This window comes from Cajanus cajan, chromosome 8 (genome assembly GCF_000230855.2).
Source record: "Cajanus cajan strain Asha chromosome 8, NIPB_CcT2T_4, whole genome shotgun sequence".
NCBI classification, from domain to species: Eukaryota; Viridiplantae; Streptophyta; class Magnoliopsida; order Fabales; family Fabaceae; genus Cajanus; species Cajanus cajan.
Window position 1 is genome coordinate 11,458,398 of NC_138524.1, and position 60,948 is coordinate 11,519,345.

The following is a 60,948-nucleotide window of genomic DNA, read 5'->3' on the forward strand; positions in this document are numbered from 1 at the left end:
GTTAAATCAAAATATATATCAATATATTAGTTTGGATTCGGCACTTCATTCTTCTCGGTTACCATGTACTATACTTGTATATATTTTTTATTTAGTATTTCCCACTCAAATTTTTCAATAAATATTTGCATTAGTGGAATGAATTATTTATTATTTTTGCTATTATATATAATTATTTTTTATATGTTTCGATAATGAAGAAAAATACGACAAAATTTATTCAATTTTTTACAATGAAAAAAATAGTTGATGATAAACATGAGAACAATATCAACGGTTAGTAAAAGGTTTGAATATTAAAAATATATCAAATTACAAATAACTTCACACTATCTTTTTTTTTTTATAAGTAAAAGAAATTTAAATTAAAGGGAGTACAAGGGGTACTCCAACCCATTACAAGAGACACATAGACAAAATTAGAATCCAGGCTAGAAAGAAACTATGAGAAATACAAACTCGGGTTATAATATCAACTTGTGTAACTAAAAAACTACACAATCTATGGTGATTTATTATATTAAAAAAAAAACTACACAATCTATAATTTAGAAATAACTTTTCAGCAAACATACCTACACAAAAACACATTCTACTTCGAATATACTAAATTAATGGGTTTGGATTTTGTTCACATCTAATAAAATAAAAGCTTTACTTAATAAAATATGAAACTCTATGATTATTGACCGAAAAAATTATTGTAAAGAGTGTGATAAAATCTGCACAAATTAATTATATAATTCTGCATTTTTATTTAAAATGTGGCAAAATTGAGTTCAATTCTAATAGATTCATTATAGTCTTACTTTGCCTTGGGTTAAAGGATTAACTGTAGTTTATTCCTTTGAAATTTCAAGCAAATTGTGATGCCAAGTAGTTGTTGGGATGGTGGTAGCTGGTAGCTTATCCTGTCTGTTTCTCCAATAAGTGGGAAATGCCAAAATAAAGTAAACAAAGGACCTAGCTCCCAAAATAATATACTAATCAAACATCTAGAATCTCGTAAGACCTAGACTCTGATTGTTTTCTCCCATTTTCCAAAAGAAAGTTTGATTGATTAATACACTATTATACTTTAATATTTTAATTTGTTTAGTATTCCTTTAGAGCATGTATATCTTTCTGTGTTTATTTTAAATAAATAAAAATGGCTAGTTGTGTTAATTTCATCTTAATTTCGGATAAATTGTACTATTTTAATTTCAATATATAAATAAATAAAAAATTACGTCTTATTGTTATGGTAATTCAAGTTCAATCAACAGGGAACTGATTTTGTTGAACGTTAAAAGGACTTTGCGTTTACCTCAACATGCATCGATCATTCACATGCTTTATGATGGACAAAATTTATCATGTAGAATCATAGCAATTACGTAGAATCAAACAAAAACGTGCATGTTATGTCGTGTTTTGTTTTGTTTTGTAATGCTTAGCGACAGAGGAGGCTGAGTCACATTTCAATGGGATAAGAACGCTGTGACTGATGAAGTTTGTCTCGAGTTACGATCAATGTCCCCACTCGGATGATATTTTATCTTGTTAGAAAAACAACACATCTTTTCAATTCGACGGTAATGAGAGTCTCCGGCATCTAGAAGTTCGTCAAAATGATTTTGTAACAAATCATATTTAATGAAACACATCATTTTCAATTCGATGGCAATGAGTCTCCAACATCTAGAAGCTAGATCGTCAAGATGATTTTGTTACAAATCATAGATTATATTTTTCTCTTATAATATTCCATCCATCTTCTTTTCTTTATTTATGTAATTTTAACTCTCAGAGTTATAATTTGGAGTGGAACTCACATATTTGATAAAATTTACATCAATTTTATATAAGAGAAATTATAATTGAAAGATAGTGTTAATTGTTAAAGGGTCTGTTGTTAAAAAAAATCTAAATTAAATGACTCGTATTAATAAGGAACCTATTTTAGTTAAATAATAATAAAAAAATTAATAAATTAACAAAAGAAAATATTCATATAAAGAAAAAAGTGAAATAGAAATTAACAAAATAAAAAGAATTAAAATTTTTTAAAAATAAAACTACAATTTTGGTCATAGTTGGATCACTTCAGAGTTTAGAGGAAAAATAAGTTTAATAATTGAATCTCACGTTGATGAATAATTCGAGAGAGCAGTTGCAAAAGAAAGGTTAAAAAGAAATGAGCACAATAAAAAATAACAAGGAACAGTGCATGGCTTCCTTGAGAAATGAATATCATGACAAAGAAATTAATATTGTTAGAAATAAGAAAGAATATTAATTAGTCGTCTTCCTCTTAACTTCCTTTGCTAGTGAGAAGAAACTATTTTCCGTGGATCCCGTGCAAATTCTTTCCAATTTTCCTATTTACAACCAAATGGGGAATATTCTGATTTTCTTAATTAATTTCTGTCATTCCAACTTCTTTCTTTTCTTTTTCACCCACATACAGTGTAAAAGAAAAAGAAAAAGAAAATCAAATGAAAAGGTGGAAGAAGTCATGGAATGCAGAATCTAAATTGGATTTTATTTGGACTAAATTATTTTTGCAGTTTTGTTAATATGATGAAATTAAAAGTGACAATATGTTATTAAAAATAAAGAAAAAAATATTTTGAGAAGAAAAGACATGAAGATGGAATGAGATATTGTGAGAGAAAAAGAAGGTTCATCAGCTTGGGGGTGACTAAGTCAATATAGCTTTGTGTCATTTTAAATAAGCTTCAGTGTTGGTTAGTTAGTCAAGAGAAAGATTACCTGATTTTTCCTTCTGTTAAACGTTGCTGCTAACTCATTCATCAGAATAGTACCTTTCAAAACATGAGATTGTTTTCAAACAAATTTTTATTTTGAGGTAATCAACAAGGGCATACTTCTTTTATCTCTCTTTCTATTATATATTATATATCAATTATATATATATTTTTCTTTTTCTTTTTTTATAAATATAAACTTACACAATAATTTTTATTCATCGACTATAATATTTTTTTTACTCAGGAAGTGTCGATAGAACATCTGCAATGGAGATGTTTTCCTGACGCCAGATCTTGTAAAGAATGATTTTATTAAGATCTTCCATTACGATATATTCCCTTTAAGCATCGACAGCTTCTACAAGCTCATGAAGTTTAATTAACTTTTCTCTAATTCAAAATTATATTATATAATAAAATATTATATAATCTGATAACTATTTTTGTTGTTATTATATATACCGTTATGTATACTAATTTGGTTTTGAACGTTACGTAGTAAAAGCGTTATGAAATTATTTTTTTAATATAATTTTATATATCAATACTTCTATAAATAAAACTTATGGTATATTTTTTACTCATCAATTTCTTAATTTTTCTTCTTCTCTTTCATTTTGTCTCTTAAAGTTCCTTCTTAAACCAATTTTATTTATTATCAATTATCTCTTTGATTTGTTTTCACTTAATACAATCAAATCAAAACTAATTCAATCCCTATTTTAATTTCATGTCAAAATTTTAACTTCCCATTAATCCAAATTCTCAAAATTCTTCACATTTGTCACACCCACAAAGTAATACAAATATGAACAATTTTTTGTTTTCATTCCCAATTCCATATGGATATCTCATGTTTAAATCACCACCTCCCACAATGGCTCATGACACTTTCATGGGTGCTAGTGAAGGCCAATTTTGTGAAAAAGATCTAGAAACACCATTTGAATATGCATCTGAATATCAAGTTCCATTATTTTCAACTCAAATTGGGTTGGATAATGTTACCTTCGATGGAGAAGAGAAATAAGAGTTAACTCATAAAAATTAAGGTTTAGCATGGAGGAAGCTAAACTTCTCACCTAATCATGATTAAATATTTTGAAGGATCCAATTGTAGGAGTAAACCAAAAGGAATCTTCTTTTTGGTCAAGGGCTAAAGAAAATTATAATGAGTATCGTGGTCACTTGCAACCAAGAAAAACAACACAACTAAAACGTCAATGGCAAAAGTTGAATAAAATTATTCAAAAATTTTCAAGATGTTACAAACAAGTTTCTCAAAGAAAGATGAGTGGTAGCAACAAGACTGATATCATGCGAAATGCATTAAAATTTATTCTCAAGATGTTGGTGATTTATTCAAGTTAGAGCAAGCATGGCGATTGTTGAAAGATGAACCAAAATGATCAAATGTATCATTTGAAGGAGCTAGTAAGAGAATGAAGATTTTCACTTCAATTGCATACTCGTCATCCTCTGATCCGAAAACACCACCAAGTGGTAAATACAACCCAACTTCATTTTCTATAGTTTATTCAACGGGGACAAAAGTGACAAAGAGAAAGGGAAAATAAATCCAAAAGGAAACAATTAACCTCAATGCAATAGAAGAATAAGCACGTGTCAAGCATGAATGCAACAAGTTAAAAGAGAAAAAGTCAAGCATGAAGGAGCAAGAACTTGAGCATGAAATTGTCTTCAAGGATACATTTGGTATGACAGCTTCACAATTACGATATTATGAAATGTGTAAGAAAAAATATGGGCTTGAGTGAGGATTTTAGTTAAAATAAGTATTAGTTAATGTAATAGTGTTATCTATGTCTAAAATATGTTTTTATTAATGTAATTTTTTTTGAAGTTATTAATGGAAATTAGCCTTCACTCAAACAAGTTTATCTTTATATAAGAAGATTTTTCACACCTTTCAATTGTTCAAACAAGTCTCATTGTTCAAACAAGTCTCATTTTATGCTTAAATTCTCTTAACATTGAGATTTTACAGTGTTCCTTGAAGTGGGATCTAGCGATTCATATTACAAAGAGGATCTTGAAGATGAAATCATTATACACGAGATTGGTAATGGAGAGACAAAAAACAACTACAAGTAGGTAAAAACGAACTCACATTGAAAAGAGTTGTGAAGAAAGGCATGCTAAGTTGTTCAATGACTACTTCTCCAACAATTCAGTATACATAAAAGAACAATTTCGACAACAATTTTAAATGCGAAGGGATGTGTTCCTTTGCATTGTACAAGTTCTAAGAAATCATGTTTCAAGTGAGAGTCGAAGCAACTAGAAGAAAGGGTCTTTTCACAAAAGTGTATATATTGACATATGGATCACCTGTGGATAGTGTTGATGATTATGTGTGAATTAAAGAAAACATTGCAATGGAATGCTTAAGTAATTTTGTCCTTGGTGTTTGTCAGATCTTTGGAGCAAAATACTTAGGAAGAGCCAATAATAATAACATTTAACACCTACTTCAAATAGGAGAGAGACATGATTTTCCAAGTATGTTAGGTAGTATAGATTGTGTGCATTGGGAATGGAAAACTTGTCCAATGACATGAAAAGATCAATATTGTGGTGATGATCATGGAAAATCCACAATCATGCTTGAAGTAGTGATATCATAGGACTTATAGATATGACATGCATTTTTAAGGGTTACATATTCAAATAATAAAACTAATGTGCTCCATGAATCTCCCATGTTTAATGATATTTTGGAGGGAAAAGTCCCAAGGATGCAATATATGGTGAATAGAATCCAATATGACATACGATATTATTTAGCAAATGGTATTTATCCATAAGGGATTATGTTGGTTAAGATTATCCCAATACCATAAGGAGATAAAAGAAAATTGTTTGTCCAACATCAAGAAGTAGCAAGAAAGGATATGGAGCATGCATTTGAAGTGCTTCAATCTCAGTTTGCAATTATACGTGGTTTTATGTGTGTTTGGCACATGAATACAATCAAGCATATATTATATGCATACATCATATTACATAACATGATTGTAGAAGATGAATGATACATATATGATGGTAATTTTGATTATTCACAATGATGTCTCAACAACCAATATACATAATGGTCCTCATCCAAATCTTGCACCATGTTTATAAAGAAGAACACTTCTTCGTGATAGACAATGTCATCATCAATTTCAAGTTGACCTTATGGAACATATCTAAAAATATTTTAGGCATGATAATTCGTAAAATTAGTTATTATTTTAATTATGTACTTTTTTAACTTTTTAATTTTTATATTGTCGTAATTATATAATTTAGATCGCTTCATTATTTTAAATAAAATTTGATCTAGTTAAATAATTGTGTTTTATTTTGTATCATGAAAAAATATTTCACAAAATAGTAGAATAAAAAAAAATTTAATTTATAACTTAATAAAAAATTAAATTAATGAATAAATTATTGATAATATATAAAAATATAATATTTTTGTGAAATCCATTTAAAAATTGAAGAAAAAAAATGTTGAATTAGAAAAAAAATGTTGAAGATGCTTAAATTAAAAAGACTAAAAATAAATTATATATGCATGTAGTCTCATTTGAAAATTTATAAAATAAATAAATAAATAAATCTCCATGGGGATGGCCTTAATCAAGTTAGTGACACCCGTAACCCATGCCACTACATTTATTTATATATTTATTATTTAATTTTTTCATTTAAAAAAGACTCTAACTACACGTGATATCAACACAGTTTTTTTTTCTCTCTTTGCAGTACTCGATTGTTTTTTTTTTATTATTTGCAGTAGCCCATTGCAAGAAAGCATATTTTTTGTGTTGTAGCGAGCTTCAGCCACTTTGTTTTTTTTCTTAACACGATTGGGGGACTATTGCCAAACATATGTGTCGCGATTGTGACACTGCTATTCCCACTTGCGAAAACCTTTTTTATTTTTTAAATTTTTACTTTTTTCTAATTTTATTTACTTATTTAATTAAAATAAAATTTTATTCGGTTGATGATATGTGCCGGTTTTTCCACTTGCGAAAAAAAAAATTAGATTTTTACTTTTAACATTTTTGGCTGATTTTTTTTTTTTTTTTTACTGAATCAAAACAATTTTTTATTTAGTTAATGTTTAAATCTATTTTTCATTTAAGATTTTTTTAGTAAAATAAATAAATTTTATGTCTATTTAATATATATTAATTTTTTATTAAAATTAAAAGGCAAAAACCACTTGAGTCTCTGAAAATGTATGTCACTTTTTTTTTATAAAGATAGGAAAAATTACAAAGATGATCGTAGTGAGGATTGAACCTAGATCTTCATGCTTCTAATTACCTCAATCCCTCCCTACTCAACTACTAGGCTAACCCTAGTAGTTCTGTATGTCACTTATACTTTGTCCCAGAAAATATAAAATTAAAAACCAAAACTTCTTAGAAAGTGTAAATCATTATTCACTTTAGTCCAAAATTTATTAAAAAAGAAAAAAAAACATATGACTTAAATGATAATAATAACATATATTTAGAAATTAAAATGACCATTACTTTTGGAGACTTAAATAAAAAAATTAGTTAATATTAAAGTTGGGAAATTGTTCTAGAATCTTAAATTAAACAAATATAGTTAATGTTGCTTCTTGTCATTTTAGTCTTAGTGCTTGTTTCGATTAATTAAATAAAAAAAATAGGCAAAAATGTTAAAAAGTAAAAAATTATATATATTAAAAAAGGATTTCGCATGTGGGAATTGCAGTACATAATAACCAAATAAAAAAAATGCCTTATGAATTCTGTTGAAACATATTAATCAGAAAAAAAAAGGTTAAATACTTTTTTTTCCCTTACAATATTTTTTTTTTCAATTTAGTCCCACTTTAATTTTCAATCTCAATTTGGTCCCCAATAATTTAAATCGTTCCAATTTGGGACTTCCGTCTAAATGATTTAAACGGAGTTAACTGGTGGCCACGTGGATGCCAGGTGGATGCCACGTAAATGGATCCAAAAATACTTGAATACACCTGGAACCAGAACGGCCCGTTTTGAAACCAAAACGGCCCGTTCTGGTTACACCATTGGTGTGTAAAATTTGCACCTGGAACGGGCCATTCAAGGTCCAAAATTAAACACACCAACAATGTAACCAGAACGGGCTGTTTTGGTTTCAGGTTTTTTTCCGACATTTTGGCGTCCACCTGCGCATCGACGTGGCATCCATGTAGATGCCACGTGGCCAACAGTTAACTCTGTCTAAATCATTTGGACGGAAGTTCCAAATTGCACTAATTTAAGTTATTGGGGACCAAATTGAGACCAAAAATTAAAGTGAGACTAAATTAAAACAAAAAAACATTGTAAGGGACCAAAAGAGGTATTTAACAAAAAAAAAAAAAGTTACAGCCGGCATATATTAATCGGACAAAACATATATGTTGCAATAAACCTTTATAATGTGTTTGGATAAGAAATTTTAAATTCGTAGTATTTGAATTACTTTTATTTCAATTTATATCATTCTTAAAATATTTTGTTTGGATAAGTCAATTCAAATTTCTCAAATTTTAAATTATTTTGTTAGATATAATAATTTGATTTCATCATGTTAAAATTTATTCAAAAAATATATTTATATGTTGAGATTTTTAAATTAAATTTTATAAAAATAAATATTAACTAATTTTTAAATATTTAATAATTTTAAAAATTAATATTAGATAATATTTAATAATTTTAAATATATTTTTAAATATTTAATAACTAAAAACATGAAGAAATAAAATAAATCCTTACGAATCGTGAAAAATAAATAATTAAAAATAAGTGTCGCTGATACTCACCATGACAAAAAAAGAAATTAAAATTTTCTTGGCTTTTACATGGTAAAAAAAACTCTAAATCCTAAACTTTAAATTAGTATAAAAAGAAAAATAAAAAATTTATGTCGTCAGCCAATTACAATAGAACAGGTGTCACACTGCTAAGTTGCAACGACATCTAAGTCAGCATCACGTATTCCACTTGGACCCTCTTTAGGTTAAAAAAAATAAATGTCGTGGCATTAATGTTATTAAATTAATTAACGACATTCCGTGTTGATCATTTAAAGTCGGAAATTGTTTAAAAAATGAAAATTATTACGATATCCTTTTAAATTAAAATGTTTTGGTACAACTAATTTTTAAAATCAATAAGAATAACTTAAAATATATGTTTTCTTTTTCTTTTCACTTTTTTTTTCCTTTACATTAAATGATATGTTATTGACAAACAGATAATTTAAGTAATTAATTTATTCTTTTTTATCACTAAATATTAGTCTGAATATTTTAAATCATTTTATAAAAATTAAAATAATTTTAAAAAAATATAATAAAATTTTATTTGCTGAAATAAAAGATTTTATGAATTTTTTATTAAATGTATTTCTCAAAATTTACATACAAATATAAAAAAATCCCAATTTACCATGACTTGTAATATATATATAAACAAATATCCTTATTAAATTTAAAATGTTTCATGTAATATATATACATATATATATATATAAAGAGTTTTAAGAAAATAATAAATATAATCAAATTATTCTAAAACGTTAAATATTCACACATTTAAAAAATAACACTTTTAAAACCCTTTAAATTTTCTAGGGTACAGTAAAATTTCTCTTAAAAAATAACTTCACTTAGATAACATATTCGAAAATGGTATTATGATAAAAAAAATTTAAAAAAAGCCCATTCTTGAACATAACCTTGTATCGTTTAGTTTGAATAATTTGGTCCTAAGACTTTGATTTCTCTTTTTCTCTCGATTCAGAATTGTTCTCCCGTCGGAGATGATGCATTCCAATTTTTATAATCTCTACAATTATATATTGACTAGAGAGAAAATAAAAAACAAATTACTCAAATGACGGAGAATGTCGAGTTGATCAACTGGAATTGAATTTTGATATGATATTTTCAAATTCATATGGCAAATTCAATAATAAATATATTTTGTGCAACAGATTCACTAACCATGTTTGGGTAAATACAATAATTTTTTTAATTACAACTAAAAATAATAATTTTAACTTGGGATAAAAACAAATTTATATTATATTTGAGGTACAAAAAACAAACATTAGTAAAAATTCAAAAGTTTCTTTCTTTCATTTTCTCTTTTATTTTAATTATAGTTTTTGTCCTTTTCCTTGAGCTGGTTGGTTTCTATCTCAAAGTCTCCTGTATTATAATTATAATTTATATATATATATATATATATATATATATATATATATATTGAGTTCCCACAAGCACAACAGTTAAAACATTTGGCAGTTGGCACGTCTAGGGCCCAAAATAAAAAGCAACAAAAACAGGCGGAATAATAATAAAAAATTTATTCAAGACAGTTGTCTTAGAAGCAGACATATTATCGTTGCCACATAACCCAGTAATAACTATCCAGAATAAGGAAAACAGAACCACAGCAGATTACATATAACAGAATGTTGCAGTGACTGATATTCCCTTGAATTCAGATTTATAAGCAGCTGCTGGTGGTAATGTAGTAAGCAAGGCTATGTATATTTAGCATGAAGATAAATTGCCACCGATGGTTAGACCTTAGAAACCATGAATCTTGATATGTTCCTTCTTTACTATGCCAGCCTGTTTGTAATTTAGAAATTAGAATATAACTTTATAGTATAGAACAACAACCACATTATAATTAAGTAATATAAGTAATAAGAATGTTTACCTGCACAAGGAAAGTAGAAACATTCTTCCTTTGATCTCCCTGAAGTTGTATGACCTGCATCCATACAAAATTGATGTTTAGACTATCATTGATAAGGATAAGAGACATCCTGATTAAGAATGTCCATATCAAGGGAGAGCCAAAAAAGTTCACTGGATGAGAAATAGCATGTTATTTCAGTCTCCTACGATGACACAGCAAAGAATAATTAGATGGTGCATTATTTACGACGGAGAGAACAACACACAAACCTGGCCCAACTCAGGGTCTTGAACAACAGTACCATTACAGCAAAATTCTTTCTTTAAGTCTTTGAGTATCTTGCTATAGCTGTACTCTTTCTTCAATCCTTGAACAGTTGTTAGGCTTTTCCTTCCGTTACGCTGTTGTACACGGACATGAACATACTCTTTTGTCCCAGCACCTGAGTCCTCAGCATTTGCCTCAGCAAAGGGATCTATTCAATTGTCAAACCACATCAGAATCCAATGATAAATTGTTGGCAAGAAATTGTCATCTGGTTTCAGTCTAATTGAATTTTTTGATACCAAATAAAAAAAAACTATATATACATATGAACTGAGATATTCAGCACCCACCAAAAGCAGTTGGGATGTTTGTGTCGAATTCAGACATGAAACTTGCCCTTGGTTACTAGTAACAAACAAAGTCCTTCTTAGGTAATCAATCACCAAGCACTGGAAAAAATTAAACATACTCAACATTAGAAATGATATGCACCAACTCACATTTCCAAAGATGCTATTGTTCTCGGTCTGAGAAAATATGAAGTAGACCAAAATAAATATAACTTTTTATTGAACAAAGACATACACAGACGTTAGAAACGTACTGATCCCATTATGCAGCCCTTCATTCAATTTATTACCATATTTACTATCAATATCTTGTCATGCAATAAAATATTTCAAAAGGGCAAGATTTCCTGAAGTTATAATAACACTAGAAAGCTGTCAGCCAGTCAAGGTTCAACTCTTCTTAAAGCTTATGCTTTAAGATGAAGGCTAGATGTTGATTCTATATACCTATTCTGTAACAATTAACAATGGAAATTACAAGTGGTCTCAGTCATGTTTTTTCCAACCGTTGCTCCTTATCTACACTCCTCGCTCACACAATTAGACCCATTGCTAATTATACATGGATACAAAATTTTACTGCAACAATCACCTTTCCACGGCACCTTTGATTCCCCAATATTTATATGATATCATCAATGGTTCTATGGTCATCAAAGCAAACACAGGCCAGGAAAGGGAAATCATGAAATCTGTATTATTCTGTGTGCATAATCATTAAGCTAAACACCGCTACCCATCACGTTCCAACGACCAAATGAAGCTTAGTCTAATGAATGAATGTTCTTGGAATATGCATACACACATGCACACACGCACACATACCAATACCATACAAATAAAGGAACCAGAGGACACAGTACATAGTACCATACAAAGAAAAGAACTAAAGTTCTGCATAACTAGAATGTATCAAATACAAATTCACATGTCATGTCCAATAATTACCACAAACCACTCTCCTTGTATATAATCAGTATAGACCCAAGAAGTCAAAGAATATGCATAATTTAATTCCCTCACATGTCATTACATCAATGTTGTTCCAATGCATTCAATCTCGAAAAAGTTCATTAATTTATACAACATATTCAAATGGGTTCATATATGTATTTGAAGGGACATGCCTACAAGAAATCCACGAAACTGAAGGTTAACCTAACCTGCCCCTAACCCAGAAACTAAAGAATAATAACGAATACGAGGTAACAGTGACATAACTTTTAATAACAAACAAATGAAACCCGGTTTTTAAAATAGGAAAAAAGATTCATTAAATCTCATTAAAAGAATGAAACAGAAGCTAAGAACTGATCATGCAAACAGCTGATACAAGAGAAAAATCCTCAAATCCGCTATTGCACCGTTACGTCAACAAAGAACCAATAACACGCCCAACATAGAAACTAGTAACTGGGTATGAAAGAAAATTGTCATTCAGAAAAGGCAAGGGGTTAAAGTTACGAACTTGTTTACGCATGGCGCGTGATTAATGCAAGGAAACCGACGAAGCAAAGATAAAACAAAAAGAGCGATCAAATTGAAAAAGAAGAAGAATGAGGAAAATACCTAATGTTGCGAGTTGCAAATTGCGAGAGGGAAAGAAAGCAGAAGGTGAAGGAATTGAATTAGCGATGAATGAGAAAAATAGGAACCTAAAGTGGGTCAAGTTTATATATAGGACGGTTCAGATACGAGATAACTACTCCCAACCACGCAATGGGTATCCATTACATTTTTTATTTCCATTTATATATAATTTATTTTTTAAAACTACAATATTTATCAAACTAGTCATGTCTTTAAAAAAAAAGTAACTAAATGTAACTTGATCGATAATCTGGCGTTGTGATAATTTATTTCGACTAAATTATAATTTTATTTCTTTGTCTTATTTTTAAAATTTATTATGTTTTTATTTTATTTTTAAAGTGTTTACGTTAATTTTTAATTTTTAAATTTAAATTGATTCAATCTTTTTAAAATAATGATCTTTTTAATCCTGAAATACGATTCTAAATTTTTTATTTATTTATTCAAGATACCAAATGTATAGTATTAGATTCACCATAATAACTATTAAGCATAATTAATATTTGAAACAAAAAGATTTACTTATACTATTATAATAATAATATTATCATTATTATTTTTATATATGAGGATAGCTTCATTTTATTTTTTATATTTTTTTAATATTTATATTTTATTATATTTTTTTCAACATTATATCTTTTAAGGATAAAAAAAAATATATATATATATATATATGTATTAAAAAATATTTAGTTGTTCTATCAATAATAACTATTCCTTATTTTGTAATAATTTTGGGTTCCAATTTTGTTTAAGATTATTATAATTTTTTCTAATTATATATTATCTCACCTAGATTTATATTTTGTAACATATATATTTTTTTAAATAAAATTCACGATGACACAAAGTGTCTTGACTCTACTGGTATATATAATGAAAATCGCGTAAAAATAAGTCTATTAATTAACAACAAGAATAAAAATGTCTAATATCAAATTTTTTTATTGCTTGTAAGATTTTTTTTATGTGATATTTGCACAATTTTCGTTAAAAGTTTGCAACCAAAAAGAGACATCTCATGTTTCTATGAATTTTGTTTAAAATTAATATAAAATAATATAAGTTGCAATATGTATAGGGAACAATGAGATATAGTCAATTAAAGATAAAATAATCTTAAATAAAAATAGAGGTAAAAAATAATTAGAAATTAAGTGGGCAGTTAATTAGTTATTATTGATAGAGTGGGCATATTTTTTTTATATACATATATTTTTCTATTTTACTCTAACGAAATATGGTGGTGGAAAAATGACCAAAATAAAATAAAAGGGTATAAATGCCTACGAAAATGAAAATCAAAGAAAGATATGCATTTTATATATTGTTAGAGATTTTCCCGTTAGATTTAAGCATAAATTCACTTTCAAAGTTTGCATGTAGGTGAATCAAACAAGTTTCACAAGTTAAAAAGGATCCAAAATTATGCTTTAAAATTGAAAATTTAGAACAACCAAATTGACATAAATTTAGAAAATAAATGACAAAAAAATGAATATTTTGAGAGATAAAGAATTAAATTGAATCTTAAAAATAAGATAAGAGATGAAAATTTAATTTAACTATTATTTATATTTAAAAAACTATTTATTAAGTTATAATTATCTTATTCATGAAATAACTAATTATTAAAATAAAAAAATTTATTTGTACCCATATTTTTTCGAATTTTTTTAAATTAATATGAAAAGGCTCTTAAAAAATAAAAGCAAGGCTATTTTTATAATTAGATTTTATTATAAAAAAAACAACTAAAATTATATAATTAAAATATGTAAATTAATTTCATTGTTTCATTAAAATAATGAAAATAATAAAATTAACATTTAATTATGGTTACTATGATACCCAAATATATTTCAGAAGGTTAGCTTGAAATTGATGAAAAACTTATCCATCACGAACATGTGTATTTTTTTTGTATTTATATTAGGGGATATAGATAATGATCAATACGTATGTTAATTATTGGATTATTATAGTGTTAGAGTGATCACAACAAGATTCACAACAATAATTAAAATGATGGCCATATATGTTGTTCGTCTTCTAATGTTATGCAATATAATACATGTGTATTATATTTTGTTTTCATGTGTCACATCTAAGGCTACATACAATTGTGAATCAATATTAGAGCACTTCAAATGCCTACTTCAGTCCTTTAAAGGAGTGTTTGTTTTCACTGTTAGAGGATTCTAAATAGAATGATTATGTTTCTGTATTGTATTTTCTTCTTTTTGTATGAACGAAATGTTTAGTTTATCATATATAACAAAGCATATAACTATATGAATGATATTTGTATTTTTGTTATTTCTTCAAACCTTACAAAAATGTAATATTTAATAATCGCAAAAAAAAACAATTTATAACTTTATAACCAATTAACTAAAAGTAATAATAGAAAAAAAAATTTTAAAATGTAATGAGGTGTTACATCTAATGTCCCTTTTGACAGATGATGCTCTATTGTGTTTTAAAATCATATGTAATTTGGAAAAACCATCTACATACTTAACATCATTTTTGAGTTGCATGTTTTCATTCTTTAAAGTTACAACCTCATAATGATATACTAAGATAATCTTGAAATTAAGAAGCTTCTTTTCTTTAGTTAATTCTTTCAAATCCTTTTTTAGCTTTTAATTTTTAAAAATGAGATCTTTATAATTTTCTTTACACATTTTATACTTAAGAAAGATCATGTGAGAATTAGTCAAGAGAGTGTCATAAAACATTTTCATTCTCATCTAAGATATATTTAGAACTATAGGATAAATCATAAACAATTTTAGTTTCTAAATTTACCTAGAGTATTGTTTCATTTGTAAATGCCATAAAACAAATGTTTGTTTTTTCTTCGAATGAATTGCTGCTATTATTACTATAGGCCATAACTTTCTAGGTGACCATCAAGATATTATCTTTTTTTTAGACCACATTTTCTTCAATTTAGGACCTTTAACCTTCACATGTCTCAACTTTTTTCACTCAAAGTAGATAGTCTCATTACTGTCTTCTTTTAAAGGCCTTTTAAACTTGTCATTCTTCTTTTGGAAGCTCTTCGGTCTCTCTTTCTTCTTCAACGTATTTTTGAGTTACTTAAGTTAGATTGAGCCTTGAGAGTTTTTCCTTTCTCTTTTCTTTGACTTGACTCACCTAGTAGACTTTTTAGGATTTTAAGATCGTATTGAGTTTTAGTGATTCAAAATCTCCAAGGCTTGTAGACCATTAATGATACTCTCGAATCTCCAAAACATTTCATATATAGTCTCAGTGACCATCACGATGAATATCTCATAATATCTCTAAAAAGAAACATCTATTTTGAGTTTGATATCTTCAGTGTCTTCATAACACTAGTGGAAAATCAGTCTTTTACGTCACCTCTTTGTCGTCAGACATACAAATAAGCGACGTAAAAAAGACGCGGTGGCAATTTTAAAAATAAGTCACACTATTTTACGTCGGACTACATAGGGTCCGACGTAAAATTTGAAATCTACGTCGGACAGAAGCCACAACCGACATAGATTTGAAATTTTACGTTGGACCCCTATTTAGTCCGACATAAAAACTTTTTTATATCCCTGGGCACGCCTTCGTCTTCCTCGCGCATGCGACCTAGGTTAATCTGAAAAGCGTTTGGGCGATTTTTGGCAAAGGTGAGAACAAGTTTTGGTTGCGTTTTGAGCTCCGGCGACTTTCGGCGAAGGGCGGCTCATCACTGGTGGGTCATTCTCCATCTTTTTGACCGATTGGAATCCAGTGAAGGGTGTTTCTAAGTTTTGAGCGAAAGTGAGTTGCTATTTCTGAGTTTTGAGCCTTTCGTTCCTATTTTTGAGTTTTCTGACCTAGGTTAATCTTCTAAGTTTTGTTGGGGGAGGCTTTGGCGTCGTGGTAGATGCTGGGGCTTGTGAGGTCAGGGATGGTGACGGAGAGCGGTTGGGAGGCGCGTGAGGTTGCTTCATACGCGTAGAGGTTCAGGAGAACAGCCTCGAAGCCGACCTAGGGCTTCGGTTGGCGATGCGGGAGAGGTAGACGCCGCTGATGACAGGGAGGATGTTTTACGTCGGACATAGTGGATCCAACGTAAATTTACGTCTCCCGCATTAACATCGGACTTATTTACGACGTAAAAATCCTAAAATAACCAACGTAAAATACCTCTTTTGCACTACTGTAACTAACTCTGATTGCATCCCACATCTCAATAGTTGTCTTATAACTAAGAAACTTATTATTTTCAACTATAGACAAACATAAGCTATAATATATCTTGTTATGGTGTTGAGCTGAAAGATATTGTAGTCCTTTCAAGGGATTTCACTCCCAAGCTTCAAAACTAGTATATTACAATCTATGATGATCTTCCAAATATTATATTGATTGGAGTTGATAAACATTTCCATTTTATTTTTCCGTTGTGGATGGTCCACCCTATTAAAAGTGGAAAGCTTTGTCAAAGAGGCTCTTTAAGAAAATACCGTCTCTATATTGATCATTCCTGGATCTTTCCTTTAGTATTATCGAAAGCTCAATCCTTTTTATAGGTTGAATTATGATACCAAATATTAAAGCTTTGGGAAATTATAAAAAGAGATAGTTGAATTTTTTTCTTAAAAACTTTTTAACACTTGCATGAGAAAAAAAATGGTATTTAAGTTGATACGAGTAAGCAACTAAGTAAGATGATATAGGTATAAAGTAAGGAAAAAATATTGAACACAAATATTTTTATATTGATTTGTGTTTATCATTGAGATTTCATTCAATCCTATATCAACTTAATTAAGTTTCACTATTTTTACACATATTACAAGTATTTTCTTTTTCAAGTAATTATTAGTTCAACCTAAGTAGTTTTTGAATTCCCTCCGAAAAGCAAATTAAACTAGCGAAGTATCTATTGATTAACACAAAGTCTCTCCATATTTCAATCATTTTAGATATTATTTGCATCAAAGATTTTTTATGTGCTAAGCCAAATTAGAAATATATATTAAGCTAAGGGTAAGTAACTATTGTTTAACATCTTACTATAAACAAAATATACATTGAAGCACAAAAGTACAAGAGAGCATTTTTGAAGGTTTTAGTACAAATAAATAATGTAATAAAAAATTGCAAGTTTAACTTAGGCAAACTCTTCGACCTGACATTTATAAGTAGCTTAGGAAGTTGACCATTGAAAAGAACTCTAGTGTTTCTAAGTTGAGATATCATTTGTCTTCCTTTGGTAAAATGTTATTGATGTAATTAATATTTGAACTTAAAATTTTTCATCAAAATGTCACTTCTTACCCAATAAAAAAAAACTATATTTATCAACTTTAGAAGTAACATTCTTACTTCTCTTGAACTTTCTTTGTTGTGTCAAAGTATATATAGTCATATAAACTAAAAAAAAATTACAATATATTACTCAACATAAATTATTAAAAAATTTATATATAGTTTTACTTATTAATTTTACATGAAACTATATATTATTTATTATATAGGTCGAGACTGAAACGTTAACTACAATTATGTAGTTATTACGTCAAATTATACATACAAAGTATCATTTGTATAATAACGTAACTATAATAATATTAAAATTAAGAAAATTGACACACAATTTTTATTTTTTTTATAGCTGAGACAATTCTCGATTTATATATTCATATATATATATATTTCATTATTTATTTATTTTATTCTATTTATTTATTTATTTATTTTAAAAATAAGAAACTAATATTGTAAAAATAATTTGTCTCTTAAGGAACAAAGTGAGAAGACTTGACTATGAGTATGTGAAAACAACTAATATCTTTAGATTAAAATAAACACATATTAGATTAAAATATTATAAATAAAATTATCAATTTCATTGTTATTATTGTCACTATATTAACTATTATTGTTATCGTTGTTCTATCACTACTAGATTATTATTATTGTCGTTGTCACAACCATCGTTATCATCATCATTAACAATATGGTTGCAACAAAGACATTACAGGAAAAAAAATGTCATGTAATAACACACCATATATATATATATTAACATAATATTTGTCATTTAAAATTATTTTTATTTACATTATAAATATAATATATATTGTTAAATCTCATTCAAAATCGACACTAAAATTATGTATAATTATAGGTCAAATATATTTATATATACATATATTATATTTATAGTGATAATTTTCATATATCATTATACATAACATTTATTATAATGAGACGATAACAATGATAGTGATGACAAAAATGATAGAGATAGTGATAATGTGACAACAATGCAATGATGCTAGTAGTCATAATGATTGTAGTGACAACAACATTAATTAATAAAAGAGACAATCATAATGATAATGGTAAATAATAATTTTATTCATAATATTTTAATTTATATCGCTTATTTTAATATCTAAGATTGTTATTAATTTTTCCATCATGTCGTTATATGTCGTTATATAAGTAAGTGTTTTTACTTGAATTTCCCTTGTATATAACTTACATATATAAATATATACTATTATTGTAATTAATGAAAGTTTAAGAAGTCATTTGAGTGTATTTTGAATATAATACTTACAGTGTGACATAATTGTAACATAATTTTAGAAAAAATATTTTGGCCTTAAACTATGAAAGAATATACATTAGTACATAATGTGTATTTTACGTCAGCTATTTTAGGGTTTTTACATCGTAAAAAACTCCGACATTAAAAGCGGAAGACGTAAATTTACGTCGGGCGTGATGATCGACATAAATTTACTTCAGACATTCCAAGAACTGACATAAAATTGTGATGGCACACATCTGGAACGACCCGTTCTGCAACCAAAATGGCTCGTTCTTCTTGCAGTCGTTTGTGTATTTATTGTCCATCTGGAATGGCCCGTTCTAAACCAGAATGGCTCATTCCAGATGGACAATTTACACACAAAGATTGCAAGAGGAACGGACCGTTCTGGTTGCAGAACGGGCCGTTCTAGATGCAATAAAGCATGCCCAGTTCGACCTGCACAGCGGTTGCAGATGCAATAAACCCAAACAAGAAAGAAGAAAGGCACATAGAACTTGCATTAATTTAGAGACAAGAAAGAAAAAAGGCACATAGATTTTTAGGGAAAACCCTAAAGGTAAGATCCGAGCGGGTGGTTGGGTGTGAAGTCCGCGAGCGATACAGCCACCACATTTTCGAGTGAGTGTTTTGTTCTCCACTTGCCTTTGGTGCTTTCATGGAAATACAGCCATCGCCGCCACCACTCCACCACTCCTTTGGTGCTTTCATTTTCTAGTGAGTGAGTCCGCAAGCGAGATGAAGTGTTTGTGTGCAGAAGTGGTACTCTAAATAGACTTTTGCGCTTCTTTTATTACGTCGGACTATTGGTAGGGTCTGACGTAAAATGTAAAATCTACGTCGGACATAACATTCATCCGACGTAGATTTTACATTTTACATCGGATCCTACCAAGTCCGACGTAAAAAAGTTCACGAAAATTACAAAAATGTCACCGCGTCTTTTTTACGTCGTATTTTAGTGTATCCGACGTTAAAGAGGTGATGTAATACACTAATTTTCCACTAATGATAGTTACATAGATATAATAATATTTATTCCTCTTAAGATTTGGTTTTGGTTTTGGTTTTAAAGAAGAAATATATCTCCAGGTGATATGCACCAACTCCCCTCAACTATTATAGAATATATATCACTAATCAAGATAGTAGCTCAACTATGAGAACATAACTTAAATATTTGTTCTGGAACGAAACAAGAAGGTCACAATAGTAATAATACACCGTTAATATAAGCATAAGCATAATAATAATAACAACATAACAAAAAATAAAATAGGGATCAGAGCTTATTCCTATTATCTTTTGTGGAGTGATAAAAATGAGTAACCCCTTATACATCTTTCAGCAGCAACAAGAGTCAAGGAGGAAGAAGAAGAATCTTGAACTCTAGCGAAGATGAAGGTACGTAATGGAGTGATGAGTTTAGGTGGGAAGTCATGGAGAAAAAACACAATAACAACAATAACTAATTGATAAAGAGTAATAACACAACGAAAATTAAATTTTTCATACTTGCAAGAGTTTCTGCAATGAGTACCAATAAAATAAAGCAAAAAAAATAACTCAAACACAAAAAAGATAAATGTTTTTAACATGGAAAATTCTTCAATACTACGATTCGTTTAGATCAAAGAAAAACTTCACTATGAACAACAAAGAGTATAAGAGAATCTTCAAAGAACACATTAAACAGTACTTACAATTAGTCAAAGTAAAATCAAACACAATTATTTACAATTAAGAAATAAGAAGATGAAAAGTCTCAAAACAGACTTGTTACTGCAAGACACTTTTCTCTCATTCTAAACTTCATTTCAACAATTCAACTGTTGAATATGAAATATCACATTGTATGAATCTGCAATTCAAAAATCATTTTGATCTAACGGTAAATAAATTTATAATTACAACTCAACAAATGTTGTCCAATGAATACGAGACCTATAACTTTCTGTCTTTTTTCTCTTTATATTTTGTTACTATTTTTTAAATTGAATCATTTTTTCTATTCTAATTTAACCTCTCTTTACTTGATTAAATGAGACATAATAGACTTATATAATTTGAATCTATTATTTCTATGATTCTAAATCCCGGTAAGGGATATCAACTTTTTGTAGAAAGGAAATACAATGATAAGGGTGGTGAGTGGAAGAGTACAGTGAATGTATGAGTGAAGTGAATCTGTATTACTACACCTGCTTTAAATGAGTTGATGGACTTTTTTATTTTGAGAACGATTCTATTTAATTTCTGTGGCCTTTAGTTTCTATTAAACTTGGCCCAATAACTATTATACTTTTTCCCATCCTTTAATTGACATAATATTATGCTTCAAAAAAAAAATTGACATAATATTATATTAATAAAAAAAACACTCCGTATTTTATTAATATTTTGAGATGTAAAAATTATAAAGTAGTTATAAGATATTTAATTTATTTTTAATAAATAATAATTTTCATTCGAATTAATTAAATAAAATTATGGAATTATTCTTCACTTTAAAAAAATATACTATTATCATAATAAATAAAATATAAAAATATCTTAAAAATTATGTATGCAAAAATAATAAATCACTTTTATATATTACTAATAATGTCGAGAAACTTCATACTTCTATATATATATATATATATATATATATTTAAATATATTTAAAAATTATTAATATTTATTAAATTAATTAACATCTTTAAACCTCAAAATATTATATTAAAGTTTTAAATTTAATTAATTTTTAATATTATTTTTTATTATTTAAAATTTTAAAAATAAAATAATTTAAAAATTATCTACACAAAAATAAAATATCTCTTTATAATAGGTATAAATTATATTCTTATACATTATGTATATTTCATTTCGTGAAGTGTTTGTCAACTTCACGTTATAAGCATGCAGTATTTCTTATTCATTTATAACATATTGTAGATGTACATTAATTAATTTCTTTTAAGATTTTAATAATTCTAAATCATTTTTTTATAAAAAAAAATTATAATGAACGCACGTGTTAAAAAATAATATATTTGCTTAAGCACTTTGTAATAAGTTATTTATTTGTCATTTTTCAAATAAATTTTTAATATATTATTTATTATTTTAAAACTTGCCTTTTAAAAAAAATCTATATTAATATAAAGGAAATATTTCTTCCTGTAACCATTTTTCACTCCACAATTTTCGGATAATTGTACGTTTAATTATTAAGAAAAAATAAATAATTTTAGTAATAATCACTAATAAACTCTAATTACCACTCATACTATTATATTTTTTTTTGTTAATTTTATTTTTAAAAATATTTAGAGGTAGGAAATGCCTCTTTCCCCTCATATATAGTAATCAAAACTCTAATTTAAGATTCTAATATCAAAATTTTGAAATACATATTTAAAAGAAATATTTTCAAAATAAGGATCAGCGACTTGTTTTCAAAAGCTAGCCTCTTAATTTACATCGTTTAACTAATATAAACTTTGTTTGGTAGCTTAATTATTTAAGACAAGCATGTATCAAACATTAGCACCTTAGAAACAATCTTAGTGGTGACTAGTGAGTAATTATAAAACCATATATATATGATAATTTATCTACTTAAATGTTGTTGGAGGTATCGACAACAATAGATGAATTGGCCGGGTTAGGATCTGAATACTACTAATTTTATAACTTTATTTGGTTAGTCTTTTATTATTATCAATAGAGTATTACCAACAACAACAAAATTTATAATTATTGTTGAAGTTCCACGAAAAAGAAAATTGTTTAAGAATAAATATTGAATCAAGAAATGAAGCAATGAGTGTGATTGTGAATTTGTGAAAAACACCAAAAAACTTTAGTTGATTTCATGTTACAAATACTATACAATTTATAAAATGAATAAATTTCTTTCATTGCACCTTTAACTTTTATTCTCAGTATTGTGGTTAAAATACTTTGATCTTGATATAACGAGACTTGAATGGTATTCCTCTCAATTAAAAAAATATTTAAAAAGTGTCAAAGTATATGATTTTTTAAAAAAGAAATAGAAACTTTTAAAAAAAATCATTAAAAATGGAGAATAGGTTAATAAAATTTTACACTTTCTAATATTGTGCTTCAACAACCAAATAATTTGGATCAAAGGAAGTTACACGTCCTTTTTTTCAGCATTGACGTGGAAGAATAAAAACAAGTAAATTAAAACAATTTTTCAACAGAATATAATACTCTAAATCTAATTTTAACTTGTTTACATGGTCAAATCTACGATTTGAAACTTTAAAAGTATCATAACAAATACAATTTTATCCATTTGTGTTATATAAAATAACTAACTATTTATGATTAAAAGAGAGAGAAAAAAAAAGATCAAGAAGAATTCAATTTGTTTTATAGGATATTATTGAATAAATAATAGTTGGGAAAATTAATGAGTTTTATAGTTCACTCAATTTTTTTTTTAATATTTAGATAACATGTTAATGTTTAAAAGTAATGATATATAATATTGAAAATTATAAATTAAAAAAAAAAAAACCAAAATGGCCAATTTTGGCATACTAACTTTAGTATGCATTCAATATGTGCACAAACTAACTCCCGAGAATGCAGCACACATGAACATTCTTCAATATTTTGCGTTCAACTCCAACTCTAACTTCCTTATTCTCGTTCAAACTCATTTAGTTTTTAAGTTCAAAATAAATATGGTAGAGATGAACAATAGTATATTAATGGTTGATGCTTAAAGTCATGAAGGTGGTGGTGGAGAATTTGACGGGGACACTTTTCTACATTCAAGTGAGCAATGATGCCACGATGGAAGATCTAAAAAGGGAAATCGAAGTTCAACAAAAGCTCCCATGTGATCGTCTGATCCTTGTTCTTGATGCTGATCATTGCTTTCTAATGAACAAAGAGGAAGAAAAGACATCTTTGGTTGATTGTGGGATCCAAGATGGATCTCATATTTACCTTTTCTTCAATCCAGTTGATGAAGATTCTAATGATCATTTCATGTTTACCTTGCCAGATTTTCATCTTGGTTAAACTCACCACCAACATTAGTAAGAATCTCTTTTTTTCTAAATTTTATAGATATTTGGAATTACAAATGAAAAATCCACTTTTTATGTACATCTCAAAAAACTCAAAACTCTCGATGAACACCGAAAGAAGTATAATTGTAATAAAAGTTAGCCTCTTGATTTAATATTAAAGATGTATACAGGATTTATATGTAGATCATCTATGCGTCAAAAGTTAATTCCATATTATGACTATTTTTTTTTGTAATTATAGAATTTATATATTTTGACTTTATAAAATAATTATTTTTCATTTCTATCATCTGCGGATTATGGTATCAATATTTTGATGTGCTTTTTATTAATTTGATTCAAAAGCTTGAAGTTACTTAAAATTTGAAATTTTCTTTGACTTATTATATTTTAACAACACTATTAATCTGAGGTTGTTTATGTTAATCATGATATCTAATTTTATTTCGATAGGATATTTGCATTTTGTACTTACAAATTTTAAAGTTACGCAAACAATCTGAGAGGGTTCAAAGTTATCATATCGGTACAGTAGTATGATACCACTATTGGAGTTTCACGAGATATAATTTATAATAAAAAAAAATAGTTCATGTAAAATCATGAAAAAATAACCTTATCTCATTGGACCAAGCATTACAGAAGAATCCTTAAAAGTTTAGGATTTACCTTTAATTTGGAAGTGTTGGCATATACGTCATTTTGAAAAAAACTGTTTTTGAAACAGTAACACGGTTGCAACAGCCACGTAAAAGGAAATAACGTGCTTCCGATTTTCACGTTGTTTTCCTGATCTTTTTACTTGCTACGGTTAACATATCATGAATGTGGTCCATTTTTTAACTCATTATCAAATAACTTGCGGATATGGTACCGTGATTTCCGCACGTTTTTCTCCAACGTTCAAAGAGGCTCTACGATGGATTAGAGCTCTATAAAAAATTGAACACGTATCTCTGTTTTGGGTCCCTGAGCCTACTCTCCTCTTCAGTATACTACACCATCGCGTATAGAGAGCAAGGGTTCAGAAACCTGAAGGAGCAAGCGAACAACAATGGCTGGAGGTTGGTCCTTTAATTTCCGCAATTATGAGAATGATCTGAACGTGTTTGCTTTTGATTTTGCCATGTTTAGATCTTTAGAATCTCAGTTCTTTCATTTGGTATCAAAGCACGTTGTTTCCTCTGCCTTGTTTTGTATCGGGTTTTTGGGTATCTTTTTTAAACCCCATAATTGTTTCTAAAACCGAAGAGGGAGTAGAGGATGATTTTTTCTACCGTTTCTGTAATTAAAATGGTGTTTTTCGATGTTCAAAACGTGGAGAAATGGTCAAGTTTTCGTTTCGGGTCCGCGGGTCATAAACGGGTAAAAATGACCCGTCTCAAAGTTGAAGACGAGTGAAACGCAATGTGTTTTCGCGTTTTGTTTGTTTGTTTGCTATTGACAGGCATATGTTTTATTTTTAAATTGCATCACACTTCATAGATGAAGCGCTTGGTGCAGTGGTTTGTTCACTTGCATATAGCTGTCATGGCATGGATTTGAATCTTGTTGGTGTCTTGCATGTTTTGATTTTCCTCTATTTTTATATGATGAGTCACGCACATGTCTCTATATGTTGAAGTCACCCACGGTCAAATGATGCTGGAATGATTTCGTAATTACGTGTTGCATGCTTCATACGTGATTGTTTTGATTCCCGTTTTTTTATTTCTTGCATGCTGGAATGATTTCATAATTACGTGATTGCATGTTTCGTACTTACGTGATTGCATGTTTCTTACGTACGTGATCAAATGAATTTTATTTTCTTGCATGCTGGAATGTTTCGTAATTATATTCAAATGATTTATTGCATGCTGACTACATAATATCATAAATTACGTAAAGGGACACGTCACATACATAGTAAATTTAATAGGTGTTATTCCTGACTGCATTACGTAATGTTTTCTTATATTTATTTTATTTGATATTAAAATAAAAATAAGATTTATTTATTTTATTTTAATGTTTAGTGATACATATAATTTTAATAAGTTAGAGAATAGCCACAGCATCTTTAATTAATTAAAATTATATTTTTTTTTAAAAGATCACATTAAGAAAAACATTAATTGTAATTAATTATATGCGATGTGATGAAATATACCCACAGGAAATTTCTTACATTTGTATGATTAATTAGGATAAAATATTATATTATATTTCTTAATTTACCCACAGGAATTAAGAAAGGGAACATAATTTGATAGTTTTATCATAAGATTACATGAGTCTAATTGAATATGACTTTAACCCATAGGCAAGTTTTATGTCACTAGATTCGTTAAAAGAAACATGTTTGCATTGGTAAAACATGACATTTATTTTAGTCTCAAGTTATGATGATGAACATGTTTTTGACATTTGCAGTTTCTCAATCTATGAATATTTCTGATATCAAGTGTGGCATTCCCGAATTAAAGGGTGACAATTATAAGGTTTGGAAGGAGAGAGTTCTTCTTCATTTAGGCTGGATGGACATTGACTATGCTATTAGGAAACCAGCACCACCGGGTATTACTGAGACCAGCACTCCAGATGCAGTTGATCTTTATGAAAAATGGGAGAGGTCAAATTGTCTCTCTGTGACGTTCATAAAGACCAACATTTCTGCTGGAATTCAGGGTTCTGTTGACCATCATGACAATGTCAAGGATTTACTAAAGGCTATTGATGAACAATTTACCACATCTGATAAATCTCTTGCCAGCACCCTTATAATGCACTTCTCATCCTTAAAGCTCACTGGGATTAAAGGAGTGCGTGATCATATCATGCGCATAAGGGATATTGTGGCTCAACTGAAAGCTTTAGAGGTTACCATGTCTGATTCTTTCCTAGTGCACTATATTTTGTGCACCTTACCTCACCATTATGCCCCCTTTAAAATCTCTTACAACACACATAAGGATAAGTGGTCTATTAATGAATTGTTGACCATGTGTGTTCAAGAAGAGGAAAGGTTAATGATGGAAGAAGGAGAGCAGGTGCTCTTAACTGGTTCTTTTAAGAAAAAGAAGAATCAAGATAATAAGAAGGAAAAGATTCCAGCTCAACCAATTATTAAGAAAGAATCCAAGTGCTTCTTTTGTAAAAAGAAAGGACGCATGAAGAAGGATTGTTTGAAGTTTAAGAATTGGCTGGAAAAGAAAGGTAATTTATTTGCTTTTGTTTGTTATGAATCTAATATGACTAGTACTAATCATAACACATGGTGGATTGATTCTGGATCTACAATCCATGTTTCTAATACCTTACAGGGTATGCAAAACCTAAGGAAATCGATGGGAAGTGAGCAATGCATCTATTCAGGAAGCAAGATGAGTTCACATGTGGAGGCCGTTGGGACATGCAATTTAGTTTTGAGCAGTGGTTTTATTTTAAATTTAGAAAAAACTTTTTATGTTCCTAGTTTTAGTAAAAACTTGATTTCTATTTCGCAACTTGCACCTTTGGATTTTTCTTTTAAATTTATGGATTATGGTTTTACTTTGTTGAATAAATCCAAAGTTATTGGTTTTGGTGAATTACGTGATGGTCTTTACCCTATTAATTTGCAAAATAATGACGCTGCTTATAATTCTATGCATGTTTCTTCTGGGTTAAAACGTTGTGTTATGAATGAGGATTCTTCTATGTTGTGGCACCGGAGATTAGGACATATCTCCATTGATAGAATTAAACGATTAGTAAATGATGGAGTACTTAGTACTTTAGATTTTGCTGATTTTGAGACTTGTGTGGATTGCATCAAGGGTAAGCAAACTAACAAGTCCAAAAAGGGTGCCAAGAGGAGTTCAAACATACTAGAAATCATTCATACAAATATTTGTTGTCCGGACATGGATGCAAATAGTCCAAGATACTTCATCACCTTTATTGATGATTACTCACGATATATGTACCTTTACTTACTTCGTTCTAAGGATGAAGCCTTGGATGCCTTTAAAGTTTTTAAGGTTGAAGTAGAGCTACAATGCGGAAAGCAAATTAAGATTGTGAGATCAGATAGAGGTGGAGAGTACTATGGTAAATACACAGAGAATGGACAAGCACCTGGTCCATTTGCGAGATTTGTTCAAGAACATGGGATTGTTGCCCAATACACTATGCCTGGTTCTCCAGATCAAAATGGTGTGGCAGAAAGAAGAAATCGAACATTGATGGATATGGTGAGAAGTATGAGGAGTAATGCAAAACTTCCTCAATTGTTGTGGGCTGAAGCACTTAAAACGGCTGTGTATATAGTAAACTGAGTTCCAACCAAGGCTGTTTCAAAGACACCTTTTGAGTTATTCAAAGGTTGGAAACCCAGTTTACGGCATGTACGCGTTTGGGGTTGTCCGTCTGAAGTAAGGATTTATAACCCACAAGAGAAGAAACTAGACCCAAGGACTATTAGTGGGTATTTCATTGGATATGCTGAAAAGTCCAAAGGGTATAAATTCTATTGCCCATCTCATAACACTAGAATTGTGGAATCAAGAAATGCAAAGTTTCTTGAAAATGACTTGATTAGTGGGAGTGATTTAATTCAAAATATTAGTTTTGAAAAGGATCACTATGAAGTTCAACCCTCTCAATCAAATGACAAACTGTTAGTCAATCACGCTCCTTCAGTTCAAAGATGTGTTAGACAACCAGTGATTTCCACAAGTTGCTGAAGATTATAATGTAGATCAAGTTGTTGACCAGGAGCAACAAGTAAATGTTGAACAACCTATTGAGCAATCGGTTGAACAACAAGTTTCTGACCAAAGTCATGAGACAACATTAAGAAAATCTACTAGAATCAAAAGATCAGCAATTCATAGTGATTATGTAGTGTATTTACAAGAATCAGATTATAACATTGGAGCCGAAAATGATCCTGAAATGTTTTCACAAGCCATGAATTCTAAGGAATCAAATTTGTGGTATAATGCTATGAAAGAAGAGATGAATTCTATGACGTCTAATCAAGTCTGGGATCTTGTTGAGTTGCCTCATGGTGTAAAATCCATTGGATGTAGATGGGTCTTTAAAACTAAAAAGGACTCACAAGGTAACATTGAAAGACATAAAGCAAGACTTGTTGCCAAAGGATTCACTCAAAGAGAAGGAATTGATTATAGTGAGACATTTTCTCCTGTATCTAAGAAGGATTCTCTACGAATAATCATGGCATTAGTAGCTCATTTTGATTTTGAACTACATCAAATGGATGTGAAAACAACATTCCTTAATGGTAATCTAGAGGAAGAGGTTTACATGAAACAACCTGAAGGATTTTTCTCTAGTGATGGTGAGCACTTAGTATGTAAGCTTAACAAATCCATCTATGGATTAAAACAAGCCTCACGCCAATGGTATTTAAAATTTCATGAAGTTATATCTTCATTTGGTTTTGAAGAAAACATCATGGATCAATGTGTATACCAGAAGGTTAGTGGGAGCAAGATTTGCTTTCTTGTTTTATATGTGGATGACATTTTGCTTGCAACTAATGACAAAGGTATGTTGTACGAGGTGAAACAATTTCTCTCAAAGAAATTTGATATGAAGGATATGGGTGAGGCATCTTATGTTATAGGCATTAAGATCCATAGAGAAAGATCTCGAGGTATTTTGGGTTTATCTCAAGAAACTTATATCAACAAGGTTTTAGAGAGGTTTAACATGAAAGATTGTTCACCAAGTGTAGCTCCCATTGTGAAGGGTGACAAACTCGAGTTGAGTCAGTGCCCGAAAAATAATCTTGAGCGGGAACACATGAAAAATATTCCATATGCTTCAGCTGTTGGAAGTCTTATGTATGCTCAGGTTTGTACTATACCTGACATTGCATTTGTAGTTGGAGTTTTAGGAAGATATCAGAGTAATCCTGGTGTTGACCATTGGAAAGCTGCAAAGAAGGTAATGAGATACCTTCAAGGAACAAAAGATTTCATGCTCACATATAGACGGACTGATAGTTTGGAGGTGATAGGCTACTCTGATTCAGACTTCGCTGGTTGCATTGATACCAGAAAATCTACATCTGGCTATGTTTTTATGCTGGCTTGTGGAGTTGTATCTTGGAGCAGCAGAAAGCAGACCTTGACTGCTACTTCTACTATGGAGGCTGAGTTCGTTTCTTGTTTTGAGGCTACCTCACATGGTGTATGGTTGAAGAGTTTTATATTTGGGCTTAGAGTTGTGGACTCAATTGCTAAGCCATTAAAGTTGTATTGTGATAACTCCGCTGCTGTTTTCATGGCTAAGAATAACAAAAGTGGAAGTCAAAGTAAGCATATCGACATTAAATATCTAGCCATAAGAAAACGTGTTAAGGAAAAGAAAGTTGTCATTGAGCACGTTAGCACTGAGTTAATGATTGCTGATCCTTTAACTAAAGGCATGCCACCAAAGAATTTTAAGGATCATGTAACTCGAATGGGACTTGGTTCCATGATGTGACAATCATTGTAATTACTTGTTAAAACTCTTATTTAGTTTGATGTTTTCTCATTTATCTTGTGCACATACCTATTTACTTTGAGAAAACTCATTATTTGTGACCTGGAATAAACGTATGGTTTATTCATTAGAGCTAAGAGATTAGGATGAGAGACTTAATATATTGTGATACATGGGAGATAATACTCATTATCAAGAGGACCTATCACCATGATTCATATATTTGGTTTCCTATTTCATTGATAATTGGATAAATGGACCAAGTGGGAGAATGTTGGCATATACGTCATTTTGAAAAAACTGTTTTTCAAACAGTAACACGGTTGCAACAGCCACGTAAAAGGAAACAACGTGCTTTCGATTTTCACGTTGTTTTCCTGATCCTTTTACTTGCTACGGTTAACATATCATGAATGTGGTCCATTTTTCAACCCATTATCAAATAACTTGTGGATATGGTATCGTGATTCCTGCATGTTTTTCTCCAACGTTCAAAGAGACTCTACGATGGATTAGAGCTCTATAAAAAATTGAACACGTATCTCTGTTTTGGGTCCCTGAGCCTACTCTCCTCTTCAGTATACTACACCATCGCGTATAGAGAGCAAGGGTTCAGAAACCTGAAGGAGCAAGCGAACAACAATGGCTGGAGGTTGGTCCTTTAATTTCCACAATTATGAGAATGATCTGAACGTATTTGCTTTTGATTTTGCCATGTTTAGATCTTTAGAATCTCAGTTCTTTCAGAAGATCGTCAAGTACCAAAAGTGTGGTGTTTCTACTCGGTCAACACAACCAACATCGAAACATAGAATTTGATATTAGCCAATAATTTATGGTTTCGGGTAACAAAATACTTACCATTATAACAAATGCATTTTGTGTTTCTGGATTTCATTCACAGATTAAGAATTTTTAATCTGATTAAGCAAATATACATTAATTTGAGTTAGTATGACAAAGTATTAAATAATTTCAAATTTTATAAAAAGATTTAAATTTTATTTATTCATTAAAAACTTTTAATTTAAAAATTAAATTATTAAAATTTAATATAAATTATAAGTTATTAAGTTTGATTAATAGTTAATGTTTGAGTAAGTAAATATCTCTCCTTATGAAAATTATAATCGTTGATCAAGCTCAAATATGTATCAAATAAATCAAAATTTTGACAACTTTTCTATTAATTATGGTACACTTTTAAAATAATTTGATTTATTTTGTTCCTTTTATTTATTTATTTTAATTAGAGTCTTGAATTAAATTTAGCGAAATATGAATAAGTAAAAAAAATTATTGTAAACAAAATTACTAACATGTACAAAGAAAACAAATCTATAGAATACCTAGAAGGTTGTTTTATATGAAATTGCATCTTATCTTTCAAACACGATTTTTTTCTCTATTATTTGAAATTTGAATTTAATTATCTATTTAATCCCCAAAAGAGAAAAATATAATATGGAAAGATGAAAAGTAATAACTCTTATTACATAAATTGTGGAAACAATAATTATTACAACGGTAAGTATTTGGTTATGAAAATAATAGTGCAATTTAATTTGTTAAAATATCCCAATCTCAATTTGGATAGACTTTTTAGGATTAAAGAATTCCGCCAACTTTAGATTTTCAAATGAATTTTTTTCTTTAATTATTATATTATTTACTTAAGTTTTAAGATTTTTTTACTCAAATAATACTATTTTAAAATTTTTTTATCCAAATAGTAACTGTGCAAATTTATTTCCCCAACTAGAACCATTTACTATTCACGTTTTGGAACGGGCCATTCTGAAATCAGAACGGCCCGTTCCGGATTAAAAAATAACACATGAAAAACAAATCAGAACGGGTCATTCCAAAATCAAAATTAGCACATAAAAATTTGGAACCAGAACGGCCCGTTCTGCTTTCAAAACGGGCCGTTCTGACCTACAAATAATTTTTTTTTCGATTTTCACTTATCAAATACCAAAACTCAGAAACTAACATCAAATAATTAAATTTATTGAATATTAACATTATAAATATATCTAAATAAATTTATTAAAATTCAATACAACAATAAAGATCAATGGTGACAGAAACTGATTATGTTGTTCTCTAATGTCCATTTCTGTTTTAATCCTGGTAGACTTTGACCGACCCTTGAAAATTCGGTTGAGTTCTGAATTTGGCAACAAAATTGAACCAGTATAAATAGGCTAATAATCTTCACGTCGGAGCTCTCCAATCGTGAAAATGATATATAGTAGCCAGCATTTATCCTTGCATGTGAGGGGGCATCTGAATTTTTTTATATCATGTGACATTTGAGTTAGTTAAAGGTCCAATCGATATTTCAGTATTACACTGAAATTAATTAATTGAGTTTATTTTATGATGGACGTAGACTATCACAGTTATTTAGCATAAGTTATATATATGATAAACGATAAGTAAAACAAAAACTTGATAGTCATTTGCATGTCAAGGTCAAAACACGCATCATGCATGTGATATGATCCATTTGATGAATCTTCAAAAAAGAAAATATACAACATGGATTTAAAATTGCTTTATTTATATGGTCTTGCTAAATAAAATGACCCATATGTTAATACAAAAAAAAATGCGAATTGTCCGAGTCATTTCTCACGAATGGAATTCAAAGGGATCATTTGCATATATAATTCGCGCATAACTCGCGAACGCTGGCAAACAGAATGGCTATGCTGGATCAATTCCTTTTTCTCACCTAATATATGTCGTATATGGAACATATTCAGTGATATTCTTTTTTTATTATATGTGTTACGTATGACATGAATATGTTATATATATAGTAAATAGTTATAATAATTATAATCTATTCATTGAATTAATAATTTAATTGATATTAATCATTTATAACAACAGAAGGTTTGTGTTACTTGTAATATAAATAAATGTATAAGATTATAATAATTCATTCAAGTGAAGAAGTAAAAGTAATAGGATTTAATCCCTAGAACATTATAAGAGAAAAAAAATTTGTTGAGAATTTTTTTTTTGTAATTTTGTTTTTTCTTAATAATAGAGATTTTTCTTAATATCAATTATCTTTCGTATAGTTATATTTTTATGTCGAATATGATTTTACCATAACAAACTGATATCAAAGCTATGATACCTGTAAAGTTTGGCGTTGAGAAATTTATTAGCAAAAATAACTTCAATATTTGGTGGGTGTGTTCACTCTCCTCATGCAATAAGAATGTGAGTTGGTGTTGGAAGGAGAAACAAATTAAGTTGTTAGCTAATCTTACATTTGCACATAAGAATGTGAGAATGAAAAAAATTGCATAGCATAATATTGTTATCGTTGGGTGATGAAATTTTGGGAGAAGTTTCATGAGAAAAGACTATTGACAAGCTTTGGGCAAAGCTTGAAAGTTGGTATATGACAAAGTTTCTCCATATCCGTCTCTGCTTGAAGAAACAGTTATATACCATGCAAATGCATGAAGGTGAGTTCATTCACTAACATATTGATGATAATTTCAACCAAGTTGTTCTTAGATTAAAAAATATCGATGTTGTGGTAGATGACAAGGACCAAGTCATTATTTTCCTTAGTTCTTTGCCAAAATCTTGTGAAAATTTTGTAGACACGATAATTTTCAGTAGAAGTTCATTATCAATGGAGGAAATAAAAATAGTTGCATAATCTTGAGAATTGAAAATGCATATTATTGATTCATATAGTGGTACCAACTCAAATGAAGGGATAATGGTAAGAGAAGGAACAAAGGAAAGAAAGGAGAGTTTCCAAAGGGGGTGATCAAAATCATGTAACAAAAATAAAAACAATAATATATGCCATAACTATCATAGAAGGGCACTGGAAGAGAAATTATCTTGAGCTCAAGAAAGATAGAGCAGGTACTTTAGAGTATGGTGGAGCAGTTGTGGCCTTAGAAGAATCGAATGGTATAAATGTTCTCTTTGTCTCATCTAATGTAAATGATGATGAATAGATTATTGATTCAACATGTACTTTTCACATGATGCCTAACAAAGATTAGTTTGTCACATATAAAGAGATTGACGATGGCAAAGTTTTAAGGGGGAATGATGGTGCTTGTAGTATAGTTGGTAAAGGCATAATGCAAAGTAGGATGGATGATGGTATTTTGAGAACATTAACTAATGTGAGGTATGTTCCTGAACTCTGAAAGAATTTAATTTCTTTGAGCACGTTAAACTATCTTGGTTGTTCATATCAAGCTGAAGGAGGAGTCTTAAGAATTTCTAGAGGTGTCATGATAGTTATGAAAGAAAAGTTAAAAATTGGACTATACAGGTGCAACCACTGTTTCTTCTATTTTAGATCTTGACTAGACTCATTTATGACATATAAGATTAGGCCATATAAGTGAACATGAACTTAGCAAGAGAGGCTTGCTTGGTGGACAAAGAACTAGAAAGCTAGATTTTTGTGAGCATTTGCATTTATGAAAAATAATGCAAAGTAAAATTTAACATAAGAGTTCACAAGACTCTTGATTATAGCCATTCAAACATGTGGGTTCCATCAAGTGTTCCTTCTCATTGTAGAGTAAGGTACATGTTAACTTTTGTTGCTGATTATTCACGAAAAGTTGGATTAATGTCTTGAAACAAAAGAGTGATGTATCCCTTAAGTTCAAGCATCGGAAATCTCTACTGAAGGGGTATACGAAGAAGACGGTCATACGACTTAGGACAAATAATGGGTTGGAATTTTACAATAGGGAATTCAATGATTTTTGCACAAATGAAGGAATAACTTGCCATAGAATTCTGAGACACACACCACAACAAAATAGTGTCATAGAATGAATGAACAAGACATTGTTTGCGAAAGCTCATTGCATGCTCTCACATGTAGGTTTGCCTAAGTAGTTTTGGGCAGAGGTAGTTAATACCTCATGTTATTTGGTGAACTCCTTCGCCAACTAATGAATGCAAGACTCTAGAAGAAATATGACTAGGCTCTATGACAAATTATTTAATTTTGCATGTATCGGGTGTTTAGCTTATGCTCATGTTAATGAAGGGAAGTTGGAACCTAGAGCTAAGAAGTGCATGTTTCTAGGTTATCAAGGTGGTGTAAAAAGGTATAGGTTATGGGACCTTAAAGAATCAAAACTCATGATTAGTAAAGATGTGACTTTTGATGAGATAACCATGTTTAACACAAGGTCACATGATAATAAATTTGAATTTCATTGGGCTAGAGAAAAGGTGGAGCTTGAAACTAAAGCTATTAAACAAAAACCAGAGGAGACACAAGATGAAGTCACAATAACATAGTCTAAGTATACATATTGGCTAGAGAAGGCCAAAAAGGCAGGTTAGACCACCTTAAAGGTATGCAAATTTTGTTGCTTTTACACTTAGTATGGCAAAAAAGATTAATGAGTAGGAACCTAGTTCATTCCATAAGATAATTAATTGTGATGAAGCGTCACAATGGGTTGATTCCATGAAAAAAGAGTTTGAATCCCTCCACAAGAATCAAACTTGGGAACTCGTTAATGAATCAATTAATCAAAAGATTGTGGATTGTAAGTGAATATTCAAAAAGAAAGATGGAGTAAGGTTCAAAGTAAGGCTTGTTGCAAAAGGATAAATACAAAGAGAATGTATTGACTTTAATGAGATTTTCCCCCTATTATGAAACAGTTTTATTCAAGTTCTTCTTACTTTGGTGTCTTTAAATGACTTGGAGTTAGAACAGCTAGGTGTGCAAACAACTTTTCTTTGTGGTGATTTGGAGGAAATGATTTATGTGTAACAATTAGAAAAGTTTGTCATACCAAGAAAAGAAAATCATGTATGTATGTTGAAGAAGTCATTATATGGGTTGAAATAGTCACCAGGCAATGATATCTCGTTTATGATTAATATTGAGTATACAAGAAATAAGTATGATAGTTGTGTTGAATTATCATAAGAATTTGCCTAACAATTCTTATATTTACTTCTTTATGTTGATGACAGGTGAATTGCATGTAAGTATCCAACTGAGATTAACAAGGTGATGACACAATTAAGTGGTTAATTTGAGATGAAAGATTTGGGACCGACTAGGAGAATTCTTGGTATGAAGATCATACGAGATTGGAAAACTAAAAGATTATGTTTATCTCAAAAGAGTTAATTAATAAAGTTCTAGAAAGATTTGGAATGTTAAATACAAAAATAGTCAGTACACCTTTTGTGGTTCAATTTAAATTTATAAAAATGTCACCACATACAAACAAAGAGGAGAAGTTCATGTCTCGAGTGCCTTACTCCAATGCAGTTGGAAGTTTGATGTATGTCATGATTTGTACTAGACCAAATATTGCATATGTAGTGAGTATTGTTAGTTGTTATATGGTTAATCCAACAAAAGCTCATTGGCAAACCATGAAATGGATTCTCAAATAGTTGGAGGGCTCAATGGATGTAGGTCTAGTGTTTGGACGAGAAACAAATGATAGTCACATTATGTTTGTGATTCTAATTATGCTAATGATATTGATTGTAAGAAGTCGTCAACTAGTTATATTTTTATGCTTAGAGGTTGTGTTATTAGTTGGTGTGTGACTTTATAGTCTATTTTTGCCTAGTCAACTACAAAGGCAAAGTATATAATAGATATAGAAGCGGTGAAGTAAACCTTATGACTTAAAGGTATCATTGGTGATATTGGCATAAGTTAGAAGGACTTTACAATGTTTTGTGATAGTCAAAGCACAATTCACTTCACAAGGAACCAAATGTATTATAAGAAGACAAAACATATTGATGTCAATATGCATTTTATTCATGATGTTACCACACAAGGTGATGTGTCGGTAGAAAAGATTGTTAATTTTGATAATTCAGTAGATGTGATGACAAAAGTTCTTCCATCAATAAATTTCGAACATTATCTAGACTTAGTTGGAGTTACAAAGGTCGCTTGACATTATCAATGGGTGGAGCAACATAGAGGAACAATGAAAGCTATATGACATATGGAATTCAAGCCAAGGTGGTGATTTGTTACGTATGGCTTGAATATGTTTTCCATATATAATAAATAGTTATAATTCATTAATTGAATTGATGGTTTAGTTGATATTAATCATTCATAACGAAAGGCTTGTGTTGGTCGTATTTTAATATAAATAAGCACATATGATTTTAACAATTCATTCAAACATAAAAGTGAAAGCAATAGGATTTAATCCCTAGAAAGCATTGTGAGGGATAAAGAACTCAAAAAATTCTTCTTTGTAATTTTATTTTATTTTTCTTAAGAATATAGATTCTTCTTAGTACCAACTATCTTTGGTATATATAGTTATATTTTTACATTAAATATGATTTTACCATAACAATGTGAGTGACGAAAACATATATTGACTACTAGATCTTACCATTAATTGTTTAAGTGGATGTGGATTCAAATCATTAAGCAAAATTTTGAATTTAAATATCGTGAAAGAATAAAATAATATGGTTAAAAAAAAATTATTCAAGGTAATTAGTTAATTTCTCAAACAGAAAATAGTTATTGATAAACTTGATGGATGTACTAATTAATGACATAGTAACTCATAACAATAATCATGAGCATCTATTTATTAACTGTATTATCCAAATTTACCACTCTCACTGTCACGTACATAAAAAAGTTCAAGATTAAAATATTTTTTAATTTATATAATTTTACTTATTTTACTTTTTAGTCTCATTATAGTTTAAAAGAAACATGTTTAACTTTTATATTTATTTTTTCAATTATTTTTAGTCTTTATAGTTTAAGATAGATATTTTTTTATCCCTATATTTACAAATTTTTAATCTAGTCTTTGTCATTAATTTTTTTTTTTGTAATATTGTCTCTTTTATGTTAATATGACAAAGATATTAATCTAATTTTTTGTTTCTAATGTTGAATTTATTTTGCTAGATTTACACTAAATTAGGTCTCTTAATGCTTAGTATCTCTTTTATACTCTTATATGCGACATCCATTGTTGAGACATATTTTTTTTACCCTAAAAAATTGAAGACTTCTGCCATATCAATACAAAATAGATAATCTTGCAAAAAAATTTAATGATAGAAACTAAGAAGATTAAAAAACTTTAATTATAGAGACTAAAAAGATTTGTTTTAAATTATAGAGACTAAAAATGATTTAAAAAGATAAATATATAAAATAAAAAGATATTTTTTAAACTATAAAGATTAAAGGTAAAATGAGTAAAGTTATATGACTTTAAAAAATATTTTAACCAAAATTTAATTAGTAGCTAATGTTGAAATCACTCAATTACTATCATAGTAAATGAGAAAGAATAGTTTCATCTTAATTATTAATTTCAAATATGAGTTTTGAGTATTAATCACATTAAATATTTAAAAGTAGAATTTTGTAATTTTAAGTGATTTCTAAAAAATTTTGGAGATCTCACATCAACTAAGAATAAGATAATAATAATATATATAATTGGGGAACAATCTTTACCTTGGAAGCCGGTTTTGTATGACTGAGTTAACCTATTAACCCATTTTCTTAAAATGATATCAGAGCATATCAAAATCTATATCTTAGTGATTGTCGATTGTTAATGAGTTTATCAAGTCATTCATTATCGGGCCGATATTGGACCATCTACAAATGTCTATACCCTAACAATTATCCATTGTTAATGAATTTATCAGGTCACTCACTTTCAAATTATTATTAAACCATCCGCAAATATTTAGTCTTGCAAACTCAACGCTCAAGATATCTAATCCTTGATGTGAGGGAGGTGTTGAAGATCTCACATTAATTATAAATAAAATCATACTAGTATATATAAATGAGAAATAATCATCATCTTATGAATCAACTTTATAAGATTAAATTAAAATTTTGACTATTTTTTTTAAAGAAAAAATACACGTGATTTTCCCAATGATCTTAATCTTCCTTTTTCCTTTTTTCCAATTTTTTTATTATTATTTTCATCCCATTGGCAACGTTAATCGGTTAATATGGATTAATAATTGATACACGAAGCATGGTAGATTGAAAGCCATGCAAGATATGGCATTTGAATTATAGACTTTACTTATTTGACTTAATTTAAGCACTTAATTAAGTTGTTCCCTTACACATCAAGTTGGCTACTACACAAGCAGAGTTACGTTTGACATCCTACCAAACTCGTGTGGGGCAGATTTAAAACGTGTCTATCAAAAGGGACAAGTCTAAAATCGGTCCTCCAATTCGGGGTCAATGTATGCACCCTCTTCTCTTGCACTTAACGTCCTCATACTAGTAATTATTTCTATATAAATTTAATCTCATGCAAATGATTAGTTAACGTTAAGATATAACTATTTCATATTTGTATATAAATTTATTTTAAAATACTCACAAGGAACTAAATGAGGGAGGTATATCAGTTTTAACCACTAAAAGTGTCGGTGGGATTGGACTAAGCAAAATTATTAGCTCCTATCCAATTGTGTTATAATTTTGAATTTAAATTTATTATTATTTTAGTTGTCCAAGGAAAACTAAACTTCAGTTTTTTTATAAATAAAATATTAAATTTGAACCTCATGAATGAAAAAGAAGTTATTAAAAAATGAGACTTCAATGAAAATACTCAATCATATTTTGCATAATAATATAATCAATAAATTTCTTTTATCATGCTATCTCTTAAGACATAGGTTAATGAAATAGTATTAAATTATTCTTAGTAGAAATTATAATAAAATTACACAAGAGAATGTACAAATAAAATTTTCAATAAAAAAAATTCTCTATATATTTATTCCTTAAGAAGTATCTTAAAGATGCTCTCAACATTTTCTTATAGTTAATAAACATGAATAATTAATTTCGTTATTTCCTCCAATTCAATAAATGATAGCAAATGAAATTATAGATTGAAAATTTTAAGATAGTGTTTTTATTTTTATTTTTTTTACGAGAATTCAAATCAATGGTTGATGTCATCATTTGATCTTTATATATATATTTTTTTGCGATACCATGATTGTTGGCCAACAGATTTTCGTACATGATGGAGATGTATTTGATCTTTATACAAGTTTGTGTGTTAATTTAGGTAAATAATTTAATTAAATACTATGCGTAAATAATTTGTTATACATGAAAAATTATTATATAAATTTAATTAACTATAAACTTATCAAAACAATTTTTTTTGCTAAATTTCATAAAAATATTATTTTAAATACTCCTTCAATATATAGATAAATCGATATTGCTTCTAAGAAAAAAGTGTTATTTGAACTCATAATTATGAAGGGCAAGTCTTTGTGTTATCCATATCCATAACTCATGAAATTAGGGTAGTGAGTGTTTAAGATATTAAGCAAGTAATGTTGGTCAAGCTCACGCTACGATATTCTCTCCACAACATTAGCCACGACAATCTCCTTTTACATTGACTTTCTGTTTTTAAATCTTATCATACAAATGCATAATTGCTTATACACATAGTCAATTAACAACTATATATCCCAGCAAAGCAATCTCAACTTTTCAACTTTACATAACATGCATTCCACTTTACTTTTTATGCACCCAATTATAAGTTAACTATGTATTTAATTCATTTTCTCCTTTGTCTTATTATTATTATTACTCATGTCCTTGAGACCCGCGAATGGTATACGAGATTCATTGTTCCTTTTTTCTTGAAAGAACTTAATTATTTTTTAGACTTATGGTATATATTTATAACAGCTTATTTCAATAAATAGAAATTTGAATTGTACGTTCATTTTCTTTTTCATGGGAGTCTCGTAGATGTACGATCGTGTTTTAAATTTTGTCCCATTTAATATTTTTTCAAATTTTAATATTTATTTTAAAAAGTAAATATTTGACAAAATACATTTTGTGCCATCTGTGTATAAGCTTTTCGTCCCAAACAGTACCCTCAATTCAATAAATTCCCTAGAATATAAATCACAGTTTGCATGCCGGAATAAGTTTCTAACTTGAGACTAATTAAAGGTTAAGAAAAATCTAAAAAAAAATTTAGCGTCAATGTTCTCATATCAAATTCATTGTTATCGTTATAATTCTTGCATATGAGGTGTCTGAATTACTAGAACAATTTAATAGTAATTTATTTTCTTATACAAATGATTCACACAGTATCAAATCTACAATAAAAAATTAATCTGCGTTTGCAGTATCAAATATTTACAATGAAAGATTAATATGTATTTACAACACGTAACTTTTACTTATCAAATATTATTTTTAACATAATATTGGGAGATTGAAATAATATATGTACATGGTATTGTTATAAAACAAGTTATAAGAATAATTTGCAGTTATATAAAAACAGTTTAATTTCATTTTCTCTTTGATTACAATACAACTTATACATAATAAGTATTTCCATGATAAAAAAAAAACCTTAAAATTAAAGTATTTAGCGAAATGTACACTTACTTTGTCTTGGTTTACAAAAAGGGTTCCCCGACCCGACGACTGTTTGTCTCTATCTTTGTCATGAACCAATATTATAAGTGTTTATATTATTATAATGATAAAGATTAAAATCATGCAACTGTTGTTCTTCACCCACTCTATAATTCATGTGCCACGTTCTCATTTCTTATATCCAAACAATTTGTCCATAGGTGGCTGCAAGAAGCTACGTTAATTTAATTTCAACGATGGACAGCTCAAGATTGCTACAGGATAACCCACGTAAGCCAATTATTAATTCTTAAATTCCTCCATAAACCCTGCTTCTTCTAAGCAGTAATTATTTGCTGTTAGGAAGTACACATCAATTCCTTGTACATATAGGAGTTAACCACCACACAAAACAAACTGTTTAAAATTATAATATTATACAATCTCACCTTAAATTAAAGTTATATGATCCGTGCTATAAGATGTAATATATAGCTAGTTTATGAAGGATCGATGTATTATTTGAAACTCGACATGACCAACTAACTAATTTTTAAGCGATAAATTATTTAAATAATACTTTTATTTTAATTTCTGTGTACCATCCATGTAAAATATTTTATAAAGTCTAAAGTATTTTAGATGAAAAAAAATTAAACATAATTAGAAAGATAGACCCCACTAAAAATAACTACTTCAACAAAGATTAATTATATTGACAAAGTCAATAAATATTTTATACTAATAACATTTATGATGATTATGGTAAAAGTTAACAAAATATGATATTTTTTATATATATATTTATAAGAATCAAATTTGGCATATTTATAGAACAACTTATTACCAACTTTTTACTCAACCAAATTAGATAAAATTTGATAAATTTGTAGTCATTTGTTATGGAATGTTCAAACCGTTAACTCATCACATCATTATAAAATAAATTGTAAGAGTTCATTGAGTTTGTTGTATAAAGATAATTTCTCTCTCTTTTATTTTATTTTATTAGACTACTAACATTATTAAATGGTAAGACATGGTAAAGTAACATGTACGTCACATGCTGCATGGACCATCTCTATGAATTTCCCCGTTATTGTAACACGAGTTGATGAGGACTATAAATCACTGAGTACTGTTCTGAAATCAAGCACAGAAATGAAGTTGCTTCTTACAACAAGTATCTGAGTTTTTATATATAGTTCTCTGGCAATCAAGGTCTCTACCAAATACGCAGAAATGGGAAGCCAGAGTTACTTGAAGGTTTTGGTTATTTGTCTCATAGCAGCATTACTTGGATCAACTCAAGCTCAATTGCAGCTTGGTTTCTATGCTAAAAGCTGTCCAAAGGCTGAACAAATCATTTTCAACTATGTTGTTGAGCATGTCCACAGAGTTCCATCACTAGCAGCTGCCCTCGTTAGACTTCATTTCCATGATTGTTTTGTCCAGGTATGCACTTCAAGTTTGTGCTTCGATTTCATTTTTATTTTTATTTTTTATTTTCTAACTCAACTAATTCAGTATAGCACATGACTTATAACAAACTCCTTTCATATTGAGTTCAATTTTTACATAAAAAAAATTCATTTTCTAATCAGTGATTATCTCTATGCATGGTCAGCACAATAAGTGATATGTTTGATAAAATTGTTGACTTATATAATAATTATTTTTAAGAAATTTTTGTATTTCCTGAAATGTTTTTACTTTTTCAATAACCTGCTATTAAAAATGTTAATTTTTTTACCTAAAAAATATCATATTAATGTTTTTACTTTGTAAATAACTAGGTATTAAAAATGTTTTATTATTGTAAAAAATATTACATTATCTTAATTTTTGTAATTAATACATTACAAATATTTGATTTTTAAGTAATATTTATAAATATTTTTAATAGTATTTATGGCCAATCAAACATATTTAGTCATTCTTAAAAATTATGATTTTTAGAATTTATGATTTTTTCACAATTGATTGATACAGACATAGAAGTTAAACTCATTTGTTAAAGTGAGGAGCTAACATGTAGCATTAATTTCAGGGTTGTGATGCATCAGTGCTACTGAACTCAACGAAAAACAACCAGGCTGAAAAGGACTCTATTCCAAATCTTACACTTCGAGGCTTTGACTTCATTGAAGGAATAAAGAGCCTTGTTGAAGCTGAATGCCCTGGGGTAGTCTCTTGTGCTGATGTCTTAGCTTTGAGCGCCAGAGACTCTATTCATGCCATTGTAAGTACTCAATTGTTTCATCCTCATCTCTAAGGAAACATGGACACTTAGAATAATAGTTTGGTGATTCATGATTGCTTGCGTACCCATTAATTTTTTGTGTTATTTTTTCTCTTTGACTTTCTCATATAGAATAGAAATGACCAATATGCTTGTTCTGTCATGGGTTTGCAGGGTGGACCCTACTGGAATGTTCCAACAGGTCGAAGGGATGGATTAATCTCTAGAGCAACAGATCCATTAGTTAGCCTTCCTGCTCCATTCCACAACCTCACCACCCTCTTATCACGCTTTGCCAATGTTGGACTTGATGTAAACGACCTTGTCTTGCTTAATGGTATGTCCAACATTCACTAACTGAAAAGTAATTAAGAAAAAATTTCAATTCTAATCGATAAAGAAAAAAGAACAACACTAAAATCATTTTTGTCATTGTCTTTGTTCCACATTATAAATTCTTTGTTTCTAATGACCAAAGTTGAAATTCCTTTAGGTGCTCACACAATTGGGATCGCACATTGCTCTACAATTGCAAATCGTCTATACAATTTTACTGGCAAGGGTGACACAGACCCAAATCTAGACAGTGAATATGCAAAAAATCTAAAGACATTAAAGTGCAAGAATATCAATGATAAAACTACACTTATTGAGCTGGACCCTGGAAGTCGTGATACATTTGATCTTGGCTTTTACAAACAAGTGGTTAAAAGAAGGGGCTTGTTCCAATCAGATGCTGCATTGCTTGATAGCTCCATCACAAGGTCTATTATCGCCAAACAACTTCAATCAACTCAAGGATTCTTTGTGGAGTTTGCCAAGTCCATAGAGAAAATGGGTAGAATCAATGTCAAGATTGGAACAGAAGGAGAGATAAGGAAACATTGTGCACGAGTGAACAACTAAAACTATATGTTGAGTAGGTGCAATTTGTATGTCTACTTTTCAACTCAATTATTATTATTATTTTTTTTTGTTTATCTATGTTATGCTAATGGTGTCTTGATATAAGAGATACCTTATGGTCCAGTTGTTTTTCCGAGTGGCAAGGGAAAGATTGGGGAGTGATTTTTAGGTTCGAAGGGAAATCAGGTTATGGTGGTAATAAGTAGAATTACGAGAGAGAATTTGTTGTAAAACATAATTTCACAATAAAGTCTCCCCTGCTACGTTGAAAACAAATTATGATTTGTTTTTCTTTTTCGAAACAAATTATGATTCAATAATAAGTTCTATTATTATTATTATTATATATTTATTGTTAATTTTTTAACTATATTATTAGTGTAAAGTATTTATCATTTCTACTAATAATTAATATTTATTGAGAAACTTAATTCATCACTTTTACTCAATTACATATTTCTTTTTACATAATTTGGTTCTTTCACCTCTCAAATTTTTCCATCACAATGTTTGAACTTGAAACCATGTTTGAGAAATTCGAATTAGAGCTTGTTGGTATTTTTTTCATCAATTTAAATTCTCAATATAAAGTGGGTGAAATCATTTAACCTAAAATGTTATTTAGAAAAACTAAATTTTTTACTTGAATTAAGAAATGTTTTATTTATTTATTTATATGTAAATTTTTAGCATGTTCTTGAATTTTAGATCTGGCATGTATTTTATCCAACAGTTTACTTCTCGCATTTTTATTATGTGTTCATTTCTTTAAGAAAAAAGTATTTCTCTAATTAAAAACACGTGTGAAGATTTATAATAACTATTTAGTGATTAAAAAAATGTTTTGTACAGTTTTTTTAGAATGTAAAAAATAGTTACTTATCGAAAAAAGCTCTAAAATTTGTTTATAAGAAAATAGGAATGTGGGCTATGGGTTTGGATTTGAAGATCCGGCCCACTCTAAGGCCCACACCCTATAAACCCTAATTTCGTGTTTCACTCTTCACTGCTTATATAATCGAACCTATAGCCCCACTCATTCTCATCTTCTTCTTCGTAGCTCATCTCGGCAATCAATCAGCGTTTAAGGGTTCGTCTTGTTTTATCATCCGGAGCCTGAATTCTCCTGAAGATTTCATCTTTACGAAATTCATTTTCGGCATTTCAATGCTTTGTGATAGTAATCTTTTGTATTTTTTCTTAATTTCTTTTGACATTAAAATTTAGGTATTATTTTTGTGCTGTGACGAGACAATTTTGTGGACTAGAGTTTCTGATCTGGGGGTTTACTCCAAAGTTGATTATTAACCCTTGGCTGTCTGAGCACACCCAATTTTTTATTATAAAGTTTTGTTTTTTCATTTGTTTTTCAATTTTAATTTTAATTTTTCTAACATTTGTGATTTTGGAACACTTATTTTGTTATTGATTTGAGAAAATGATTTGGCTTATGATGATAATTTAATTATCTTAGCGGATTTCAGTGAGATTTCTATCAATGATCTGATTGTTACACACACTGAAGCCATTCACTAATTCTAGATTTTGACTTTTGTTTTTAAATGTGCATTTTCTATTTGTTCTATTTCGTTGTACCTATGGTTATTAGTGTAGCCACAATAGGTGGTATTTGACCTTTTTGTTACCAGGCATTGTAGTAAGCAATTTTGTGTTGAGAAGTGCAATGATGAGATGAAACACCTAAGTGTTTATGGGCAGTGGACGTTACCCTAAGGTTTCGCCGTGAGCCTGTATTTTAATGACTTCTCCTTCCACTGAGCACTATGATAAATGTTAGCGGAAAAAGTGTTTGAATGAATGCGTATTAATGGTTGTATATTAGTGATTATAGTTAATTTTGAATGTCAAATATTATTGACTCTAATGTATATTATTCGCTGCGTCCATTACCAATTCTGGGGGATATCTAGTTCCTCTTGGTATAATGGCTCGGACGCAAGACCAACGATGTGGTCATCCTGATTGATGGTTTAATGACAATACCATTTGGTCTTGGAAACGCCACCAACATCATAATGGTTATAGATATAGATGAATGCAAATCCGATTCTTGTGATTCAATTTTTAGATCAATATGTAAGATTAGGTGTTTACACTTTTAATAGTTATAAACAGTATTTTACTTTAGATCTTCTCATCTTGATTTCTAAGGTTACCAAGAAATAACTCGAACTGTCAGGCGACTGCCCTGCGGATCAATCTCATAGAAAGCGTAATTCAGTGAACTTTAGATTTTCATGTGTAAAGTTAGCAACCATGTGAAATGGCATAGCAACTAAAATTCAGAGATAGAACATAGATGAACAGTTTTTACTTTAGTATAGAAGGAAACATGAAGTGCAATGACAATAAGCTCTAAACTTCCAATCTACCAAACAGAGATGAATGATTAAACGAAGTGACTTCATTTTAATTTCTAAATAATGTTTTGTCTCCATTACATATGACTAAGTGCTAATAATCAAAACATGAATGCTTATACTTTTAACAAAGCCTTTTACTTTTTTTTTTATAAAAAAAGCTGTATACCTGTACACTCTTGCAGAAGATAACATGAAAATGAAACACAGTTCTCACTTCTCAATAACGAAGACAAAAGTAACATGAGAAATGTAACATCCGATCTAAAATTGATTCTAGGCTAAAAATTTAATTTGTCCCTTATAATATTTTTTTGTTTCAATTTAGTCTCATTAATTTTTTGTCTCAATTTGGTCTCAAACTAATTTATTGGTTTTAATTTAGTCTCAAATTAATTAATTGGTTTCAATGTGGGACTTTCCGTCCAAATTGCTTTAACAATGTTAACTTTTGGCCACGTGGATATCACGTAGATGCATACGTGGATGAGAATTTTTTTAAAACACCTGGACCCAGAACGGCCCGTTCTGAAACTGGAACAGGCTGTTTTGGGGGCACTTTTGGTGTGTTAATTTTGCATCCGGAACGGCCCGTTCCAAGTGCAAAATTAACACAACGAAAATGCAACCAGGGCCCGTTCCGATTTCAGAACGGGCCGTTCCGGTTTTATTTTATTTTATTTATATATAAAATATTAATAATTTTATAAAATATATATTATTAATTATGTTTTAATTATGTTATTATATTTAATAAAATAAATATATTAATATTTTTTTATATTTTATTTTATTATGTTTATTTTATTAATTTTTATCAGTTTATTCTTTTAATCTTAAATAAGTTGTAAAAAATTATAAAGTGATATTTAAATATTTCTTCAAACAGAAAGAGAAAGAAAAAATTATTATTCTATTTATAAGATAATTATATTTCTCAAAATTATTATATTTTTTAATAAAATTAATCAAGAATATTGGTTTAATTGCATTTTTTATCTCTCTCAAGTATTACAATTGTGCAGTTTTGTGATCTCCAAGATTTTAATTGCATAATTTTAGTCCTTAAAGAATTACAATTGCGCGATTTTGGTCCTTCAATTTTTAATTGAACAATTTTAGTCCCTCGAATATCATTATAGTTGATTTTTGTTTTTCCCATTAAAAATTAATAATTTTAATATATATATATATATATAATATTTTAAAATTAAATAATTATTTATCTATTCAAATTAATGTATATTATAATTTTTGATATTATATCAATAATATTATTAATATATTTATAGATAAACTAATAATTTGATAAATATAACTTGTTATATATTAATATACTTTTACAAAAATATAAGTATATTAATTAGAAATATATATCTGATCTTATATATTTATATTTTTGTAAAAGTATATTAATATATATTAAGTTATATTTATCAAATTATTAATTTATTTATAAATATAGTAAAAATATTATTGATATTAATTTATCAGTAATATTAAAATACTAATAATATATAAATTTTATTTATTTAGTAATAATAAATATATATCATTTGATACATTAAAAAAAATAATATACGTTAATTTAAATAAACAAAAAATTATATAGTTTTAAAACATTATATATATATATATATATATATATATATTAAAATTATAAAATTATAAATTTTTAATGAGAAAGACTAAAATTGAACAATTATGATATTTAAGAGATTAAAATTGTTCAATTAAAAATTGTGAGATTAAAATTACACAACTATAATCTTTTAAGAACTGAAATTACTCAATTAAAACTTTAGAGATCAAAATTGCATAATTATAATATCAAAAACACAATTAAACAAAGAATATTTTATTCACAGTTTTGAAACGAGCCGTTCTGAATCCAGAACGGCCCGTTCTGAAAGCAGAACGGGCCGTTCTGTTTTTAGAACGCCCGTTCTGCGTCACTGATGGTGTTTTAATTTTGCAACCAGAACGGCCCGTTCCGGTTTCAGAACGAGCTGTTCCGGTCCAGGTGTTTTAAAAAAAATTCTCATCCACGTGGATGCCACGTATGCATCTACGTGGCATCCACGTGGCCAAAAGTTAACTCCGTTTAAATAATTTATTTGGACGGAAGTCCCACATTGAAACTAATTAATTAATTTGGGACTAAATTGAAACTAATTAATTAGTTTGGGACCAAATTGAGACCAAAAATTAATGAGGGACTAAATTGCAACAAAAAAAGATTATAAGGGACCAAATTAGATTTTTAGCCTTGATTTTATATAAATAAGCATTACAAAGTTCTCACTTCTCAATAACGAAGACAAAAGCAACTTGAGAAATGTAACATATATCCAACCTATAATTGATTCTATATAAATAAGCGTTACAAGTAAAAAGCATAGATTCCAATGTGTTAAACTCCGTGTATATGTAAGTTTTAACACATTGACACAGCATAACATGATGCAATGATGATCTAATGGTCACCAGCTTTGGGACTTCGTAAATAGGCAAGTAGGGGTGAGAGAAGCTCGAAGGCTGGCTGAACCTCGGAAGCCATTAATTTATACATGGCATTGGTAGCAACCAATTCTTGATTACTCAAATCCAAAGCAAGTATTGTAATAAGTAATATTAATTGCAAGGTGACAAAATTTTGCTTCTGTTATGATTGTACCACAGAAGCTATGAACTATGAAGGTATAAACTTCTCAGATTGAAAGATTTGAAAATGAAAATATTTTTGCTCATTATTCATGAAATTTATGGCCTACATCTCATTAATATCTAGATACAACAAGGGCTCTGCGCTAAAATTTCATAATTCTCCCGTTGGAAAAAAAAAATGAGAGTAATCAATACAAGCTTACAGTGTACAACAAATAAAATCATGGCTGACATCTCAAATTCAACCCCAATCACTAGCTATGAGGTTAGGAAGTTAGCAGCATCTATTCAGACTCCTTCACCAGGATGTCCCTGGTTTTTTACACTTGGACCTGCCCGTCCTCAAGAGTAGCTGCAGATATAAGGCTCTTGCCTCACCAGCCATGCCAATGATTTCTGAATGTCATATCATAGTGTTAATCACATAATTCTCATAGCATAACCCAGATCAAATCCGGATATTGGCCACACATTTGGACACCCCAAAAAACGTGCTCCTTTTTTCAGTTCAAGTTCTACATTTTACCCCTTATATACAGTGTATTATAAGGTATTGGGTGCATGGTTACAAAAATGGCGTAACTACTTAAGAAGTAAGTACATATGATCTCAGAAACTATAGAAGCTATTTTCAAAATAAAATTCTACGGCTAGAAGGTGAGCTTTATAGATTTTACAAAATTAGGTCAAGCAGAAATTCTCCCAGGGTCAAACTAAACTAGAATTGTAGCCCAATAGTAAACCCCTAGATTTCTCATCTAGTTACTAATCCACCTCCTTTTCGTCGCTCTTGTTTGAACCCTGAATCCCTTGGATTTTCATTTTCGGTAGACGGCAGTGGTTCACTCTCTAACTTTTTGATAACTAGGGCCTCTTTCTCACTTGGCATTGGAAGCTTGAACCGCTTACCGGGCTTCTTCAACTTCTCAACTGGGTCAAGGTGCTGATCCCCGAATCCTTTGGCGTTAGCTTCTATATCTACAAAATCCGTCCCTTCAACTGATAAGAGTGGCCGGTTATCGGTATCCACTAAATTAGTAGATTCATCAACAGGTTTCCCAGATTCAGAAGACCCATCATTATTAACCTTATCAAGGTCTTCTAATTTTAAGGAAGATGATGACTTGCTACTGATACTGAAATCCCTCTCCTTATGGCTTGTCCAGCGTTCACATTTAGATCTTACTTGTTGAGAATCTAGCCATTCATCATCTGAGATGTCTTTCCCATGTTTTCTGGACAGACGATGCCCTGGAATTTCATCCTCCACATGTTCTTCATCACCAGAGCCTTTCATGCCCTTCATAAACAGAAACAGAGGACCAAATATCTGTCAGTACTCAGTAATTTTTCTACATCAGCGCAAGCTCAGAAATAAAAGAATGAATTGAAAAGTATTCCATAATCACTTTTTGGTTCAAAAGAGACAGAATGAGAAAGACAAAAATGCATTTAAAATAGATGCCCAATGCTTACTAAGAATATTAAACCACACTCTTGGGAAATAAGCAACAAAATTTCACTCCTCCAAGAGTCTAAAAAGCTAGAATCCTGCTAACAACATTAACCTATCTGTTAAATACAAATGAAACATCAAGGGAATTAGAAAGTCTGGCTAAGGTCCAACTGCAGACCATGCAACCAAAAGAGAGAAAAAGAGAGTGATGAGCTTTTCAGGTCTAATCAAATATGTAGAGACTCTCGGGTAGAAGCAAATTTCTTCCGGTCACCAATCACTTGAACGACATTTCCAGAGGGATCAAGTTAAATACTGACTGATAATATCAATCAAAGAACCAATAACAATCTCTTGTCCTAAACATTAAGGACTAACTACAGCAAGGAAAAAAAAACTAGCAACTTTAAGATAATAGATTGATCCTAAGCTGTCTACATACTTAAGCACGGCTCCCATTATGCAGTTTGTTATAAATCCTAACTGGAAAAGGACAAAATTTTACTAAAAAAGGGCATATCTTCTAATGTCTACCTTCCTCCCTGATAGAAATTAGGATCACATCACTCCCTAGACATGAAGTTAGGAAAAGAGGAACCATATGAATGTGAAAATTATATATTTGTTTCCGAGCCGCCTTCCCATACAAAATATTTAACCAGGAACCAACTACTGGAAAGGGCAGAGCCACCACTTACTCTATTTATGTTCCGGCACTGATTTGCTAACTCTTCATAATTCTAGACCCACAATACTACAAGGTGCAAATAGAGATGGATAAATTTCAGATAAATCTCACATTTTAAATATATAAGCATCAACTATACCTTGTCATTGATCTCACCACTTTGATCTTTTGGACTTCTGTTGGATGTGCCTAAACTACCAAGACTACCAACAATGGGTTCTTTGCTTTTCCTTGTGCTCTCATCACACTTTCTCTCATGAACTCTTTGACTATCTAAAGAATTAGTAGCACGATCACCACGACGACCTGATTTTTCCTTCCTAGATTGCCTTTCCTCACTACTATATTGATTTCCACGAACATAAGCATCATCATGTACCTTACAATGTGGGCTTTCGCCCTTATTTCGACCCTTCCTTTTCAATTGGTCACTGGGTAGTGTTGCTTCTCTAGATTGGTATTCTTTCTGAGAAACTTTATGTTCATGCTTAGCTCTAACATGGCCAATCAATGTATTTTCTTCATCTCCTGGCCCATTTCTTACAGAACTCCGTCCCCCTCTTTCACGCGTGGATGGATGTTCTTTGTGAGGCTGTTTCACCCGACGCCACTCCTCTCTATCTCTCTTCCTATTACCCCTCTCCCTCAGTAGCTGGGCCACATTTTTTTGTTTGACAGCATATTGATCATCAAGGTTTTCTCTACTTCTTTGGTGGTCATCTCTCGTCCGTGGATCGAATGCTGAATCCCTTTCTGGCTTGTGCCAACTGACATTTTCTCTATAGCCATGCAGAACTTCTTTGCCTACATGCTCCCTCCTCAGATATTCCTCATTCTTCCTCCTCTTGCTATGGAAATACTCTACAGCTTCATGCTTATCTTTCAAGCTATCATCTCTTTCCTTGTGTCTTGGGACTCTTGACCTGACATCCTTGTCATATGGAACCCTATAGCTACCATTATCCAACTGTTTTCTTGAATGAAAGCTATCATCGTTATCGCTTCTCTCATTTTCTCTAACACTACCCCTGTCTCTCTTTCTTAGCCCATCATTTTTAATCCTTCTGCCATAGAGATCATCATCTCTACGTGCCCAATCCATGTCAGAGCCAACCCTATCTCTTTGACAATCAAATCCATCAATCTTTGTGTGTGATTGATGAGCCAAGCTAGGCTGCCGGTCCTTGTAAGGGTATGGATCCTCTCTACTTTTAATTACCTTACCATTTTTCTCAGCTTTTTGCTTTTCATCATGCTCTCTTCTATGGAATACCTGCTCATTTTCTTCAGGTTGTGGTCTAATGCTACCCAGATGAACAGACCGTGGATCCTGAACTACTTCTAAACCAGCCCATTGTTTATGATAATCCCTGCTGCTTTCTGATTTTGCTTTGCTGTTATCACTGCTTCTTACAGCTTTTGAGTCCTCCCAATCACTGCCATCGCCAAGCAAGTGTTGCTCAAGTAGAGATGTTACCTTCTGTCTCTCTGCTATCTCATCCTTAACTGTATCTCTGTTGTCAACTGTATTTAAATCAATGTCTTCCTTTTCCGACTTTGAACTTCCATCAGCTGTCCCAGTTTCCTCAAGCTGCTTGTTCCCTATGCTGGACTCTTCTACATTCTCAATGGCAGGAGATGACAAGTGCACACAATGTCTATCTTCCATGCTTTCAACTGAATCTTCTTTTTTACTGTCAACAATTGTCATTTCTTGACTACAAGTAACACAAGGAGACTGATCACATACTCTTCCTAGCACTTGCCTGCAAATAGGAAAAAGAGATGGTGTTAGTGAATTGCATATTAAAACAACTGAGCCTATTAGTTTCATATTTTCACCAAAAGCCACCAGAATATGCAAAGAAAATTACAAAATAAGTTGTTATCCTTAAAAATGAAAATTTCAATTAATACACCAAAAGCTTTTACACTTGAAAATCATTTCTTCAGGTAAGGTTCTAAGCATCTAACAAGTTGTTGGACAATCCTTTTCTTTTCATTTTTAAATATAAATTGGACAATAATTTTTTTTACCAGCTTCTACATTGAGTGGTCATCATATGAGCTTGATCTTAGATTCAACTCTTTTTTTTTTCTCTCTAACAGGAGTTAAATGTTTTATTGTGCTGCATATAATGTTCTGATACGACATGGAAAGTTTATGTGAGAAGGAATAAGCAGACATAGACCTACTTGGCCTGAATCAATAGTGTTTGCGACGTAATTGTGCTTTTAGGTAAATCTTTATGGATCTGAGTTATCATTTTTGTGTACTATTTCTTTCTTTATGCAAATATTTAGACAAGTTATAAATGATGTGACAGTTAATGCATGATGCTTTGTGTATGGATGTCTATCCAATGTAAAGGAAAATAATAAAACAACAAAGTACAACATTGGTAAAAAAACACAGGCACTGTAGGACCTGGTATTTTGAGGCCTACAATAAGAGTATTCAATTGGCTATTCCAGGGGAAAAGGCAAATTTTCTTCTCCGGGTATGTTAGTAGGATTGGCTTTAATATGCACAGAATTCTTCCCACCAGTTATCTCTTTTGACCATTGAAATGCTTAGATTCTAACCTTGTAATTTCGTGTCCAACTACATGATCTTCACTAAAATCCTCACTCTGGTGTTCAATGCCATCTTGTTGATCTTGAACATCAATTCTTGTACAGGAATCATCTTCAACTGGATCCTGTAAAACAATCTGTTCGCCAAAATACTGAGTAACAAATACAATGCACATGAAGGATGCAACATAAAAAAGAGTAATCTATGCTTATCGACTATAGCTCAAATACCTCAATGATTGCATCTGAATCACGGATTCGAGGAGGTCGTGTGTCAATAGAAGGAAGACGATCACCAGAACCACTTTCCACCTGTATTGCTCTCCCAGTTGGCTGGTAAATAATGAATCAATATAAAAGAGTTTCCAGCAAGAAAGTAATAAAAGCAGAAAATACTATAAATATTTTATACTGTGTTGACCAGACACAAGCAGACCAAGAGGCCAGAAGAAAACAGGTATCTGGCCCTATTAGAGAGGAATTCTATAAAATGATAGAAAATAATCTTCATGATAAAAATGTGTTTAAGAAAAATACATACAACTGGTGCTCGCATAGGTCCAGAACCTTTTATGAGATCCTTTTGTCCAACATCTAACTTTACAGAATTAGCATTATCAACAGGAACATCATGTATACCAGAAGCTGCAGCTAATTCAGGGGGCAAATCTGGATCATAGTCCTGAAATGAAATGAAGTATATGATTTAATTAATTTATTTATTTTAAAATAAGCAGTTGACCAAAACAACTTGGGACAAATGTGATAAGGAACTACATTTAACAAACACTAGCATCATTACCTGCTCTGTTCGACCACTCTCATAAACATGGATCTTGCTTTGCAACGTAGACTCCAGGCGTAGTTGTTCCTGTGAAGTCATACAAGGATTTTCTTAGTCTACACTAAATTTCAGTTGGAAAATAACATATGCCAAAAAAATTACCAGTTGTTTGCAATAATCTTTCCAAGTGTCTTCATTCAAACCAAAGTTGAAAAATTCTGATACATCAACACCAGGATATTTCCATGGTTTCTCCTCAAAACTACCAATACCAACATCAAATATAGTCCTGAAAATAATTGACTAGTTAAATAAACAATCACTGGGAGACACGTCAATATAGTAAAATGGGGGCAAATTGATTAAAGCATCAAATTAGTGGGAGTTAAAGAATCTTGAAAATGAGATATAGCTGCACTTTAAGATTCAAACTCAATAGAATGAGGTGCGTAATGAAAAGTTCCATAAAAAAGAGAATATCTTATTGATTAGCAAGGTCACTTGGCAAAGAAAATGTTAATCCAAAGGAAAGCACACAGATAAACTAATAAAATGGAGGTACAAGGATTAAGGAGATATGCCTCAAACAAATACATGTAAACAACATCATTCAAAGGAAAATGAATAATGTTCTTGGTTAACTTAGTAACCTGACAACTCTTGCATGCAATATAATAGATTATCAATTTATCATAAAGTTCATTTACTCACCATATCTACACTTTATACTTCAAATCAAAATTACCCAAAAGCTAGACATGTTCATAGAGATCCATAGGTAAATGAAAAGAACAAAGATTATTAGTCTCCGTCCACTCTACAAGCACATGTTTAGGATTCCAAACACTGCTCCCCTATATGCAGTGCTACTCAAATGCTTCAAAAACAAAAAAAAAAGGCTTTCTAGTTAGCAATTGACAACAGTCTCTGTGTTTGGTGTCTTAATACAACTAGAGACAAAATAAAATTATCGATTAAAATTTACTTGTGAGAAGGAAGCGTGAATTCCAATCCACCACCAAAACCTCGCCCTGCTGCATTGTTTCCCCAAATAGGTAATCCAGGACCTGCTTGAAAACCTTTTGGCATGGAAGCAGCACCTTTTATTCCAGTTGGTCTCCAGTCCCCTCTGCCATGACCAGCCACAGAAATCATGTTATCTAGTGGACGAATCTGACCAGGAGGACCTCCTGGAGTGGAACTAGTTGCCGCAGGTATTGGTGCTGCACCAGGCCTGACATACTACAATACAATTAAAACAAAAATGAAAAATGCAAATCATTAGATATTTGATTCTTTTCCATTTCGTAAACCACAATAATTCTTAAACCAAGCAGACAACTTTTCTGAGTCCAGAGTAAATGAAAGATTTAACTGTGATGAAAGAAATACAGCTAGACTCTTCTCTTCAATAAATATTAGCTTTAGTCCTACATCGATTAGAAATATGGTTAAAGTAGAGCTTATAAAGCTTGGATAATCTTCGTCTTACAAGTTGATTCTATATGGTTAAATTAGATCCTAAGCCCAAATTCAAAGATGGTTATTAAGAATCACAAATTTAATGGGTCCCGCATCTTATTTGATGGGTTTCTCTCCTATTAGTTTCATATTTTCACCTCTAGAATGATTTTTATATCTCACATGTCTCTTCACACAGGACTGACAGGAGTCATTTGGGCTTTAAGCATGGAAATGCACAAGCCAAACCTAACTTGCGCTGAAATTCAACTATTATTTAATTATTTAGAAGGATGGGGCCAGCAAGGATTGAACTCTTGAGTATTTGCTCGTAAAAACTGTGATACCATGGTCCTGTTTGGATAAACTTTTCCAATAACAATAGAAGATAATAAGGAAGTAAAATGAATAGAGGTTTTCCCATTTGTTAAAATCAACTTATGCACTTCACCTTTTAGATAAGTTTGACGTGAGAGCTTCTATAGAAGTTAAGTATATAAGCCAATTTTAATTATATGAGAAGCTCAATTCATATTTCCTTCTTATTTGTTTCTTTATAAGTGCTTATAGAGACAAATTTATCCGAAAAAAAGATCTATGTCAAGGACCAAATATCTCAAAAGCTTATGCTAGGTGAAGGTTTATGAATGGTCTTTATATTTATGAGTGGGTCGACTCGTTAATTAGATGTCAAATTCAGAATCATAGTATAGCTTCCCCTATTAACTTGTACTATACATTCACAATTATGCAGTATTTAGAATTTCGGTGCTCAATTTTCATAGCTTTTCTCAATTCATGTAACAAAAATGGTTAAGGTGGTTTGGACATGTGCGAAAAAGGAAACTAGAAACATCAGTAAGAAGAATAAATTGCATGATTTTTAGTCTTGTGAAAAAGGGATAATGAGAGACCATGCAGGACATTGAAAGTTGTGAAAAGGAATTTCATGGTGATCCTGGTCCCTATAGATTCACCTAGTGGGGTAAAACTTTTTAGCCTCATCATATGTCACTTTTTAGTCAAAGAACTTGATTTTTAATTGAGCCCAATAAATTTGTGTGATCCATATAGCTGATTCACCTAGTGGGGTAAAACATTTGTTGTTGTCATCGTCGTCTTGATTCAAGTAACAAAGATATAAAGATCAAGGGGTTTCTATTCTCCAGAAAGTCTAAAAGATTGATGATAGTTTCACCAAAGGAATAATTCAGCAAAACTGTTCTGTAGTTGCACCACCTTATGAAGGAGCATTTAAGTAGATTAAAATGAGAGGAAGCTGTAAATAAATTTTTTTTTTTTTTAAAAAGTTAACGTAAACTTGGTTTAATATTTAGTGTAACCACATATTGGTCTAGCATCAAGCATACCCCACACCTCTTCCTTGAAAAGAAAACTAAAGAACAAGGGAGAAAGAAAGTTAAAGTTAAGTTTCAAGATCTGGCAACTGCCAAATGCAAAGGCATAGGATTACCAAAGATCAGGAAACACTAAGATTGCATTTTACACTTCAAAGATGCTGCCACTCAGGAAATAACTGTCATTCACAACTATACAATTTGAGAGAGTATAAGTTAATTTTAGCTTATTTCAAAAAAAAATTTCTATGAGTGCTTATGAAGAAAGTTTATCCAAACAATATTATAATTATTTTTCCTTTTTATTCACATTTAACGAGAAGAGAAATGCTAGGAATACTATTTGACATACCTTTTTAAACACATATTGACTTATTGATTAAAATTTATTAAAAATCACAAAATTTAGTGAGTCTCATACCCTATTTAATGAATTTCTCTCATTATTTTGTAATTTTAATGAATTTTATCAAAAAAGAAAAAGTGTGTTAAGACGAGTGTGTTGTTAACATTCCTCATCATTAGCAATGATAAAAACACTATCTGCCACAATCTTTTAAACATACCTCTCTTGTTGGTTAAATTTTTTTAGAAATCACAAATAACTTGGTGGGTCATGCACTATTTAGTGAATCTCAAGCATGATTTTGTAGTTTTCAATGAATTTTAAACAAAGAGTGTGTTAAGAAAAGTGCTCTAAGGAATGTTGCTAACATTCTCTTCATGAGAAATGCTAGAAACACACTTTGACACATTCCTATTATTAGTTGAAATTTATTGGAAAAATTTTGATGGGTGTCACTATTTAGTTCATATACCAACTAAGCTTCCAAAAAATATGTCAAGGTACCGAGTAATTCAGATACCATACAAAACATCGCCACATAAAGTTATCATTGCTCGATATATTTTTTGCAATCTGCATGACAACTAATATCTATGATCGTTTGGTGCCTGAATCCAAGGCTCAGCTAGTGTACCCAAAAGGAACGTAAAAAGGGATATTAAAAATTAAATTAAATTAAACTCTTTCCATTGGTGCAAGTCCCAGTAAATTAATAAGTAACATTAGTAATAACAGATGAAAGATTACAAAATCTTTTCCACTGGCTTCTTTTTTCCACTATTCACAACAATAGAAACACACAGCGCGAGCTGAATTGAATGACCAAACTTCATTTACTGCTATGCGTAAGTACAATTACAAGGCCACTGACCTTAAACTGGGAATGAAAGGGATGATGATGATGAAGATAACCCTGGTTGCTGTACCCAACTTTTGGCGCCAGTGCCTTCGCTGACTCTCCCACGTCCACCGAATTCCCGCCCCAATCCTGCTCCTCGGCGTCGGCGGCGATATCCACGGCGCCGTCTTGGCCGGGCGCGGGCGGCGTGAGGCTGTTGTCGTCCAGCACAATCTGCAAATCATCCTCGCTTTCATCGCTATCGTCCCAATCATGGCCCTGGCCGATTGTTCTGGAAGCTTCTTGGGCGGCGTCCTCGATGTCGAATTTGATGTCTCTGTGGGCATGGGGTGGTTGTTGGCGGTGAATGGGTTCGGCATTGAAGGGTTGAAGGACGTCTGCGTATAAATCACCGAACTCGTCATCTTCTTCCATGGCTGGGAGAAGAGTTTTGAGGATGAAAGAGAGGGTTTTGCTGCGAGTTTTGGGAAATGGCAAAGTGCCAAACCCCAATCTTCGTCACCTTCTTAAACTGCCCTTTTATAAGCATACATTCATTCATATGCTAATAAAATAAGGCTATTTTGGTATATTTATTTTTTATTAGTCTCAAAGTTTTTACACTGTTTTGACATGTAATAAATTATGAACAAAAACGAATGGAGTAAAATATAATAATAAATGATAGTTGTATAAATTGTTATACAATATTACAAAAGCTACCATTAAAGTATATCTTATAATATGATTTTAAAATAAATAGAACATATGCCATATTATTAAAAAAATATCATTTATTAAGTCATGAGATGAAAGGATTTTTTGGTACCCTCCATCTTTCTTGTTTACCGTAGATATATTTACCAACAAATGCAATTACATGATCTATGATCTACAAGTAAGTTATTTTAAGAATTTTAGTTCGTGTAATGAA

General features: G+C 30.1%; 4 protein-coding genes and 4 non-coding genes across 9 annotated transcripts; 6 read left to right on the top strand and 2 right to left on the bottom strand.

The window, feature by feature from the left end:
* Positions 1-10,139: 10,139 nt before the first annotated feature.
* On the bottom strand, positions 10,140-12,845 carry LOC109790425 (protein translation factor SUI1 homolog). Its single transcript, XM_020349571.3, has 5 exons — positions 12,688-12,845; positions 11,119-11,217; positions 10,771-10,976; positions 10,520-10,573; positions 10,140-10,428 (listed from the first exon to the last, which is right to left on the bottom strand). The coding sequence occupies exons 2-5, from the start codon at positions 11,153-11,155 to the stop codon at positions 10,384-10,386; spliced, it is 342 nt and encodes a 113-aa protein (XP_020205160.1). The 5' UTR covers positions 11,156-11,217; positions 12,688-12,845; the 3' UTR covers positions 10,140-10,383.
* An 11,508-nt stretch (positions 12,846-24,353) lies between these two features.
* LOC114916803 (uncharacterized) lies at positions 24,354-27,896 on the top strand. Its single transcript, XM_083062755.1, has 3 exons — positions 24,354-25,433; positions 26,785-27,567; positions 27,675-27,896. The coding sequence occupies exons 1-3, from the start codon at positions 25,424-25,426 to the stop codon at positions 27,707-27,709; spliced, it is 828 nt and encodes a 275-aa protein (XP_082918881.1). The 5' UTR covers positions 24,354-25,423; the 3' UTR covers positions 27,710-27,896.
* A 15,511-nt stretch (positions 27,897-43,407) lies between these two features.
* Positions 43,408-45,806, top strand: LOC109812744 (peroxidase 3). Its single transcript, XM_020376778.3, has 4 exons — positions 43,408-43,765; positions 44,361-44,552; positions 44,727-44,889; positions 45,046-45,806. The coding sequence occupies exons 1-4, from the start codon at positions 43,553-43,555 to the stop codon at positions 45,456-45,458; spliced, it is 981 nt and encodes a 326-aa protein (XP_020232367.1). The 5' UTR covers positions 43,408-43,552; the 3' UTR covers positions 45,459-45,806.
* Positions 45,807-46,692: 886 nt separating this feature from the next.
* Positions 46,693-46,789, top strand: LOC114916811 (small nucleolar RNA Z157/R69/R10). The gene has a single exon (XR_003805415.2). It is a non-coding gene; the product is annotated as a small nucleolar RNA Z157/R69/R10 (small nucleolar RNA).
* Positions 46,790-46,902: 113 nt separating this feature from the next.
* Positions 46,903-46,986, top strand: LOC114916812 (small nucleolar RNA R11/Z151). The gene has a single exon (XR_003805416.1). It is a non-coding gene; the product is annotated as a small nucleolar RNA R11/Z151 (small nucleolar RNA).
* Positions 46,987-47,136: 150 nt separating this feature from the next.
* Positions 47,137-47,242, top strand: LOC114916806 (small nucleolar RNA Z152/R70/R12). The gene has a single exon (XR_003805410.1). It is a non-coding gene; the product is annotated as a small nucleolar RNA Z152/R70/R12 (small nucleolar RNA).
* Positions 47,243-47,367: 125 nt separating this feature from the next.
* On the top strand, positions 47,368-47,492 carry LOC114916809 (small nucleolar RNA snoR80). Its single transcript, XR_003805413.1, has one exon. It is a non-coding gene; the product is annotated as a small nucleolar RNA snoR80 (small nucleolar RNA).
* A 3,153-nt stretch (positions 47,493-50,645) lies between these two features.
* Positions 50,646-60,548, bottom strand: LOC109812755 (FIP1[V]-like protein). 2 transcript variants are annotated; one of them, XM_020376793.3, is made up of 10 exons: positions 60,048-60,548; positions 56,997-57,253; positions 56,174-56,300; positions 56,030-56,098; positions 55,769-55,909; positions 55,459-55,560; positions 55,237-55,364; positions 52,790-54,416; positions 52,661-52,716; positions 51,666-51,806 (listed from the first exon to the last, which is right to left on the bottom strand). In XM_020376793.3, the coding sequence occupies exons 1-9, from the start codon at positions 60,447-60,449 to the stop codon at positions 52,687-52,689; spliced, it is 2,883 nt and encodes a 960-aa protein (XP_020232382.1). In that variant the 5' UTR covers positions 60,450-60,548; the 3' UTR covers positions 51,666-51,806; positions 52,661-52,686. The 2 variants fall into 2 exon arrangements, with proteins under 2 accessions (XP_020232380.1, XP_020232382.1); XM_020376791.3 differs by lacking the exon at positions 52,661-52,716 and having other exon boundaries at positions 50,646-51,806.
* Between the last annotated feature and the right edge of the window lie 400 nt (positions 60,549-60,948).

Coding starts and splice junctions, on each gene's coding strand:
- LOC109790425 (XM_020349571.3), bottom strand. CDS start 11,155: ATGTCTGAATTCGACACAAACATCCCAACTGCTTTTG. Junction 10,977..11,118: donor AAACATCCCAACTGCTTTTG/GTGGGTGCTGAA, acceptor ACAATTGAATAG/ATCCCTTTGCTGAGGCAAAT. Junction 10,429..10,519: donor TTTCTACTTTCCTTGTGCAG/GTAAACATTCTT, acceptor AATTACAAACAG/GCTGGCATAGTAAAGAAGGA.
- LOC114916803 (XM_083062755.1), top strand. Junction 27,568..27,674: donor GAATTGGCTGGAAAAGAAAG/GTAATTTATTTG, acceptor AATACCTTACAG/GGTATGCAAAACCTAAGGAA.
- LOC109812744 (XM_020376778.3), top strand. CDS start 43,553: ATGGGAAGCCAGAGTTACTTGAAGGTTTTGGTTATTTGTCTCATAGCA. Junction 43,766..44,360: donor TCCATGATTGTTTTGTCCAG/GTATGCACTTCA, acceptor CATTAATTTCAG/GGTTGTGATGCATCAGTGCT. Junction 44,890..45,045: donor CGACCTTGTCTTGCTTAATG/GTATGTCCAACA, acceptor AAATTCCTTTAG/GTGCTCACACAATTGGGATC.
- LOC109812755 (XM_020376791.3), bottom strand. CDS start 60,449: ATGGAAGAAGATGACGAGTTCGGTGATTTATACGCAGACGTCCTTCAA. Junction 56,099..56,173: donor AAGATTATTGCAAACAACTG/GTAATTTTTTTG, acceptor ATGACTTCACAG/GAACAACTACGCCTGGAGTC. Junction 51,807..52,789: donor GTGGTGAGATCAATGACAAG/GTATAGTTGATG, acceptor CTGTTTATGAAG/GGCATGAAAGGCTCTGGTGA.